General features: G+C 46.9%; 3 protein-coding genes across 3 annotated transcripts in view; 1 reads left to right on the top strand and 2 right to left on the bottom strand.

The window, feature by feature from the left end:
- LOC139268064 (ciliary microtubule-associated protein 2-like) overlaps positions 1-10,150 on the bottom strand; it is a 39,503-nt gene extending 29,353 nt beyond the window's left edge. Inside the window, exons 1-2 of the mRNA XM_070886056.1 lie at positions 10,098-10,150; positions 5,076-5,163 (exon numbers count right to left, since the gene is read on the bottom strand). Coding sequence (XP_070742157.1) covers positions 5,076-5,163; positions 10,098-10,147 — 138 coding nt within the window. The 5' untranslated portion in view covers positions 10,148-10,150. The remainder of the gene's footprint in view (positions 1-5,075; positions 5,164-10,097) is intronic.
- Positions 10,151-19,519: 9,369 nt separating this feature from the next.
- ttc22 (tetratricopeptide repeat domain 22) lies at positions 19,520-48,801 on the top strand. Its single transcript, XM_070886055.1, has 7 exons — positions 19,520-20,157; positions 22,022-22,077; positions 27,638-27,753; positions 32,063-32,181; positions 44,238-44,399; positions 46,862-47,014; positions 47,596-48,801. The coding sequence occupies exons 1-7, from the start codon at positions 19,594-19,596 to the stop codon at positions 48,091-48,093; spliced, it is 1,668 nt and encodes a 555-aa protein (XP_070742156.1). The 5' UTR covers positions 19,520-19,593; the 3' UTR covers positions 48,094-48,801.
- A 2,508-nt stretch (positions 48,802-51,309) lies between these two features.
- On the bottom strand, positions 51,310-68,392 carry LOC139268062 (putative tyrosine-protein phosphatase H16_A0669). The gene is made up of 4 exons (XM_070886054.1): positions 67,854-68,392; positions 61,748-61,896; positions 54,947-55,071; positions 51,310-51,985 (listed from the first exon to the last, which is right to left on the bottom strand). Exons 1-4 carry the CDS (start codon positions 68,350-68,352, stop codon positions 51,877-51,879), a joined length of 882 nt encoding a protein of 293 aa, XP_070742155.1. The 5' UTR covers positions 68,353-68,392; the 3' UTR covers positions 51,310-51,876.
- Positions 68,393-71,471: the final 3,079 nt, after the last annotated feature.

Here is a 71,471-nt window from a genome sequence, read left to right as displayed (position 1 = left end):
GTACTAATTGAGCCTTACGGGGATTCACCTTTAGTCCTGCCTGAGCCAACAATGTCAAAAGTTTGTGCAAATGGGACAGATGCTCCTCCATGCTGTCGGTTGCCAGCAGTAGGTCATCTACGTACTGCAGCAAGCAGGTAGGGCGGGAAAAGTCTTTTAAAATTGCAGCCATTCTTTTGTGGAATATCGTGGAGGCATTGTGGAACCCCTGAGGCAGGCATGTCCAGGTGTAGCTCTGGTCGTCAAATGTGAACACAAATTTGTAATGGTCTTCCCTCCTAACAGGGATATTCCAGAATCCATTGGCAATGTCGAGGGTCGAGAAGTACTTGGAACCAGCAGGAATTTGAGATAATATGGTAGGAGTTTCTCTTACTACCGGTGAGCAGGCTGGTACTCTAGAATTTAACTTTCTATAATCAATAGTCAGTCGGCAGCTACTATCATGCTTTTTAACTGGTCAAGTGGGTGAATTGGTCGTGAAAGTGCCTACTCTAAGAACACCCTGCTCAATTAGGGATTTTATGGTGTCTCGGATGTAAGGGTGACTCTCCCTTGGGATGGGATACTGTTTAGTGAATGAGTGGGGGTGTCCCTCAATAGATTCTTCGCCTGCCATTTTTCCACAATCATGCTTGCATGTGGCAAACACCGCTAGGTGTTCCTGAATTAGTTTTGCCACAGCTTTATTTTCGATCCCCGGAGAGTCATACTCAGATGGTTTTTAAATAGCAAAAACCAAGTGAGCATCTGAAATTTTTATTACACCTGCCTTATCTCTCAATCCCATCCAAACACAGTCCTGTTTATAATCTATCACCGTGCCATACTGATCCAACACATCAGTCTCTACAATTCCCCTTCCGTCGGGGGTGGTCATCAGCATCGGCGCTGGGACCTTATACGTGATGCCTCCCAACTGAAGTTCAGTGGCCTTCCCTGTTTACACGGTGGTTGTATCACTATTAAACCCTTTAAGGGTCATACAACCCTTTCCCGCCGCTGCATGGCGTTCAGGGTATGGGATGTGGATGATAGTAATGGCTGAGCCAGTATCGATAAGCATAATCTGCTGCCTGCCCCCTTTTAAGATGACAAGGACTGCTGGTCTCCCGCTACCATCACGTCGGAACCCCACTTCTGACCAATCTTTGGGGGCCGAACCTTGTCATAGGGTCAATCCTTGAATTGGTTTCTCTAATGAGTGTGCATCGGCGATTGCGTGTACCGGTAAATGATTTTGCATCCTCCCCATGGCAATTTGGGTTTGTATAAGGGTTATCAACTGGTCCAATCGTTCATCTGTCCCAGAGGGATTGGATTCGCCCCTCGGGAGGTATCTATGCTTTGCATCGTGGTTCGGTGCTGGGCTGGGTCTGCTGCAGTCTTTTGTTAGGTGTCCTACCTTCTTACAATTAAAGCACTGTCTCTTAAAGGGGTAGTTTCGAGATCCCTCCACCATTGACACTGGTTTATTTGCAGTGGGTGGTGACTTCACCTTTAACTGGTCTTTTACCATCTCCCAGGCTAGTTGAGCACTGGTCTCTATATCTGTCCACTGATTGGTGGGCCTCATGACTATGCCCAGGATGGTTTTAACTAAAGAGTGGCATTGGGTCAGGAACATCGATTTAAATTGTTCCTGATTCTTTCTTACTGTAGCATTTGCGGGTGTCTGGTTCTGGGTATGTTGATAGATATCGTACAGACAATTACTGAAGGCTCTGGAGATCTCTTCTGGGTGCTGCTTGATCTGATTAAGCAGAGCCACTAAGTTCAAGTTTTGGATCCCTAAATGGTTTAGGATCTCGGTCATGAGTGCATCGGCCGCTGTGCCAGGCTGGAGGACTGCGTCTGGCAGATTATATTTTAGGGAAATGGAACAGGCCAAGAGCAGGACTTGTGTTAAGTCTCTCTCTTCCAACTCGGGGTGATCCCTCCTGAAATTTGCCCATCTCCTATTAATTTCCAATGGGTCATCCCCATCATTAATGGGCCCCAACTCGTGGCTACACGCCGTGGCGTCAGAACCAAAAATGGGCCGTGAGTCGGTATGGTTACTGGTGATGTGGCCGTGCGCATTATGTTGTAAAGAAGTGGTTACTACAGCTATGATTGGCTCTTGTGTCTCCAAGGTATCCTATCCTACACCACCCTCCTGGGGATTATACTGACTGCCTTCCTCTTCCCAATCTATCTCCCCACTGTCCCCTTCTGCTGTCTCTGTTATGGCTCCCCATGTTACTGCGGATACCAGGGTCTGCTACTCCCCTAACTTACTTTTTAGCCTCGCTATTTCTAGTTGGCACTGCAAGTGATCTGCCTCCCTATGTGGCTTCTTAATTACTTCTCTTAATGCACCCCTTGCATTTTCTATCTCTTGCTGGAGCCCCAAGTTTTCCAGTTTATATTTTTTTAACTCTAATTTGTTTTTATTTGCTTCAACGATGGCTGCTGTGGCATTTAAATTTGAGAGGTTTTGTTGTTGTAACAATGAAGCTGCCTGTTCGGCCCCTCTTTCTAATTGCCTAATACTGTGATTTAATCGACCAATTTCTTGTCTTAAATGCTGTATTACTCCCTCTTTTAACTGCTTCACAAGTTGGAGGCTGCCTTCCTTTTGTTGTTTTATACCCTGATTCTCTTTATCTTTTAGTTGAATCTCTTTTACTTGCAATTCTTCTAAATCCTCTATCTCTTTTTCCCTTTGTTCTTTTAAATCTTGGATCACTTTGGCATCCTGCCTCATTAATTCCTCATCTCTCCGGGCACAACAAAATGTGTTGAATGCCAAGAGACCGTTTGCCCGTTTCGGTCTTAGCTCTCCCTGATCTACTTTCTCCTGGATAAATGCCACGAGCTCCACAAAGGACGCATGTTGGCCCTTACGGAAGTACGGTGCCCGTGCCTGTAACTCTTCTATGTCTGCTATGGATACCGTTTTGGATAACTTCTCCTGATAAACTATCTCAACATTTCTTTTTGTTGGCTTTCTGTTCATGACCGATCCCTTCATCTTGTGTCTCTTGAATTTAACTACTGGTGGGTTCCCAGTTAAACAGTTACAACTATCGAGATGACTGCTCCTTAAGACGCAACTCTCCCGATCCATTTAATCGTTTATATTATACTTCGCAACACGGGTTAGAATCGCAACTCCCAAAATTTCCAATTGTTCAAAAGAATCATTAACAGCTGTCTCGCCAGATCCCGGATGAGCCCCCAATTTGTAAGATTTCTAAATCTCTGGCATTAAATTGACAGTGAGGCTGATTCTTTTAAAACAATTTGGAATAGTTTATTAAACACACACACATGCACATCTATCAGCAGTCATCAGCTATCCTATGGATCGACTTAGTTACAACAGATACAATGAGATTACAATAAAACGGTATACTTTACTTCCCTCTGGCAAAGCACACGGCCTGCTTCTTGGTCTGTAGAGAAAGGTCCTGCTTTTGCCATGTGCTTAAGAAAAGAGAGAGAGCAATTTTTGGCTTGAGTTTTTATACCTCTTATGGCCTTGTTTCTCAGGAAGCCTCAGGATTGGGTCTTGGTTCCAGGGCAGTTCCTTATTGGCTCTCCTCACACATGTGTCTGTCTGGAGGACCCGGTGCCATCCCTTGATTAGGTTAATGGCTTTCCAGTTCAGACAATATACAAACAACATGTTGGAAGTCTGTGAGCTTCCATTTTGTTTCTTTCAAAACTGTCTTTTCATACAATCTCATTTTTTAACATTTATATATACAATTTTATCATCAATAAACACTTTTATTCTTACACATAGAAGTTTACAACACAGGAGGCCATTGTGTCCATGCCAGCTGGATCAATCAAAAATGAATCTCACTGCCCTGCTCTCTCCTCGTCGCTCTAAATTGTCCTATCATTACAAGGGTCATTGGATGGGTTTAATAGCCTGTGAGAGAGTTTTTTAAAAACCTGCAAAAGTGTGACAATGTGTTGGATGAAAGACAAAGTTCATCTCAGACAAGCACTAAAAATGAATTGGGAAGATAAAACGTGGGAATGAAAACAGCTCAATCAGGCAACTGTATAGATTATCAATTATGATATTACTGGAATAAAGGCAGAACCTGAGGTTTTACGGGAATCTACCCCAGTGTCGAAGATTACCTTTTTGCTTTTGTTTCTATAACTTATTTTGATGAATGTTGGACCACATAGCTGGGATGATGAGACCCAGAGAATGCTGCTTAAAAGTAGGAAATGGGAGATGCAGTGATCTTCCCCTGAGAAGATATATGATTACTGGCCTTACAGGTAGAAGTCTCCACTTGCCCAATGACACAATTGGAACAGAGAAAACCATGCAACAAATTTTTAATTTTGCTTGAACATTTTAAATATCTCAGTCATACAAATGGAAGTGAAGCTTGTACAAGATACTTGAAATATTGGGGCATGTGTTATATCTCATAAATAGGGTTTCCGTAGCTGATGGAGTGTACTTAAGGTACCTCAAATCTTAAAAACGGCATTGATAAAATTTAATTTCAGTCAATAAAAATGCACCGCTAGGCTCGAAATTTTCACTTGTCAGGCTGACTCTGTTGCTTGCCTATCTGGTTAGTAGGTTGGTGTGTAGAACATTAATCATGCAATGCCATGATACATTCTCCATTTGGCTAAAGGAAAAGTGTTTAACATCAGATTTTCTCACAAAACTTAAGGGTTTTTCATTTATTTTTTCTTAATTTTCTTTTGTAATATATTTATTTTTTCAAGCATCATGCTGGATATATTGACAATTGCTGCTGATCACTTTTCTCTCACTATATATGCTACTGTTCCCCAAGCCATCAGGAAGTATTTGAGCATAGCTTTGATATTTCCCTCTGCCCTTGTCAGGAAGTGCCTTTGCCTCCACTTTCTCCTTATAAGAACACAGTTGAGATGTAAAGTCACCACTTGACAGAATGTGCAAGCCAACATTGATTAGATAGTAACCTGTAGCTGCTTTTATTGATTAAATACCCAACCATGTGGTGCTTGTCCACGTCTCCTGACCTGCCTGTCACCAAATTCTAATATCCTGTTTAACTCACCAGTTCCCCAGTGGCCCTCCTATCATAAGACACTTCTGTGTAAGTGCCTCGCTTCTTTCTGTCTGGGTGAACTCCATACACATCAAACCTGCAATAGCACCAAAAACAATGTTGTCTTATGTTATTGGATATAAAGAACACAAAGATGTTGGAAGGAGAAAAGCCATTCAGCCTATTTTATTATTCAGGGTCCACTCAGACCATATGCGCCTCTATCTTATCTAGGTTTCAGCTTATTACGTTCAAAAGTGAAGAATTCCAATGGTACACCAACTTAGAATATAGTTCTTGCAATCTGGGATCAAAATGTGAACCCAGCTCTCACAATGGAAATTATAATAACCAATTCCTAATTAAGAATTGAATATTAGGACTATGTATTGCAAAAGGCCATTCTTTCACTTTTCACTTCTGAGAATTACGTTTAAAAAAGATTCCCCTCTCTCTCCCTGCTTCTATGAAGGGAATTAAAAACTGTCCTCTCACTCTGGATTCAGGTACTATAATTTTCTTAAGAAATAGTGTCAAAGCTTAGTGAGTTTAAAAATTAGCATTGTTTTAACATATGTCATCTCCTGGACTGTTTTTGATTGTCTGAGGGGGTCAGAGAGGATTTTTCCCGAGTTTTCTTATGGCCCTTATTTTTGCTTCTCTGAGGAGTTTACATGGGTGCAGGGTGTGTGTGTGTGTGTGTCAGTCCTCCAAATTATTTACTGTGCCTCCTATTTTAGTATAATCTAAAATTTTGGTACAACTCCCTCTGGCCTTATATCCATGTCATCGATGTACACAGTGGACAGAATCAATCCCAGAACAGAACCCTGTGGAACACTGCAACCCACTTCCAACCAATCTGAGAAACTGCCCTCAACTTCTACACACTGCTTCCTCCAATTTAACCACTTTTTAAATCCAATTTGTTATGCTTCCCCTAATAAAGTCAGCTGTGGCTCAGTTGGTAGCACTCTTGCCTCCGAGTCAGAGGGTTGTGGATTCAAGTCCCACTGTAGGGACTTGAACACAAAAATCTAGGCTCATACTCCAGTGCAGTGCTGAGGGAGTGCTGTGCTGTTGGAGGTGCTGTCTTTCGGATGCAACATTAAACCAAGGCCCCGTCTGCTCTCTTAGGTGGACGTAAAAAATCCCATGGCACTGTTTCAAAGAAGAGCAGGGGAGTTATCCCTGGTGTCCTGGCCAATATTTATTCCTCAATCAACATAACAACAAGCAGATTATCTGGTCATTATCACTTTGTTGTATATAGGAACTTGCTGTTTGCAAATTGGCTGTTACGTTTCCTACCATTAACGATGTCTCCGCAAGATTCTGCAAATCCCCATGGAGGACAGACGCACCAACATTAGTGTCCTCGATCAGGCCAACATCCCCAGCATTGACCACACTCGACCAGTTTCGTTGGTTGAGCCACATTGTTCGCATGCCTGACACAAGACTCCCAAAGCAAGCGCTCTACTTGGAATTCCTACATACAAGCGAGCCCCAGGTGGGCAGAGGAAACATTTCAAGGACACCCTCAAAGCCTCCTTGATAAAATGCAACATTCCAACCGACACCTGGGAGTCCCTGGCCAAAGACTGCCCTAAGTGGAGGAAGAGCATCCGAGAGGACGCTGAGCAGAAAACAAGCGCAGACAGTGGAAGAAGCGTGTGGCAAACATAGAAACATAGAAAATTTGTGCAGGACCAGGCCATTCGGCCCTTCGAGCCTGCACCACCATTCAATATGATCATGGCTGATCATGCAACCTCAATACACCACCCCTGCCTTCTCTCCATACCCCCTGATCCTTTTAGCCGTAAGGGCCACATCTAACTCACTTTTGAATATGTACAATGAACTGGACTCAACAACTTTCTGTGGCAGAGAATTCCACAGGTTCACAACTCTCTGGGTGAAAAATGTTCTCCTCATCTCGGTCCTATATGGCTTACCCCTTATCCTTAGACTGTGAACCCTGGTTCTGGACTGCCCCAACATCGGGAAAATTCTTCCTGCATCTAACCTGCCCAGTCCTGTCAGAATTTTATAAGTTTCTATGAGATCCCCTATCATTCTACTAAATTCCAGTGAGTATAAACCTAGCCGACCCAGTCTTTCCTCATATGTCAGTCCTGCCATCCCGGGAATCAGTCTGGTGAACCTTCACTGCACTCCCTCAATAGCAAGCACGTCCTTCCTCAGATTAGGAGACCAAAACTGCACACAATACTCAAGGTGTGGTCTCACCAAGGCTCTGTACAACTGCAGTAAACCTCCCTGCTCCAATACTCAAATCCCCTCACTATGAAGGCCAGCATGCCATTCACTTTCTTTACTGCCTGCTGTACCTACATGCCTACCATCAATGACTGATGTACCATGACACCCAGGTCTCATTGCACCTCCTCTTTTACTAATCTGTCACCATTCAGATAATAATCTGCCTTCCTGTTTTTTCAACCAAAGTGGATAACCTCACATTTATCCACATTATACTGCATCTGCCATGCATTTGCCCATTCACTTAACCTGTCCAAGTCCCCCTGTAGCCTCCTAGCATCCTCCTTGCAGCCACTCAGCTTAGTGTCATCTGCAAACTTGGAGATATTACATTCAATTCCTTCGTCTAAATCATTAATGTATATTGTAAATAGCTGGGGTCCCAGCACTGAACACTGCGGCACCCCACTAGTCACTGCCTGCCATTCTGAAAAGGACCCGTTCATTCCCACTCCTTGCTTCCTGTCTGCCAACTAGTTCCCTATCCACGTCAATACATTGCCCCCAATACCAGTGCCTTAATTTTGCACACTAATCTCTTGTATGGGACCTTGTCAAAAGCCTTTTGAAAGTCCAACATCCACTGGTTCTCCCTTGTCCACTCTGCTAGTTACATCCTCAAAAAATCCTGGAAGATTTGTCAAGCATGATCTCCCTTTCCTAAATCCATGCTGACTTGGACTGATCTTGTCACTGCTTTCCAAATGTGCTGCTATTACATCTTTAATAATTGATTACAACATTTTCCCCACCACCAATGTCAGACAAACCCCTATAATTCCCTGTTTTCTCTCTCCCTCCTTTTTTAAAAAGTGGTGTTACATTAGCTACCCTCCAATCCATAGGAACTGAACCAGAGTCCATAGAATGTTGGAAAATGACTACCAATGCATCCACTATTTCTAGGGCCACTTCCTTAAGTACTCTGGGATGCAGACTATCGGCCCCTGGGGATTTATCGGCCTTCAATCCCTTCAATTTCCCTAACATCATTTCCTGACTAATAAAGATTTCCCTCGGTTCCCCTCTTCTCACTAGACCCTCGGTCCCCTAGTATTTTCGGGAGGTTATTCGTGTCTTCCTTAGTGAAGACAGAACCAAAGTATTTGTTCAATTGGTCTGCCATTTTCTTGTTCCCCATTATGAATTCCCCTGATTCTGACTACAAGGGACCTACATTAGCCTTCACTAATCCTGCCCAGGTGCAGACCGTCCGGTTTATACTGGTCCCACTTCCCCCAGAACCGGTTCCAATGTCCCAGGAATTTGACTCCATCCCCCTTGCACCATTCCTCAAGCCACTTATTCATCTGCGCTATCCTGCAATTCCTACTCTGACTAGCAGGTGGCACTAGTAGTAATCCTGAGATTACTCCCTTTGAGGTCCTACTTTTTAATTTAACTCCTAGCTCCCCAAATTCAGCTTTTCGGACCTCATCCCATTTTTTACCTATATCGTTGGTACCTATATGTACCACGACAGCTGGCTGTTCACCCTCCCCCTCCAGAATGCGCTGCAGCCGCTCTGAGACATCCTTGACTCTTGCACCAGGGAGGCAACATACCATCCTGGAGTCTTGTTTGCAGCCGCAGAACCGCCTATCTATTCCCCTTACAATAGAATCCCCTATCACTATAGCTCTCCCACTCTTTTTCCTACCCTCCTGTGCAACAGAGCTAGCCACGGTGCCATGGACTTGGCTGCTGCTGCCTTCCACTGATGAGCCACCTCCCTCAACAGTATCCAGTCTTCCCACCCACCCTTTCTTTCAAAGACTGTCTGTCCCACCTGTGACAGATACTGTAATTCCCGTATTGGACTGTTCAGTCACCTAAGAACTCATTTTTAGAGTGGAAGCAAGTCTTCCTCATTTTCGATGGACTGCCTATGATGATGATTACAACAGTGACTACATTCTAAAAGTACTTCATTGGCTGTAAAGCACTTTGAGACGTCCGGTCATCATGACAGGTGCTATATAAATGCAAGTCTTTCTATCTTTTTTCTAATTCCACACCCCTTAATCTTCTCCAATAGTCTCCTGGGTGGACCTTATCAAAGGCTTTCTGAACATCTATATACACCATATCCATTGCATTTCCCCTATATCTGTCACATCCTCAAAGAGCTCTAATGGGTTTGTCAAGCACAATCTTCCATTCTGAAATCTATGTTGGCTGCTGCTAATTAGTTTTCATTCATCTAGATATTTAGTAATTTCATTTTTCATGAATGATTCAATTTTTTTAAAATCACAGATGTTAGCTCTACCTCCCTTTTTGAAAATGAATATTACATTGGCCACTCTCCAGTCCTCGTACACACATCCACTTTCAATATAACCCTGAAATTTCTAGGGTCTCTGCCATTTCTTCCCCATTTCCTTCAAGATCCTTAGGTGTATCCTGCCAGGTGCTGGCATTTTTCTTCCTTCAGCTTAACAAAGTTCTCTATTACTTTCCTTTTGTTTATTATAATATCTCTCATCTTCCTTTTAACCAATTTAGGATTTGCCTCCTCCCCAATATCTGTCTCTTTCGTAAACACTGATGTTAAGTACTTGTTAAGGATCCCAACCAATTTCAATGTATTCTCGAGCAGTTCAGCATGCTCTCCTCTCAAGAGTCTCGTGTCACATTTAACAATACTCTTTTTGCTATGAATCAATCAATATCAACAAAATCGATTAAAAAAGAATCACTAAGCGATCGGGCAATTTAGTTGTTTTGCCTCCGACTCACCTGGTTTTCTGCGTTCCAAAAGGAGCTCCTTGAAATTGTTTCGCCTCCATTGGGTGCCCAGCCCAGGTCGGATGTTGGCAGCGGCTTCAGACTATTGAGTTACAGTGAGCTGCCGGTCAATTTCAGGCGGCTCCTAGCAACCGGGACAGCGCATTATTGACGAACTGTGTAGTGTCACTTCGAATATTCATTGTGTCAGACAGTAAACTGGCATCTATTGGTGGAAGAGCGATGATAATCAAAAGGCAATAACAAATCTCGCAAATAAATTACAGACAGTCTTAAAACTAAGTATTCAATGTCCAGCCACCGTGTTCCCGGTTACACACAGGGGGAACATCCTGATAGCACTGTAATTTAAACCAGGTGATTCCGTGCAAGTCGTCACCGTCGATCCAAAGCAAAACCAAAATAAAATCACCCTTCCCCTGGCAAGTGTATGTCTAATGACACTCCCTTGTTTGCTTCCCAGACCTTTTAAATTATCTTCCAAATACATAATAAATCCCTTTCAGAAAGGACATGAACTCTGCTTCAACGGGTTTGCCATGCCCCTGATTTGCTAACATCAGTAAATTTCAATTATATTCCTCTTGTTCCTAACAGGAAAACTAAAGGTCCTAGCAGAGATCCCTGGTGTACACCACTACCAATATCCCACCAATCCAAATAACATCCATTTTACCGCTCCTTTATGCTTTCTATCCTCTAACATATCTCTATTCACACGGCTTACATTTCTTTTCATACAATGACCTACAAATTGGATATGGCCCGAAAACGCAAACTCAGACTGCTACCAGCGGGGCTGGGTTTACCAGTGTCGACCAGGGCTTGCAGGGTGTCGCAGCAGCCCAGCAATCTATCCTTCAACAGATTGGGAGGAATGCTGAGGTGTTGCCCCGAGGGAGTGGCAATGGGTCAGTGGAGCACGAACCTGCTGTCCTTTCTCAGGATGACCACATTCGTCCTCCCACCACTGCCACTCCGCCATTGCCCTTGCCACTGCCTGTTAGCCAGCCAGTGCAGATTGTGGCCGCCCATGCAGAGGTGGTGCAGTCCTTCCTGGTTCACAGCTGCTCGAGTTCGTCCTGCAAGGCCATCTGTAGTCTCCTCCACTGAAAGCCAGCAGCCTTCCACCAACCATGCTGCAACCACTGTGGAAAAACTTCATAGGAGCACTAGAGCAGGAAAGGGCACCCGAATGACAGGCACTAAGGAAATTATGTTTGGAATGTATGTTTTGTGGTGGCTCTCGTTTCAGCTTTGTACCCAGGAGGAAGCTGTGATGTTCCGTGACAGAGGGATGGTAAGATGGGGAAATGGTGAGCAACGGGGATCTGAGGTTTCATTCATTGGAACCAGAATCTGATGAGACGCTCACGGACAGCCCATCTGGAATGGGGATGTGCTGCCTGCCTCCTCCCTTCTTCCTTGTCATTTTTGTAAACTTGTATATACCTTGTACAGCCACCAGAGGGCTCATCCCCTGGAGTCCCAAGGGATCCCACAATCTCTTGGGCGCACAGATACTTAAGGAGGCCTCACAGGCTGGAGAGGCACTCTGGAGACCTGCAATAAAAGACTAAGGTTACACATTACTTTGAGCTCACCGTATCCAGTCAGACTCTTTATTCGTACATAACAACTGGCGACGAGATACAGATGACGAACCCAACGATGCAGAGAACAGTGGGCATCCTGGTGGAGAAATTCTTGGAGGGAGATGATTGGGAAACCTTCGTGGAGTGACTCGACTAATACTTTGTGGCCAACGAGCTGGAAGGAGAAGCGAACGCTGCCAAACAAAGAGCGATTCTCTTCACCGTCTGTGGGGCACCAACATATGGCCTCATGAAAAATCTGCTTGCTCCAGCAAAACCCACAGAGAAATCATACGATGATTTGTGCACACTGGTCCGGGAGCATCTGAACCTGAAGGAAAGCTACATCTACAAAAGGTCTGAAGGCCAGGAAGTGGCGAGTTATGTCGCCGAGCTAAGACGCCTTGCAGGACATAGTGAATTTGAAGGACATTTGGAGCACATGCTCAGACTTTTTCATACTTGGCATTGGCCATGAAGTGATACTTTGCAAACTTTAGACTGTAGAGACCCCAACCTTGAGTAAGACCATAGCGATAGCCCAGGCGTTCATTGCCACCAGTGACAATACTAAGCAAATCTCTCAGCACAAGAGTGCTGCTACAAGTACTGTGAACAAAGTGATGTTTTTTTCAAATCACAATGTACAGGGCAGGCCCCACATGTCAACAGATGACTCAGAGTCCACCATCAAGGATGATGAATGCAAGGCCATTAACACCCTGTTGGCGCTGCGAGGGTGATCATCGTTTCCATTCATGCTGCTTCAAAGGGTGCATTTGCAAGGGCTGTGGAACAATGGGTCACCTCGAACGTATGTGCAGGCGAGCCTCAAACCCTGTTAATCCTGCAAACCACCATGTTGCAGAGGAGGACAGATCCACGGCGGACCAGGATGAACCAGAACCTCAGACTGAGGAGGCAGAGGTATATGGGGTGCACACATTTACCACAAAGTGTCCCCCGATAATGCTAAAGGTTGAATTAAATGGACTCCCGGTGTCAATGGAGCTGGACATGGGCGCGAGCCAGTCCATTATGAGCAAAAGACTTTCAAAAAATTGTGGTGCATCAAAGGCCTCAAGGCCAGTCTTGACTCCCATTCGCACAAAACTGAGAACTTACACAAAGGAACTGATTCCTCTAATCGGCAGTGCTACTGTAAAGGTCTCCTACGATGGAGCAGTGCACAAGCTACCACTCTGGGTGGTACCGGGCGATGGTCCCACGCTGCTTGGCAGGAGCTGTCTGGGAAAGATACGCTGGAACTGGGACGATGTCTGAGCACTCTCATACGCTGACGACACTTCATGTGCCCAGGTCTTCCCATCGCTGTTTGAACCAAGTATTGGGAAGTTCCAAGGAGCAAAAGTGCAGATCCACCTAATTCCGGGGGCGTGACCCATCCATCACAAGGCGAGAGCGGTACCGTACATGATGACAGAAAGAGATCGAGCTAGACTGGCTGCAACAAGAGGGCATCATTTTGCCAATCAAATTCAACGAGTGGGCAAGTCTGATTGTTCCAGTCCTCAAGGGAAACAGCAGGGTAATGGAGACGGACAACTCCAACCGGTGGCTTATGGCTCCAGGTCGCTCTCCCAAGCAGAGCGTGGGTACTGCATGGTCGAAAAGGAAGCACTCGCTGCGGTTATGGTGTGAAAAAAATGCACCAATACCTTTTTGGCAGACCATTCAAGTTAGAAACGGACCACAAGCCGTTAACTTCTCTGTTGTCCGACAGCAAGGCGGTCAATGCAAATGCGTCAGCTCGCATACAGCGATGGGCTCTCACACTGGCTGCGTATGACTACACCATACGGCACCGGCCAGGCACCGAAAACTGCGCTGACGCACTCAGCAGGCTTCCCCTGGCCACCACCGAGGGGGCAGCGGAGCAAAGCGCTGAGATGGTCATGGACGTTGAGGCTTTTGACACCGTAGGCTCCCCCATCACAGTCTGACAGATCAAACTCTGGACCAACAGGGACCCCCTCCTATCCATGATAAAGAAATGTGTCCTGACGGGGGATTGGGCGCCCACGCACGGGGCGTGCCCCGAGGAGGTCAGATCATTTCAAAGACGGATGGGTGAGCTCTCCATCCAAGCCGACTGCCTGCTATGAGGCAGCCGAGTGGTCATGCCCAAGAAGGGGAGGGAAGCATTCATCAGGGAACTCCACAGCGAGCACCCTGGCATCGTGTTAATGAAGGCCATTGCCCGGTCACATGTATGGTGGCCAGGGATTGAGTCAGACCTGGAACACTGTGTTCGCAGGTGCACGACGTGTGCCCAGCTGGGCAACGCCCCCAGGGAGGCCCCGCTCAGCCCGTGACCCTGAACCACCAAGCCTTGGTCACGCATTCATGTGGACTATGCAGGCCCGTTCATGGGAAAAATGTTCTTGATAATTGTCGATGCATACTCGAAATGGATCGAGTGCATCATATTAAACTCGTGCGCGACATCCATCACCGTGGAGAGTCTGCGCACGGTTTTCGCGACCCATGGCTTACCGGACATTCTGGTCAGCGACAATGACCCGTGATTCACTAGCCATTAATTCCAGGAGTTTATGTCGGGTAATGGCATCAAACATGTCCGGACGGCGCCGTTCAAGCCGGCTTCCAATGGCCAGGCAGAATGTGCGGTCCAAGTCATAAAGCAAGGCATGCTCCGCATCCAAGGACCTTCTCTGCAGTACCGCCTATCGCGCCTCCTGCTGGCCTACAGGTCCCGGCCGCACTCGCTCACGGGAGTCGGAACTCCTCATGAAACGTACGCTCAAAACGCGGCTGTCCCTCATCCACCCAACCCTGGCAGACATTGTTGAGGGCAAGCGCCAGTCCCAAACCGAGTGCCACGATCGTAACTCAAGGGAGAGGTGTATAGAAATGGATGATCAGGTATTGGTACTTAACCATGCATTGGGACCCAAGTGGCTGGAGGGCACCGTAATTGGTAAAGAGGGAAACAGGGTCATAGTGGTCAGACTCAATAATGGGCAGATATGCCGCAAACACTTGGACCAAGTAAAGAAAAGGTTCAGCATACACACCGATGAACATGAAGTAGAGCATGAGATGTCAACCACACCACTGCCAATGGACGAGCAACAAGGACAATCACCAGCATGCACAGTCCCTGCGGCCAGCCCGGACAGGCCGAATCACCTCAGGTGGCAGAAACGCATGCCAAGGCTCAGCCACCAGAGCCTCAACTGCGGCGCTCCATGAGAGAGCGTCGACCACCTGATAGACTTATCCTTTGAGTCAAAAAAATGTGAGGGGGGAGGTGATGTCATGTATGTAACCAGCATACTACTGTAACCCTTATACAATTGTAACCCTCGTGTAACCACTACATACTGTACATACTTACTAGAAATGCACACCTTGACCACAGGGGGTGTACTTGTGGGAGACACTCCTTACCTGGAGATTCAGGTATATAAGGGGAGGTCCCTCACAGGGCCAGCACTCCTTGGTCCAGGTAATAAAGGTGAAGGTCACAGAGTGACTGTGTCTGCAGTACGTGCCTCGTGTGATTATGTTTAAGAGTTAAGGACTCAACACCGTTGACCACAATTTCAAGGCCATTGTCTTCTAGTGTCCTCCTTGGTATCTGCTGTTCTCTGGTTGACATTATTTTCCTTGCAATCAACAGTGTGGGGACAAAATTCGGTAATGACCCGTTTGGGGGCAGTAACCGAGGCAAGGCGTGACTTCCTGCACCTGGCACGGAGGTCCCATCCCGGCAACGAAATTGGGTTTATCAGCCCCACGAGGAAGTGGAACGCAATGTTGCGTGCTCCACTTCCTCTCGGGGGCAGGACTGGGACAGTAAGCGCGGGAATTTTCCAGTAGTGCTGGCTGGAGAACAGGGCCCTCCCCTTCCATTAAAGGGGAGGGCACGCTGCAAGCTCTGCAGTGGGGTAAGGGGCCACCACTTCTCCACAAGGGAGCAGGGTGTTGCCAGTTTGCGCATCCGCTAACTCCCACAGAATTTTGGGCAAGAAATCGCCCCCTGGGGGCGTTAATGGGAGATGCAAATTATGCAAATTTGTCCCCTTGTATATTTAATTCCACGCTTTAAAAAAATGGTTGTGACATTGATTGAAACTATCAGCATTAAGTGTACTAACAGTATATTTCCTTCCTACACTGGGTAGAGTTAGGTCTCTTGCATCTGTCTTAAAGCTGACAGGTGAGTCCACGTCTAGCTAAACTGGGAGGTTGATGCTCTTGTGAGACAGGAAGGACCTGATCTGCCACATTTTTCAAATTACAGTCAGTCCTAAAAGAATGTGAAGCAACACTTTACCAATAGCTGCCAAATACACCCACATTGTATACATTTTTAAGCACTTGATTGACATATAATACACAATAAATGTTGAGAAGTTCTGATAACAGATTTCCCGAATAAAGGAGAACATTGTTGTAAGGACCTTGTCTGGGAAGGTATGTAAATGGGAGGATGCAGTGATGCAGATTAAAATGTGGTGTTAATTACATTTTACCCAAGCGGAGAGACCTTTCCCCACATCATTTTTTCTGTGCGTACCCATGGCCTCGATAGTTACTGGGGTGGGGTTTCAGAGCAGGAGGAGTAATGGTCGGAATGCCATTTAACTCCAGGGCATGCATGTATTTTTTAAACACTGATTCCCTGCCCGGAAGCCAGCCTGATTAACAGACTTGGCTGCCTGTTAGGTGGAGAATGCTCCAGAATAGGCCGCAGCCAAGGATCAGGTTAAGTTTAGTGGTTGTTGGGACAAGAGATCATGGGAGGGGAGTGGGGGTGGAGTGGGTACAGCATGATAGGGGGTTGGGGTGAATGTGGGGGTGTTGATCAGGGCCAGAGAGAAATTGGAAGGGGGTTGGTGATGGGGGGTTATTGCGGGGTGATCATGGAGCTGGGGAGTGTTCAGGTTAGCTTGTTGGGCCTGAAGGGATGCCATGGAGTTTTAACTCCAGGGCATGCATGTATTTTTTAAAAGCTGATTCCCTGCCCGGAAGCCAGCCTGATTAACAGACTTGGCTGCCTGTCAGGGAAGCTTTGTGTACAAAGGCGGGAAGATTTACAAAGTCTCCATCCTGGCCCACAAGCAATACTGTAAAGGCACTTACCTGATGGATCCAACCCTTCTCACCTCCTTTTACTTGCCGTGTTTGCTGAGGCCCGAGAAACCTGTCCGACATGGGTTAAAAATATAAACCCTGTCAAAATAGAAGCACACAGTGCGCTTAAAAGGTTTCAATGACTGGACCGCCTGCTATGGGCGGATTGGTCGCTGGCCAATATCCCCCCTAATTCTTTGGCGGAAGCGGTTCATTTAAAGGGATGCATGACCCATTCATAGAATCGTGCGTGGCAAAATTTAATATTGATAAAGCCAGTCCTGGGCTGCACAGGACCAGCAGAGAGCTGTGTGGCTGCACAGCTTAGAGGGATTGTTGTCTCCAGCTTTTTGTCTTGGCTCTGTTAAAAGCAGTTGTAAAATATAAGGTACGAGTAAGTGTATAGGTATCTCCCTCTATAACACTTAGAAATATGGGACTATTCCAATGGAAGCCTTTCCTCTTTCAATAAATACTCTGGAATAAAGCTTTATACCACACCTAACCTTGAGTTTCAGTCATAAAAACATACCCGCATTAAAACAAATAATTGGCCTGTTTATATGTTTCAGTTTAAAAACACACGATCAAGTTGATTCTGAACAGTATTCTTGTGAGAAAAATTGTAAGACTCTGTGGCAGTTATTAAGAGGTACTTTTACAGTACACAATTATTGTATAGTATCTATGATTTACTTTGAACCCAGAATCTAGAAATTGCCATTGGCAATATTAGCAGATGAACTCTCGAACGTTCATGTAATGTTTCTTTACCTGCTATTTTAATAGAGATGCTTACCTGTCTAAAATAAATAGGTTAACTAGGAATATTATATTAATATCACAAACAGTGATTTCTAGGCTGACACAAGAGTCAAGAAATAAGTATATTATTAATAATAGATTACTGCAATGTAAATGATTCATCAATATTGTTTTTGCTCTGGTTTAGTGGGATATATGAGGATGGACTTTCCTCTCATGGTGTAACTAGGAAACATTGGGTGGAGGTTAAGGTTGCCAACTCTCCTGGATTTTCCTGGAGTCTCCAAGAATTAAAGAGTAATCTCCTGAATACTGCTGTGAAGAAGAACCTGACAGAATCAAGGCCTAGCATGGATTATATTTGTCAGGGTATGTTGTTGACAGACAGCTGTAGCAGAACGACATGTGTGACTAACACCTCTGGTGACAGCCAGTGTACCTGTCCAGCGTACAGCACATCCCTGTGAGAGAGACGAAAGACCGATGATGGGGAAGGGGTTTACCCAAACATTGGGGGTTGTAGACCCACTTGGTCACTAGGATGGGAATGTGTTCAACAGAGAAGGGTGAGGGGAGACCTCATTGAGGTGTATAAAATTATGAGGGGCCTATAGTAGATAGAAAGGGCCTATTTCCCTTAGCAGAGAGGTCAACAACCAGGATGCATAAATTTAAAGTAATTGGTAGACGGTTTAGAGGGGATTTGAAGGGAAATTTCTTCACGCAGAGGGTTGTGAGGGTCTGGAACTCACTGCCTGAAAGGGTGGTAGAGGCAGGAACCCTCACCACATTTAAAGAGGATTTGGATGTACACCTGAAGTGCCGTAACCTGCAGGATTACGGACCTGGAGCTGGAAAGTGGGATTAGGCTGCATAGCCTTGTTGGCCAGCATGGACACAATGGACCAAAATGGCCTCCTTCCGTGCTGTAATCTTCTCTGATGCTATGAAATGGTACTTCCACATGGTGCTCGACCAATAGACCATTTTTGGATTAGGAGGACCTGTTAGTGGTTACTGTAGAGGGTTGCAGACTTATGCAAGTGATCAGCTCAACCTATGTAACTGCAACCAGGTATCCATATTACTATATCCAGTTATCTGTGTAACTGCTGCCAGCCATTCATGTGACCACAGCAAGCTATCTGCTCCTTATTTTCCACTGGAGTCAAACTGTGGGCAAAAATGCTGGCTCCATAGTAAATGAGTTGAGCAGCTTAAAGCCATTACGCCATGTGATGAAACCTCCCCGAAATGTTGGCTGTTCTGTCAGATGAAGTAGCACTCACTTTACAATATATACATCTCCTCCAAAATAAATACTCAAAAATAAAAATCACCTTTGTCCTGCTGAGAAGGGATGCCCCAGTTCTCCTGCAGCTGATTAAATCCACATCAAAAAATGCCAGCACAATATAAGAACATAAGAAATAGGAGCAGGGGTAGGTCATTTGGCTCCTCGAGCCTGCTCCACCATTCAATAAGATCATGGCTGATCTGATCATGGACTCAGCTCCACTTCCCTGCCCGCTCCCCATAACCCTTTATTCCCGTATCACTCAAAAATCTGTCTATCTCCGCCTTAAATATGTTCAATGACCCAGCCTCCACAACTCTCTGGGACAGAGAATTCCACAGATTTACAACCCTCAGAGAAGAAATTTCTCCTCAACTCAGTTTTAAATGGGGGGGGGGGGGGCCCTTATTCTGAGACTATGTCCCCTAGTTTTAGTTTCTCCATTGAGTGGAAATATCCTCTCTGCGTCCACCTTGTCGAGCCCCCTCATTATCTTATAAGTTTCAATAAGTAGATGCAGATAGCTGGATGGATAAAGCTACAATGTAATTTGCCATCGAATAAATAGGAAGAGTTTGACAGTTTGCAGTCCCACCCATGTCAAACCCCTCCCACACTGGACAGGACAGGAGTCATACGGGAGATTGAAGTTTGCTAAAGGTGTTTTTTTTTTAAAGCAATAGGTAAGAGAGATTTTATTTTTAATATGGGGGAAGACCCGGATCGGGACATCGAGGAGATGATTCAGGAGATGGATTACATCCCCGGACACTTCCACCTGCAGTTGAATTTAAACTTCGAGCCTCACCAGCCCGAGAGGCTGCGCCGGAGGGACACCAAGCTGAAGCGGGACAGCCTGCAGCTGGAGGCGGAGAGCGGCGCGCAGCGCTTCGCCGTGCGGAACCTGCTGGGGGTCTTCGCCTTCTACCTGGACGAATATCAGGCGGCCGAGGCGATCTTCTCCAGCATCTGCCAGGAGGAGCCGGGCAACCTGAACGCCTGGGCCAACCTGGGCTACGTGTACGACCGGCTGGAGAGGGAGGCTCAGGCGGCCGAGTGCGTGGAGCGGCTTTCCCAGCTAATGGGGCTGAAGCCTGGCCAGGGGCAGGAGGGCGAGTCGGTGCGCCCGCTCCGCGCCGCCCGCTGCCTGGCCGAACATGCCTACGCCAGCGCCTTCGACGTGGGGCTGCAGAGCGAGGAGGATCACACCGAGAAGCTGAGCACGGCCATCGGGCTCTACGACAAAGCCTTGCTGTATGGCAAAAATACGGTGCGTGGCCCTCATTGGAGTGCGCATTAACATAAGTGATAGCCAATCGTAGGATTGGTATAAAAGCAAAATACTGTGGATGCTGGAATCTGAAATAAAAACAGAAAATGCTGGAAATCTCAGCAGGTCAGGCAGCATCTGTGGAGAGAGAAACAGAGTTAACGTTCCAGGTCGCCCCACGTTAACTCTTTTTCTCTCCACAGATGCTGCCTGACCTGCTGAGATTTCCAAAATTTTCTATTTTTATTATAGGATTGGTATAATGATTCCCACCCCACCCTACCATCTCTTTTCAGAAACGATATTGGCCCGGAATTCGCGGTCCGGATGATGGCGAATTGGCAGCGCTACTGACCGCAACTTTGGGATTTGGCACGTGCGGAAAATCATGAAGTTGCGGTCTGACATTCACTGCTCCTCCTTGGGCTGCACTGTGCTCCCCGGCCCCCACCAAGCACAGAGGCAGCAATCAGTGAAATCACTCAAATAAGGGAAACTGACCAAAACTTCAGCTCTTCCGCAGTGAGTACGCTGTTAAATTTCCCCACTAAAAGTTAGACCCGAAGGGATCAGGTATAACTGGTGTTTTCATCATCATCATAGGCAGTCCCTCAAAGCGAGGATGACTTGCTTCCACGCCAAAAAGGAATGAGTTCACAGGTGTTTCAATGAAGGACCAGGTCCCGAACTACATGTTGAAGGGTGGAAGATGCCTGTGCGTGGAATTTTTTAATATGAGGTGGCCGTTGCACACCAACCACCACACGGGCTTGACAGAGCTAGGTCTTGGTCCAGTGGCAAGGATTAACTAAGACGACTGGAGACCAGCTCTGCTGCACGGACGGAGCGTGCACACATATCGCAGTGTAGGCTGGGGTTTTAACAGCATATTGACTGCTAAACAAATGTTATGGGCCTGAAAAACAAATTTTAATTCTGTGTCAAAAAACCCAGGAAAACAAGTTTCGTGCAGGCCCTGCCAAATTTAACGCAGCGGCCGGGCCTGATTTGCATGGGAAGCTGGCTGGCTCAGGGTGGGTAGGCCTGCAGCACTGGGTATGGAAGGTGGGAGGGAGGGAGGGATCGTGTGGGGGCTGGGGGTGGTGGCAGGAGCACGGGGAGGGTCCAAAGTGGATTGGGAGCTGCGAGCAGCATGGTGGGTGGGGGAGCCGGAGGAGCAGTGGGGAGGCCTCGTGGGGGGGATCGGCGGCCTTGTGGCGGGGCCTCCGATGGTGGGGCGTGAGTTAGGCAGTGACATGGATCCAGGAGGTAAGTGTAAAGGCATTTACCGACTGGATCCAGCAGAACTCGCCTTCCATTAGCTGGCGGGTTTCACGAGCTGTGCAAAACACGGCTAGCTAAAGTTAAGTACAAAATGGAGGTTAAAGCAGAGGCTTCCAGCCTCATTATATTAAAATTGATGTCCCGCCTCCTAGCAACGGAGTGGCTCCCCACCTCCATTAATACCGGACGGAGGCGAGTTTAGGTCGGGATTCGCATTTTTAACACTGTAACCACCCACACGCTTTCAAGATATTCCCCCCTCCCCCCCCCCCCCGAAAAAAAAAGTGGATAGGCTACTTGGTCCCAGGTTTCTAACAACGCTGCTCTAGTAATGGCCCATAGGGGGTATGTGAGAGTAGCCCCAGAGAATTGGGAGGGAAGGATATTCTTCCAGTTGTCTAGTCAAGGCATAACCAACATTTTAAACCTAACCTATCTTATGTGTATATTTAAAAATAATAATAATGCATTTTTACTGAGTTTCCATTTTGAAAGCATGTATTCCAGCACAGTTGTGATGATGGGCCGAATGGCCTCCTTCTGTGTTGTAAGTTTCTATGATTTTATTTATTTATTGCAGGTAACTGCAGAAGAAAGAAGGAGTTGGTATTTTACAATGGCGACCATGTATATTAGGTAAGAGAAACTGTTTTAATATCTGCAGCAGATCAGTCAGCGTGAGTAATAAAAATATCTCACCTAAAGAGAACCACATTATTATTGCAGAACAAATGGATTTCCAATGAATTCTCACTTTCCTAAGGACCCTGTGAGCATATAGCACATGTCACTCAGGCAGCTTATTCCTTATGTATAACTGCACCTAGTATAGACTTGTCTTGTATCCTCCACTTAGACCCAGGGATCAGTGAACATTGTTTTTGTTGGGTCAAGATACAAATAATTTTGCTAGAGGAAACACAGCACCAGTTCAGACATTAATTTAGATAAGTTTATGAGGGAGAAAGGAATAGAAGGATATGTTGATGGGGCGAGATGAGGTAAGGTGGGAGGGGGCTTGTGTGGAGCATAGACATCAACATGGACGTGTTGGGCGGAATGACCTGTTTCTGTTCTGTAAATTCCATGTAATAAGTCAGTTGTAATTAGCTGTACTGCACTGGATTGGCTGACGTGTCAGATGGGTGGGGAGAAGTCAACAGTCAGGGCAGGGCTCTCTCTACTTGACTGTGCACAGGCAGCAACTTAGGAATACTAAATCCTGCTTGCTCATTACCCACAACCTAGCTGCCCTACATTGGTCGTACACTGCCCCCACAAAGCATTAAATTTAAAATCCTTGTCCCAATCTCAAAATCCCTCCATAGCCTAACCTTACTCTATCACTACAAACCCCTCTAGTATTATATTCTCTCCTGAACAGTCGTTCCTCTGACTCCAGCCTTTTGTGCATCCTCCCTTTCTTTTGCTTCACCATTGGTAGTAGAATCTTCAGCTACCCCAGTCCTGCTTTCTGCAACTCCCTTTCTAAACCTCGCCACCTTTAAAAACCTTCTCAAAATCCATCTCCTCAACTAAACTTTCATTGACCCCATTTAATCTCTCCCTTCCTGGTTGGGCATCCCTGTCCTCCCTCGTGCCTATTTCTAAAGCTTCTTGGACCATTTCTTTATATTAAAGGTATTTTTAAAGGTAAGTAGTTGCTGCTGTTGTTAACAACATTTCTGTGAATTGCATGAGTGTAGTACGGCAGTAACTGGTATGTTGGATTGTTCAAATTGGTTCAGTCGAGTTTTTCTTGCAGACTCTTTAATTTTAACAGTTTGTGTCACTACATAGGCAATGATTATACTCTTAATTTAAAGTAGCAGCACATGATGTGAATCTTGTATGGTTTATATGTCCAAAATCATCACTATAATGTTTCTAAAACCATTGTAAAAATTCTGAGCAGGTAAAACATAAAAAATATTTTTCTAGGCATCTATCCATTCCCACTGTTGCCTGTTCCTGGTGGTGCCTGGGCTAGTTTACTTGGGACATTCCCGTGGAATGCACATCTTGTGCCATGTGGGAACTCCAGAACGCTTCCCATGTCCTGGATAATCACGTGTGCAGGAACTGTCATCAGCTCCAGGTTTCGGAGCTTGAGCAGCAGCCGACGTCACTGGATCTGTGAGGTTGAGAGCTACGTGGATAGCATGTTTCTAGAGGTGGTCACCCTGCAGCATAAGAGTGTGCAGGCAGAGAGGGAATGGGTGACTGTCAGACAGATAAGGAGGACCAGGTAAGTAGTGCAGGAGTCCCCTGAGTGCATCTCATTCTCTAACCAGTATTCAGGACTGGGGAGTACAGCCAGAGCCAATTCCATGGCACCATGGGTGGCTCAGCTGTACAGGGAGAGGAGGAAAAGCGGGAAAGCAATAGTGATAGGAGATTCGATAGTTAGGGGAACAGATAAGCATTTCTATGGCTGCAGGCGTGCTTCCAGGATGGTATGTTGCCTTCCTGGTGCCAGGGTCGATGATGTCACTGAGCGGCTGCAGAACATTCTGAGGGGGGAGGGTGAACAGCCAGAGGTCGTGGTCCATATCGGTACCAATGATATAGGTAGAAAGAGGGATGATGTCCTGCAGGCAGATTTTAGGGACTAGGAAAGAGATTAAAAAGCAGGACCTAAAAGGTAGTAATCTCTGATTACTCCTAGTGCCACGCGTGAGTGAGTATAGAAATAGGAGGTTAAAGCAGTTGAATGAGTGGCTCTGGAGAGATGGTGCATGAGGGAAGGCTTTATATTACAGGGGCATTGGGAACCGGTTCTGGAGGAGGTGCGATCTGTACAGGCCAGATGAGTTGCACCTCAACGGAGCCAGGACCAACGTCCTTGTGGGTTGCTAGTGCTGTTGGGGGAGGGATAAACCTAATTTGACAGGGGCGGGGGGGTGGGGGTGGGTGGCTATTCACCACGATGTAGCATTAGAAAGGAGAAACAAGGTGCACAAAGGATTTGGAGAGACAAATAAGCACTAGAGTAAGAAATAGTACAGTATTAGGTGGGGTCAGACTAAGAGAGAATACAAGAAGGTCTAATAGGTTTACAGTGCATGTGTGTGAGTGTATGAAGTGTGGTAAATAAAATTGGTGAGCTGCAGGCGCAAATAGCCACATGGGAATATGATGTTGTGGCGATAACTGAGATCTGGTTCAAAAAAGGACAGAATAGGGTACTAAATATTCCTGTATATAAAGTGTTCAGGAAAGATAGGAAAGGAAAGAAAGGAGGTGGGGTGGCAGTATTGATTTAAGGAGAATATTCTCAACCCACTGAAATTGGCCTTCCTCCAGTTAAGTATATTTACTTCAGATTGCTCCCTGTCCTTTTTCATAGCAAATCTAAACCTTATGATACTTGAGCACTGTTCCCTAAATGTTCCCCTACTGGAGAGAAAGGATGTCCCGGAGGGGTCAAGGACAGAATCTATTTGGTTAGAGTTGAGAAACAATAGAGATGCCATTACACTACTAGGTGTATTCGATAGGCTGCCAACTAGTAGGAAAAATATAGAGGAGCAAATTTCAGGGAAATTACTGAATGGTGTAAGAACTGTAGAATAGTGATAATGGGGGGCTTCAACTATCCTAATATACATAAGAACATAATAACATGAGGAGTAGGAGTAAGCCACCTGGCCCCTCAAGCCTGCTCCGCCATTTAATAAGATCATGGCTGATCTGATCATGAACTCAGCTCCACTTTGCTGCCTGCTATAGACTAGGATAGTAATAGTGTAAAGGGCAGAGAGGGGGAAGCATTTCTGAAGTGTGCTCAGAACAACTTTCTTGATCAGTACGTTCCCGGCCCAACGAGGAAGAAGGCATTGCTGGATCTGGTTCTGGGAAATGAGGTGGGTCAAGAAGAGAAAGTGTCAGTCGGGGAACATTTAGGGAATGGTGCTCACAGTATCATAAGGTTTAGATTAGCTATGAAAAAGGACAGGGAGCAATCTAGAGTAAAAATACTTAGCTGGAGGAAGGACAATTTCAGTGCGATGGGAATGGATCTGGCCTGGGCAAATTGGAATCAAAGACTGGCAGGCAAAATGGTAATCGAACAATGGGCTGGCTTTAAAGAGGTAATAGTTCGGGTACAGTCGAGGTACATTCCCATGAGGGGGAAAGGTAAGGCAACCAAAGTCAGAGCTCCCTGGATGACGAAAGAGATAGAGTGTAAGATGAAGCAGCAAAAGGGTGTGTATGACAGATGTCAGGTTCAGAATACAAGTGAGAACCAGGCTGAATATAGAAAATTCAGAGGGGAAGTGAAAAAGGAAATAAGACAGGCAAAGAGAGAGTATGAGAACAGATTGGCAGCTAACGTAAAAGGGAATCCAAAAGTCTTCTATCGGCATATAAATAGTAAACTGTTAGTAAGAAGAGGGCTGGAGCTGATTAGGGACCAAAATGGAAACGTACACAGAGAGGCAGAAGCTATGGCTGTGGTACTAAGTAAGTACTTTGCATCTGTCTTTACCAAGTAAGAAGATGCTGCCAAAGTCATAGTGAAAGAGGAAGTAGTTGAGATACTGGATGGGATAAAAATTGATAAGGAGGAGGTACTAGAAAGGCTGCCTATACTTAAAGTAGGACGCTGAGGGAAGTAAAGGTAGAAATTGCGGAGGTACTTGCCATAATCTTGCAATCCTCCTTAGATAGGGAGTGATGCCAGAGGATTGGAGAATTGTAAATGTTACACCCTTGTTCAAAAAGGGTGTAAGGATAAACCCAGCAACTACAGTCAGTTTAACCTTGGTAGCGGGGAAGCTTTTAGAAACGATAATCCGGACAAAATTAACATCACTTGGACAAGTGTGGATTCATTAAGGAAAGCCAGCTCGGATTTGCTAAAGGCAAATTGTGTTTAACTAACTTGATTGAGTTTTTTGATGAGGTAACAGAGGGTTAATGAGGGCAATGCGGTTGATGTGGTGTACATGAACTTCCAAAAGGTGTTTGTTAAAGTGCCACATAATAGGCTTGCCAGTAAAGTTGAAACCCAATAAAAGAGACAGTGGCAGCATGGATATGAAATTGGCTCAGTGACAGGAAACAGAGAGTAGTGGTGAACGGTTGTTCATCGGACTGAAGGAAGGTACGCAGTGGTGTTCCCCAGGGGTCGGTACTCGGATCACTGCTTTTCTTGATCTATATTAATATATATTAATGACTTGGACTTGCGTGTACAGGGCACAATTTCAAAATTTGCAGATGATACAAAACTTGAAAGTCTAATGAATAGTGAGGAGGATAGCGATAGACTTCAAGATGTCATAGGTAGAATGGGCAGACATGTGGCAGATGAAATTTAATGCAGAAAAGTGCAAAGTGGTACATTTAGATAGGAAGAACAACAAGGAGAGGCAATATAAACTAAAGGGTACAATTCTAAAGGGGGTGTGTGAGCAAAGAGACCGGGGGTATATGTGCACAAATCGTTGAAGGTGGCAGGGCAGGTTGAGAAAGCGGTTAGAAAAGCTTACGGGATCCTGAACTTCATAACTAGAGGCAGAGAATACAAAAGCAAGGAAGTTATGATGAACCTTTATAAACACTGGTTCTGCCTCAAGTATTGTGTCCAATTCTGTGCACCGCACTTTAGGAAGGATGTGAAGGCCTTAGAGAGGGTGCAGAAAAGATTTACAAGAATGGTTCTAGGGATGAGGAACTTCAGTTACGCGGATAGACTGGAGAAGCTGGGGTTGTTCTCCTTAGAGCAGAGAAGGTTCAGAGGAGATTTGATAGAGGTGTTCAAAATCATGAGGGGTTGAGACTGAGTAGATAGAGAGAAACTGTTCCCATTGGCAGAAGTGTCGAAAACCAGAGGACACAGATTTAAGGTGATTGGCAGGAGAACCAAAGGCAACATGAGGGGACACTTGTTTACGCAGCGAGTGGTTAGGATCTGGAATGCACTGCTGCCTGAGAGGATGATGGATTCAATCGTGGCTTTCAAAAGAGTTTTGGATAAGTACCTGGTGGAAAAAAAAATTGCAGGGCTACGGGGAAAGGGCGGGGGAGTGGGATTAGTTGAGGTGCTCTTGCAGAGAGCCGCCATGGGCTCAACGGGCCGAATGGCCTCCTTCTGTACTGTAACTATTCTATGATTCTATGATAGTTGTTTTATTTAATCCAAGACAGAAATTGTAAACTCTTCCTCTTCTTCCTTTTCCTCTGGTAGACTGGATGGAATGTCAATGAACAAGGACGCTCCTGCTTATAAGCGCCTGCTGTCTTTCAACAGATCGTTGGTGTTGCTGCGGGAGGTTCTCAAGTCCGACAGTGCTCAATATAGAGGTAGCGCAAGAGGTGGTAAACCTCTCTCTTTAATTGTCAGAAATACAAATGGAGAATCAGATCAACCCCATATTGTACCCCGTACAGATCTTCATTTTCTGTGTTGTTAAAGTTTCTAATAAATGTGAGGGAACGCCACAAAACCTTGGTATTGTGAAGCTCATTTAATATTACTTCTGCTAGTTTGCATTTTTCTTGGTCCCATTGCTCCATCTCATTCTGTTCATCTGTCAGATCTGCAGCTGATTAGACCAGGAAATGGAACAGCAGTGAAATATGACGTTTAGTGTTTTGAAGGGTGAGAATAGAGGTCTTCTGTACCCTTAGAGACCCAGTTGGTGGGGCCAGGAGGGGGGAGGTGGCAGGACCTACTGTCAAGGGCGGAGGTGATTCAATAGATTAACTAGTACTGTATGGGAGTTAAACAGGAGCTAAATCAGTTAAATGTTCGGCCTTATACAGACTCAGAGATATATTCCAGTTTAATTAATGTTAATTAAAAACCAAGATTAAAAGTTGTAAGAATGATATTGTAATCAAACAGTTTTTGTTACAGCAGATACAGCAGCTATTTCATCTTAAACCTTCCCCAGTGGGCTGATATTATAATATACAAACAGAAGGGCCACATTTTATGTTTTTATGTTTTTTATGTTATGTTGATTGAGGGATATGTTTGGGCCCTGGACACTGGGGATAACTCCCATGCTCTTCTACGAGATGGTGCCAAGGGATCCCGGCAGTAATCGGGCAGGCGGGTGGTTAAAATATCCCGGAGACTTACCCGCCTGGAGTACTGCGTACAGTTTTGGTCCCTGTATTTAAGGAAGGATATACTTACATTGGAGGCTGTTCAGAGAACGTTCACTAGGTTGATTCCGGAGATGAGGGGGTTGACTTATGAAGATAGGTTGAGAAGGTTGGGCCTCTGCTCATTGGAGTTTAGAAGAATGAGAGGTGATCTTATTGAAACATATAAGATAGTGAGGGGGCTTGACAAGGTGGATGCAGAGAGGATGTTTCCACTCCTAGGGGAAACTAAAACTAGGGGACATAGTCTCAGAATAAGGGTCGCCCATTTAAAACTGAGATGAGGAATTTCTTCTCAGAGGGTTGTAAATCTATGGAATTCTCTGCCTCAGAGAGCTGTGGAGGCTGGGTCATTGAATATATTTAAGGTGGAGATAGACAGATTTTTGAGCGATAAGGGAATAAAGGGTTATGGAGAGCGAGCAGGGAAGGGGAGCTGAGTCCATGTTCAGATCAGCCATGATCTTATTGAATGGTGGAGCAGGTTCGAGAGGCCAGGTGGCCTACTCCTGCTCCTATTTCTTATGTTCTTACGTCCCACCCCTTTCCTCCAGAGACTCCCTCCACCCCGGGGACAGTTCCTTTGGTCACTGGTGGTGGCCTGCTGCCCAACAATTTGCTCCCGATCGACTGCCAATTGTCACAATTTTGAGAGGGACATGCAGATGATGCCTGGGAACTAAAATCGCACAGGTCCCACACTGCTGAGGTTGGGTGGGTTTGCCACCCTCCTTGGCTCCTGCCCGCCTGGGTTAAAAACGGGGCTAGATTTATTAGATGTCTATTCCAGAAGCTTGTTTTTTCTTTAAGGTTACTCCCTCAAAGTTGAACAAAGGCAGTGATACTTGTTTCATGGCCAAGCTAATTACAGTACTTTCGTTTATAAAAAAAAATCTAAATGTATAGTTCCACCGGGAAAAGGTTTCTTTGTGGATCTGTAATCTGGATTTTGGAAGTGTTTCAGTACTGGGCGCATAGTTTTGTTTTTCTGATTCTGCCACTAGTCAGTGCTGTTGTTTTGGAGCTTGTTTTGCTGTTTTCTGTGTATTAATTAAATGAAGGTCTTGCCGGAATCAATTGTTTCAACACTTTAGTGAAAAGTAAGTACTTATATTGTGAAAGACACAGTTGATATCTGGAATACTTCTAGATTGATGTTTTTTAAAATTTTGGGTTAATTCCTGAAGGAGAAAAAATATTGGAATATGAGGAAAGAGCGGGGGCGGGGGGAGAGGCGGGGACTGATATTCGAAAGAGCCGGCACAGACTCGATGGGCCGAATGACTTTCTTCTGTGTTGTACTTTTCTAAAATTCTATGGAAGACACCTTACTCAGTTCGTTTAAATAAGTAGCTTATCGGTCAAGCTTTATGCCATTTAAAATTTTCTCCGAATGGATTCATGATATACATATTCATAGAATCATAGAAATTTACAGCACAGAAGGAGGCCATTCAGCCCATCGTGGCATCCCACAAATTGCTATCCAGTCTAATCCCACTTTCCAGCTCTTGGTCCGTAGCCCTGCAGGTTAATGCACTTCAAGTGCACAGCCAAGTACTTTTTAAATGTGATGAGGGTTTCTGCCTCTACCACCCTTTCAGTCAGTGAGTTCCAGATTCCCACCACCCTTTGGGTGTAAACATTTCCCCTCAACTCCCCTCTAAACCACCTACCAATGACTTTAAATCTATGCCCCCTGGTTGTTGACGCTTCTGCCAAGGGAAATAGGTCCTTCCTATCCACTCTTTCTAGGCCCCACAGAATTTTATACACCTCAGTTATGTCTGCCCTCGGCCTCCTCTGTTCCAAAGAAAACAACCCAGCATATCCAAACTTTCCTCATAACTAAAATTATCCAGTCCAGGCAACATCCTCATAGATCTTGCATATTGTATAAGTGCATTGATATTGATCAATAATTTACTGTGCCAGGACATCCACCAGCATTTGCCATTACAAAAGCAAAATACTGCAGATACTGGAATCTGAAATAAAAACAGAGAATGCTGGAAATCTCAGTGGGTCAGACAGCATCTGTGGAGAAAAAAACAAAGTTAACATTTTTGGTCGACGACCCTTTATCAAAACTGCCGAATGTTCGAAAAGAGCACATTCTTAAGCACTGAAAGGGTGAGGGGGAAAAAGAACAAAAAGGAAGGTCTGTGATATGGTGGAAGGCAGGAGAGATTAGAGAGACAAAAGGGATGATGGGCCAAATTGAAATGGTAATGATTGAGGTTAGAAAAAGAAATCTGGATAGGGTGTGAATGGCGTAGTAATGACCAGCTGCCATTATAGACAAAGAGAAAAAAAAAGAGAAGAAAGAAGAAAAAAAACATAAAATGAGTGGGAGGGAAAGGGAGCCAAAGATGGCCAGAGGTTATGGTCTGAAATTGTTGAACTCAATGTTGAGTCCAGAAGGCTGTAAAGTGCCTAAACGAAAGATGAGGTGCTGTTCCTTGAGCTTGCATTGAGCTTCATTGGAACAGTGGCGGAGTTGGAGGACAGAGATATCAGAGTGGGAGTGAAGTGGAGAATTAAAGTGACAAGCGACCAGAAGCTCGGGGTCACACTTACGGACTTAACGGAGGTTTTCAGCGAAGCGGTCACCCAATCTAGGCTTGGTCTCCCCAATGTAGAGGAGACCACATCGTGAGCAGCGAATACAGAATACTAATTTGAGAGAAGTACAAGTAAATCGCTGTTCACCTGGAAGGAGTGTTTGGGGCCCTGGATAATGGGAAGGGAGGAGGTAAAAGGGCAGGTGTTGCATCTCCTGCACTTGCACAAGAAGGTGCCGTGGGAAGGGGAGGTGGTGTTTGGGGTGACTGCAGAATGGACCAGGGTGTCGTGGAGGGAGCGGTGCCTTCGGAATGCTGAGAGGGCAGGGAAGGGGAAGATGTGATTGGTGGTGGGATTACACTGGAGGTGGCGAAAATGATCCGTTAAATGTGGAAGTTGGTGGGGTGAAAGGTGAGGACAAGGGGAACCCTGTAGTGGTTCTGAGAGGGAGGGGAAGGGATGAGAGTACAGGTGCAGAAATAGAACGGACGCAGTCGAGGGCCATGTTAACTACGGTGGAGGGGAATCCTCGGTTGAGGAAAAAGGAAGACACATCAGAGGCACTAGTGTGAAAGATGACGTTGTCAGAGCAGATGTGATGGAGACGGAGAAACTGGGAGAATGGAATGCAGTTCTTACAGGATCCGTGGTGGGAGGAAGTGTAGTCCAGGTAGCTGTGGGAGTCAGTGGGCTTATAGTGGATACTGGTCGAAAGCCGATCCCCAGAGATGGAGACGGAGAAGTTGAGGAAGGAAAGGGAAGAGTCGGAGATGGACCATGTGAAGGTGAGGGAAAGGTGGAAATTGGATGTTACTGTGGACAGTGTAGCAACATTTGCAAAACTGGATAACTATTTTCTACTATAACTATGATCTTCAATGATAAGCAGCCATTCGCCATTATCTGTGTGTTCATTTTGTTCTCTCTTTCCCAGCTCTTGCCTGGTGTTATTTGGGGATGATGCTGGAGCGGAAGGACTCGTTCCCCACTACTCCAATGGCAGTTCATGATTGTGGCTATTCTGGGACTGACCCACTCGATTGTTATGGACAGGTGAGGTCTTGTTAGTTGGTTATAGCCAGGGATAGGAATAATAAAATTATTGTTCTAGGAGATTTTAATTACCAACTTATTGATTGGGATAGGGAGGGAGTAAACAGAAAATGGAATATAACTCCTAAAATATAGGCAGGACTTCTTCCCCAAGCAGTATGTTCATATGCCTACAAACGAAGAGGCTAGATCTGGTTAAGGGTAACAAAATCGATTCGGTAGATGAGGTAAATGTGATTCGTTTCTTCAGGGGTGCTGCCCATAATATAACCTTTAATATGATATGGTTCTGTGGAGCGATTCGTACCTGGTTTACAGGAGCATAGGCAACTTTTAAGATGCTTTTTAGTTTGTGAACTGGGAAGCATGTAGGGTGATTCAGCTCAGGGTTTCTCTGTGCCTTACTGTTTTGGAAAAATGATCTTATAACAATATATGTCTCACGGGGACGGTAACATAGTGGTTATGTTACGGGACTAGTAATCCAGAGGCCTGAACTAATAATCCGGAGACAAGAGTTCAAATCCCACCATAGCAGCTGTGGAATTTAAATTCAGCTAATTAAATAAATCTAGAATAAAAAGCTACCATCAGTATTAGTGACCATGAAACTATCGGATTGTCATAAAACCCATCTGGCTTACTAATGTCCTTTAGGAAAGGTAATCTGCCGTCCTTACCTGGTCTGGCATGTATGTGACTCCAGACCCACAGCAACATGGTTGACCGCCCTCTGAAATGGCCTAACAGACCTATGAGAAATAAGAATAATAACACTGGACGGAGTACCCAGCATCGATCTGTGCATCGGCTTCACACATGACAATAGCTCACCCAGCCCAGTCGATCCAGCAAAGTCTTCCTCACTAACATTTGGGGACTTGTGCCAGAATTGGGAGAGCTGTCCCACACACTAGTCAAGCAACAGCCTGACATAGTCATACTCGCATAATCGCACCTTCCAGCCAATGTCCCAGACTCCTCCATCATCATCCCTGGGTATGTCCTATCACACCGGTAGGACAGGCCCACCAGAGGTGGTGGCACAGTGGTTATACAGTCAGGAGGGAGTGGCCCTGGGTGTCCTCAACATTGACTCCGTACCCCATGAAGTCTCATGGTTTCAGGTGAAGCATGGACTGATTACCACCTACTGCCCTCCCTCAGCTGATGAATCACCACTTGGAAGAAACACTGAGGGTAACAAGAGCACAGAATGCACTTTGGGTGGGGACTTCAATGTCCATCACCAAGAGTGGCTTGGGAGCACCACTACTGACCGTGATGGCCGAGTCCTTAAGGACATACCTGCCAGACTGGGCCTGCGGCAGGTGGTGAGAGAACTAACTCGAGAGTAAAACCTATTTGATCTCGTCCTCACCAATTTACCTGTCGCAGATGTGATATCAAGAAATGGCTGAGTGCACTGGATACAGCAAAGGCTATGGGCCCCGACAACATCCCGGCTGTCATGCTAAAGACTTGTGCTCCAGAACTAGCCACGCCACTAGCCAAGCTGTTCCAGTACAGCAACAACACTGGCATCTACCTGACAATGTGGAAACCTGCCCAAGTATGTCCTGTCCACAAAAAGCAGGGCAAATCCAATCTGCCCAATTACCGCCCCATCAGTCCAAGCTCAATCATCAGCAAAGTGATGGAAGGTGTCGTCAACAGTGTTATCAAGTGGCACTTACTCACCAATAACCTGCTCACCGATGCTCAGTTTGGGTTCCGCCAGGACTACGTGGCTTCAGATCTCATTACAGCCTTGGTCCCAACATGGACAAAAGAGCTGAATTCCAGTGGTGAGATGAGAGTGACTGTCCTTGACATCACGGCAGCATTTGACTGAGTGTGGCATCAAAGAGCCCGAGTAAAATTGAAGTCAATGGGAATCGGGGGGGAAACTCTCCACTGGCTGGAGTCATACCTAGCACAAAGGAAGATGGTTGTGGTTGTTGGAGGTCAATCATCTCAGTCCCAGAGCATCACTGCAGGAGTTGCTCAGGGCAGTGTCCCAGGCCCAACCATCTTCAGCTACTTCATCAATGACCTTCCCTCCATCATAAGGTCAGAAGTGGGGATGTTCGCTGATAACTGCACAGTGTTCAGTTCCATTCGCAACTCCTCAGATAATGAAGCAGTCCGCATGCAGCGAGACCTGGACGATATTCAGGCTTGGGCTGATAAGTGGCAAGTAACATTTGCGCCACACAAGTGCCAGGCAATGACTATCTCCAACAAGCGAGAGTCTCACTACCTCCCCTTGACATGTAATGGCATCACCATTACAAATATCATACCATCAACATCCTGGTGGTCACCATTGACCAGAAACTTAACTGGACAAGCCACACAAAAACTGTGGCAATAAGAGTGAGACTGAGGCTGGGTATTTTGCGGCAAGTGTCTCACCTCCTGATTCCCCAAAGCCTTTCTACCATCTACAAGGTGCAAGTCAGGAGTGTGATGGAATACTCACCACTTTCCTGGATGAGTGCAGCTCCCAACAACAGTCAAGAAACTTGACACCATCCAGGACAAAGCAGCCCGCTTGTTTGGCACCTCATCCACCACTTCAAACATTCACTCCCCCCACCACTGGTGCACCCTGGCTGCAGTGTGTTCCATCTACAAGATGCACTGCAGTAACTCACCAAGGCTTCTTCGGCAGCACCTCCCAAACCCATGACCTCTACCGCCTAGAAAGACAAGGGCAGCAGGTGCATGGGAGCACCAATACCTGTAAGTTCCCTTCCAAGTTACACACCATCCTGACTTGGAAATATATTGCCGTTCCTTCATCGTCGCTGGGTCAAAATCCTGGCACACACTCCCTAACAGCACTGTGGGCTTACCTTCACCGCACTGACTGCAGCAGTTCAAGAAGGCGGCTCACCACCATCTTTTCAAGGGCAATTAGGGATGGGCAATAAATGCTGGTCTTGCCAGCGATGCCCACATCCCAGGACCGAATTTAGAAAAACCCATGGGGAACTCCTTTAAAAATCAAGCCATTACAAAGAATCTTTGATATAATTTACATTGAATACAATTTTTATATTTTTCTCTCCGATTCTGTGAATTTCCTTCATTATTTTTCTTTAAACAGTAACACTAATGATATTGTTAGATTTAGCTTGGAGGAAGTGTTGTGCCTTACAACATAGAGCTAAAATACATTGGAAAATAAAGTTGTTCTCCAGGGATAGTAAAACGATCATTTAATTTCAACGTATTTGTTGAAAAGTTGAAGTGTGTTGAAAAGGGATCTAGTGAGTTGAAAAGGGATCTGGCCCAGGTGGATTGGAATCAAAGATTGGCAGGTAAAACAATAAATGAGCAATGGGAGGCCTTCAAAGAGGAAATGGTTCAGGTACACATATTCCCACGAGGAGGAAAGGAAGAGCATCGAAAGCTCCCTATATGACTAAAGAAATGAAACAGAAAAAGGAAGGTTATGATAAATGTCAAGTTCATAATACAGTAGAGAACCAAGGATTGCAAATGTTACACCCCTTTTTAAAAAAGGGAAGAGGGATAAATCAGCAACTAAAGGCCAATCAGACAGCTGTTGGTGGTGGGGACAAAATTGATTGACATTTGGAAAAGTGTGGACTGAAGTTAGGAAAGATTTGTTAAAGGCAAATCGTGTTTGACTAAATTGATTGAGTTCTTTGATGAAGTAACGGAGAGGGTGGATCAGGGTAATGATGCTATGAATATGGACTTTTAAAGGCATTTGATTAAAGTACCATATAATAGACTCGTTAGCAAATGAGCTTAAAGGAGCAGTGGGAGCATGGATACAAAATTGGCTAGGGGCAGAAAGGATGGGTTGCAAATGGTTGTTTTTCAGACTGGAGGGATATGTGCTGTCATGTACCCTGGGAATGGTATTATCTTTTTGATATAAACTAATGACCTGGACCTGGACCTGGACCTGGGTATACAAGGCATAATTTCAAAGTCTGCAGATGATATGAAACTCGGAAATGTAGTAAACAATGGGGAGGACATAGACTGGTAAAATGGGCAGACACACGCCGTTATGGCGATAATGAAGGAAAATGTGACATATGATGTCACCCTATCATTACCACATTATTTGGCTACAGCTGCCCTCTTCGGATCAGTGCTTGTGGTGTCTAGTCTTTTGCCTGGAGCACGACCCATCTCCTCTATCTGAGAGTCTACCTTAGCCCCGACGAGGAAGCCTGGCCGGCGAACTGGCAAGAGCTGGAGGCCAAGGTCGCCGCTCGCCTAGGGCGCTGGACAGGACTGCTCCGAGTGCTGTCCTACAGGGGTCGAGCGCTTGTCATAAACCAGCTGCTGGCCGCTATGCTGTGGTACCGGCTGGTCAGTTTGACCCCTCTCCCTGCGTTTGTCACCAGGATACAGAAGAAGCTGGTGGACTTCTTCTGGAACAACAGGAAGCACTGGGTCTCTGCCGCAGTCTTGAGGCTCCTGCATAGGGAGGGCGGTCAGTCGTCGGTGTGCGTCAGCGCCCAGCTAGCGACTTTCCGTCTTCAGACCCTGCAGAGATACCATTACGTCGAGCCCCCTCCTAGGTGGTGTGCTCTGGCGAGGTATTTCTTCCGCCAGCAGCACGGCCTCAACTATGACACGCAGCTCCTGTTTGTGAGCTTGGGGGGCGTCAGGACCGCCGTCCAGGAGCTGCCTATCTTTTACAAGGAACTCACCAGGGTCTGGAACAAAGTCTCCACCAAGCGCAGCTCTCCACCGGCTGGAGTGGCAGCTGTCCTGCAGGAGCCGCTGCTCGGGAATCCGTACCTCCACGACCGAGGTTTTATGTGGCGGTCGGAAGAGAGGGCTGTGGATGGTGAGGTGACCAGGGTCAGGGACCTGCTCGATGGCGGAGGAGCGGGCTGGATGGCGCCAGACACACTGGCGCGGCGCCTAAATTCGGCCGACGTCCGCCGCGCGGCCAATGCCATCGAGTCGCTAAAAACAGCACTGGGCCCTGACTCCGTTAGGTGTGTCGAGGAGGCTCAAGCACGTGGGGACATCCCGTCCGAACTGACCCCCGTCCGGACGGAATTCCTCATCGGCGCCAAACCCCGGAACCTCCCTCGGGAGCCGGCGCCTCACAACTTGAGCCGCCTCGGGGAAATCCCCTCCGTGCCTTTCAGTTCTGCGCGGAGGGGTTTCCTGTACGGGCTGCTCCTGCACACTCTCAACTTTGCCATCCTCGTCTGCCGTCCGGACACGCCATGGCGTACCATCTTGCCGTCCGGAGGAGGCGGGGGTCCCCGATGGAGGGCACTCTACGCGGGAGTCCTCCCACTATTCATCGGGGACTTGGCCTGGAGGGTGGTGCACGGAGCAGTTCCGTGCAATAAATTTTTAAGTCGGTTCACGGGCTCCCAGGCCGCCTGCAATTTCTGCGGTCTGGAAGAGTCCGTGTTCCATGTTTTTATGGAGTGTGCGAGGTTGCAGCCCCTGTTCCAATATTTAAAGGGGCTGCTCCTGAAATTCTGGCTGCACTTCAGTCCCACACTCCTGATCTTTGGGCACCCTGTGCGGAGGGGAGCGGGTAGGTCCAATGGCCTCCTCGTAGGACTGCTCCTGGGCACGGCCAAGGGTGCCATCAGCCGGTCCAGGCAGCGGGCGGTCGAGGGGGTCGTTCAGCCTGATTGCCTGCCTCTCTTCCGCGCCTACATCCGGGCCAGGGTGTCCCGAGAGATGGAGCACGCGGTGTCCACCGGTACGCTCGTGGCCTTCTGTGAGAGGTTGGCGCCGGAGGGACAGGAGTGCATCATCACGCCCGGCAACCAAATGTTAATTTGATTTTATGTTTTAATTGCCGGGGTTTGTTGTGTCCCCCTCCCCTTTTATAGGGGTCACTTGTAAACTTTAGGATTTTATTGCCCAAAAAAATCACACAAAAAAAACAAAAAATAAAAGTAAAATAAAAAACCCCCAAAAAACAAAAAAAGAGGGCAGGTATTAGTGTCTGGAGTGTCCCCTAGATCGGGGGGCACTTGATCTAATGTTTGTTTTGTACTCCCTGAAAAAGAGTTGGTGTGTCTAGTCTTTTGCCTGGAGCACGACCCATCTCCTCTATCTGGGAGTCTACCTTAGCCCCGACGAGGGAGCCTGGCCGGCGAACTGGCAAGAGCTGGTGGCCAAGGTCGCCTCTCGCCTAGGGCGCTGGACAGGACTGCTCCGAGTGCTGTCCTACAGGGGTCGAGCGCTAGTCATAAACCAGCTGGTGGCCGCCATGTTGTGGTACTGGCTGGTCACTTTGACCCCTCCCCCTGCGTTTGTCGCCAAGATACAGAAGAAGCTGGTGGACTTCTTCTGGAACAACAGGAAGCACTGGGTCTCTGCCGCGGTCTTGAGTCTCCCGCTTAGGGAGGGCGGTCAGTCGTTGGTGTGCGTCAGCGCCCAGCTAGCGACTTTCCGTCTTCAGACCCTGCAGAGATACCTTTACGTCGAGCCCCCTCCTAGGTGGCGTGCGCTGGCGACGTATTTCTTCCGCCAGCAGCACGGCCTCAACTATGACACGCAGCTCCTGTTTGTGAGCTTGGGGGGCGTCAGGACCGCCATCCAGGAGCTGCCTGTCTTTTACAAGGAACTCACCAGGGTCTGGAACAAAGTCTCCACCAAGCACAGCTCTCCACCGGCTGGAGTGGCGGCCGTCCTGCAGGAGCCGCTGCTCGGGAATCCGTACCTCCACGACCGAGGTTTTAGGTGGCGGTCGGACGAGAGGGCTGTGGCTGGTGAGGTGACCAGGGTCGGGGACCTGCTCGATGGCGGAGGAGCGGGCTGGACGGCGCCAGACACGCTGGCGCGGTGCCTAAATTAGGCCGACGTCCGCCGCACGGCCGATGCCATCGAGTCGCTAAAAAGAGCTCTGGGCCCTGACTCCATTAGGTGCATCGAGGAGGCTCAAGCACGTGGGGAGATCCCGTCCAAACTGACCCCCGTCCGGACGGAATTCCTCATCAGCGCCAAAACCCGGAACCTCCCTCGGGAGCCGGCGCCTCACAACTTGAGTCGTCTCGGGGAAATCCCCTCCGTGCCTTTCAGTTCTGCGCGGAGGGGTTTCCTGTACGGGCTGCTCCTGCACACTCTCAACTTTGCCATCCTTGCCTGCCATCCGGACACGCCATGGCGTACCATCTTGCCGTCCGGAGGAGGCGGGGCACTCTACGCGGGAGTCCTCCCATTATTTATCGGGAACTTGGCCTGGAGGGTGGTGCACGGAGCAGTCCCGTGCAACAAATGTTTAAACCGGTTCATGGGCTCCCAGGCCGCCTGCAATTTCTGCGGTCTGGAGGAGTCCGTGTTCCATATTTTTATTGAATGTACGAGGTTGCAGCCCCTGTTCCAATATTTAAAGGGGCTGCTCCTGAAATTCTGGCTGCACTTCAGTCCCACACTCCTGATCTTTGGGCACCCTGTGCGGAGGGGAGCGGGTAGGTCCGAGGGCCTCCTCGTAGGACTGCTCCTGCGCACGGCCAAGGCTGCCATCAGCCGGTCCAGGCAGCGGACGGTCGAGGGGGTCGTTCAGCCCGACTGCCTGCCTCTCTTCCGCGCCTACATCCGCGCCAGGGTGTCCTTGGAGATGGAGCATGCGGTGTCCACCGGTACGCTCGTGGCCTTCCGCGAGAGGTGGGCGCCGAAGGGACTGGAGTGCATCATCACCCCCGGCAACCAAATTTTAATTTGATTTTATGTTTTAAAGTTTAATTTGTTTTAATTGCCGGTATTTTTAGTGTCCCCCACCCCTTTTATAGGGGGCACTTCTAAAATTTATGATTTTATTGCCCAAAAAAAATCACCAAAAAAAAGTTTAAAAAAAACAAACAAAAAAGGGCGGTTGAAAAATGTTTGGAGTGTCCCCCAGATTGGAGGGCACTTGACTTAACTGTTTTATTGTTATCCAACCAAAAGAGTTGTGGTGTCTAGTCTTTTGCCTGGAGCACGACCCATCTCCTCTATCTGGGAGTCTACCTTAGCCCCGACGAGGAAGCCTGGCCGGCGAACTGGCAGGAGCTGGAGGCCAAGGTCGCCGCTCGCCTAGGGCGCTGGACAGGACTGCTCCGAGTGCTGTCCTACAGGGGTCGCGCGCTAGTCATAAACCAGCTGGTGGCCGCTATGCTGTGGTACCGGCTGGTCACTTTGACCCATCCCCCTGCGTTTGTCGCCAGGATACAGAAGAAGCTGGTGGACTTCTTCTGGAACAACAGGAAGCACTGGGTTTCTGCCGCGGTCTTGAGTCTCCCGCTTGAGGAGGGCGGTCAGTCGTTGGTGTGCGTCAGCACCCAGCTCGCGACTTTCCGTCTTCAGACCCTGCAGAGATACCTTTACGTCGAGCCCCCTCCTAGGTGGCGTGCGCTGGCGACGTATTTCTTCCGCCAGCAGCACGGCCTCAACTATGACACGCAGCTCCTGTTTGTGAGCTTGGGGGGTGCCAGGACCGCCCTCCGGGAGCTGCCTGTCTTTTACAAGGAACTCACCAGGGTCTGGAACAAAGTCTCCACCAAGCGCAGCTCTCCACCGGCTGGAGTGGCAGCTGTCCTGCAGGAGCCGCTGCTCGGGAATCCGTACCTCCACGACCGAGGTTTTAGGTGGCAGTCGGACGAGAGGGCTGTGGCTGGTGAGGTGACCAGGGTCAGGGACCTGCTCGATGGCGGAGGAGCGGGCTGGATGGCGCCAGATCCGCTGGCGCGGCGTCTAAATTTGGCCGACGTCCGCCGCGCGGCCAACGCCATCGAGTCGCTAAAAACAGCACTGGGCCCTGACTCCGTTAGGTGTGTCGAGGAGGCTCAAGCACGTGGGGACATCCCGTCCGAACTGACCCCCGTCCGGACGGAATTCCTCATCGGCGCCAAACCCCGGAACCTCCCTCGGGAGCCCGGCGCCTCACAACTTGAGCCGTCTCGGGGAAATCCCCTCCGTGCCTTTCAGTTCTGCGTGGAGGGGTTTCCTGTACGGGCTGCTCCTGCACACTTTCAACTTTGCCATCCTCGTCTGCTGTCCGGGCACGCCATGGCGTACCATCTTGCCGTCCGGAGGAGGCGGGGGTTCCCGATGGAGGGCACTCTACGCGGGAGTCCTCCTACTATTTATCGGGGACTTGGCCTGGAGGGTGGTGCACGGAGCAGTCCCGTGCAATAAATTTTTAAGTCGGTTCACGGACTCCCAGGCCGCCTGCAATTTCTGCGGTCTGGAAGAGTCCGTGTTCCATGTTTTTATGGAGTGTGCGAGGTTGCAGCCCCTGTTTCATTATTTAAAGGGGCTGCTCCTCAATTTCTGGCTGCACTTCAGTCCCACACTCCTGATCTTTGGGCACCCTGTGCGGAGGGGAGCGGATAGGTCCGAGGGCCTCCTCGTAGGACTGCTCCTGGGCACGGCCAAGGCTGCCATCAGCCGGTCCAGGCAGTGGACGGTCGAGGGGGTCGTTCAGCCCGACTGCCTGCCTCTCTTCCGTGCCTACATCCGGGCCAGGGTATCCCTAGAGATGGAGCACGCGGTGTCCACCGGTACGCTCGCGGCCTTCCGCGAGAGGTGGGCGCCGGAGGGACTGGAGTGCATCATCACCCCCGGCAATCAAATTTTAATTTGATTTTATGTTTTAAAGTTTAATTTGTTTTAATTGCCGTTGTTTTTAGTGTCCCCTCCCCTTTTATAGGGGGCACTTGTAAAATTTATGATTTTATTGCCCAAAAAAAATCACAAACATTTTTTTTAAAAACAAAAAAAAAGTGCAATTGAAAAATGTTTGGAGTGTCCCCCAGATTGGAGGGCACTTGACTTAACTGTTTTATTGTTATCCAACCAAAAGAGTTGTGGTGTCTAGTCGAAGCCAGAAGATCGATATGGATCAGTAAATGGCAGGGAGCTAGCAAAATGGCTTCTCACCCAAGTTTCTGCCCACACCTGCCCAAGGACACAGAAAATTATCCTCTCTATTCCCTGTTTGGTCCCTTGCTCCCATATTTGTTATTTAGCACATCCGTACTGAATTGTATCTGCCACCTGTTTGCTCAGTTACTAAAATATCTAAATCCTTCTCAATTTGGTTATATTGTTCCTCATTACTTGAAGATTGGAGGCCAGCCAGGAGAGCATTGCAATAGTCAAGTCTAGAGGTAACAAAGGCATGGATAAGTTTTTCAGCAGCCGATGAGCTGAGGCAGGGGCAGAGTTGGGCAATGTTATGGAGGTGCAAGTAGGCGGTGTGGGTGATGAAGCGGACATGTGGTCGGAAGCTTATCTCGTGGTCAGATACGACTCCAAGGTTGCGAATGGTCTGGTTCAGCCTCAGACAATTGCCAGGGTGAGGGATGAAGTCGGTGGCTAGGGAACAGAGATTCTGGCAGGCACCAAAGACAATGGCTTCGGTCTTCCCAAAATTTAGTTGAAGGAAATTTCTGCCCATCTAGTACTGGATGTCAGACAAGCAGTGTGACAAATCAGAGACTGTTTTAAGAGCATGTAACCTTTTTAAAATCAGATGCAGAACTTCCATGGCTCTCTTCATTCTTTCTATGGTGTTGCCCACAGAAATTCAGGACAAAGCAAATTTACCTCAGAGTGTATTCATCATCATAGGCAGTCCCTCGAAACTTGCTTCCATGCCGAAAATGAATGAGTTCATAGGGGTTTCAATGAAGGACCTAATATTCCAGATCCCGAACTACATGTTGAAGGGTGGAAGATGCCTGTGCGTGGATTTTTTTTTAATGTGTGGTGGCCGTTGCACACCAGCCACCACATGGGCTTGACAGAGCTAGGTCTTGGTCCAGTGGCAAGGATTAACCAAGACGACTGGAGACCAAGCTCTGCTGCACGGATCTAGTGAGCACACATATCGCAGTGTGGCCCATGCTGCCCCTGGGCCCTCGCCTCTTCTGGGCCCCGAACTCTCACCTCTCTTGAGCCCCGATCACATCCCTCTATGAACTCTTGCCGCTGCTTCAGCCCGACCTCGCCGCTCCTCCTGTACCTGCCCGCACTGCAGTCAGCCGCTGCCATCCTGCAGCAGCAGGCGCTGCTCCCTGCAGTGGTATGCTGCTGTACGTTGCTCCCTCAAATGGCCCCGGCTTGCTGATGGTCCTGGCCCGTGCCGGAAATCGGCGCGGTCCTGGCCTGTAAGATTATCAGCAGGCCGGGCTTATTCGAGGGAGCAGTGTGCAGCGGCCCGGCCCGGAAAATGTGGCTCACAATCAGATTGCCAACTGACGAGTTATGCCAACAATTTTGTGTTGCTACACCTCTAAGATCATAAGTACAATAACTGCCCAAATTAAAATCTTGCATCCAAAAAAGCATCATTGTTTGGATACATTATAGTGTTCAATAAACACTTTTGTTTTCAAAATAAATAATTTTCTTTATCCTCATCAAGATGTGGTATGCTATTATTGCAGATTGGAACACGTTTCCATTTTGGCCATTGAATGCCATCATTGAGCACTCCCTGCTTAAGTATAGCGCAAGTCAAATCCATGGTAAAGCCTTCCCATTCAGCCCCAAGAGTCTGTCTTAGCCAAAACACAAACGAATACTCCCTTTTGCATCACTGTGCCATTTTTACATTTCTGCACACTGGTTAACTTGTGGGCACTGAGTGAGATTACAAAGTTAGTTCCAATTTCTGCTACTGAAATGAACAGCCAGCAGAACTGGGTTGAGACCAATTCAGAGTGTATTAATGATGTTGTAGATATAGGGATGGGATCTGCAACGTCCGGGGCTTCTGAAACACCATCTAGTGGTAGAAATGTGCACCTACATGCATCTCTATGTGACAAGAAGCTTTATAATGGGACAATCCTGTTGAGATGCCATGGAGAGTCATGACAGAACGCGATGCCTAAATAAGGACTTTGCAAATTTAATATATTATAGATTTAATTTACCATCTTCATCACTTCTCTTCTGCTGTTCCTGGAAATCGGATATCTGACTTAGGTGGTTTTCCATCAACTTCTTGGTTAAAGACAGACAGAAAGTAATAATTCAATAGCTCTTAAAATACACAAATTTAATTTTCTTTTCTCCTATTCATTTTACAGGCTATTGAAACAGCAAAAATGGACGCATTCATCCTGAATCGGCTGGCTAAAGTTTTTCACTTCCTTGGAAAACAGGACATGGCAATTGGTGTCTGTAACATGGCCTTGAATATTCTTCCAGACCCGGGAACAAACTGGCAAGCTTACTGCACTAGGGCGAAGGTATATTACTTCCAACATTAGTTGTCACTAACGTTCCCGTTAAGCTGTGCAGCCGTTCAGCAGTCTGGAGGTCCCGCACAGGCTGCTCACCGGCTTTTCCATGGGAATAACCGCGCATGCACGAAGATTGGAATGGGCCACGCAGCCAGTTAAAGGGCCCACACACAGGGGGAAAAGAATGACAATGAACATTGGTTATCACCATCAACAATGTAAAAGCTGTTTGCGTCTGGTGGTGTGTGAGGAGGGGGGCTGTGTGAGGAGGGGATGGTGTATGACAAGGGTGTGGGTGTGTGAGGGGGGTGTGGATGTGGGTGGTGTGTGAGGGGTGAGGGTGGTGTGTGAGGGGGTGTGGGTGTGAGGAGTGAGGGTGGTGTGTGAGGGGGGTGTGGGTGTGTGTGAGGGGGTGTCGGGGGTGTGTGTGAGGGGGTTGTGAGGGGGTGGGTGGGTGTGTGAGGGGGTGTGGGTATGTGAGGGGGGTGGGTGTGTAAGTAGGGGGTGTGGGTGTGTGATGGGGGTGGGTGTGTGAGGGGGATGTATGATGGGGGGTGGGTGTGTGAGGGGGTGTGGGTGTGAGGAGTGAGGGTGGTGTGTGAGGGGGTGTGGGTGTGAGGAGTGAGGGTGGTGTGTGAGGGGGGTGTGGGTGTGTGTGAGGGGGTGGCGGGGGTGTGTGTGAGGGGGTTGTGAGGGGGTGGGTGGGTGTGTGAGGGGGTGTGGATGTGGGTGGTGTGTGAGGGGTGAGGGTGGTGTGTGAGGGGGTGTGGGTGTGAGGAGTGAGGGTGGTGTGTGAGGGGGGTGTGGGTGTGTGTGAGGGGGTGGCGGGGGTGTGTGTGAGGGGGTTGTGAGGGGGTGGGTGGGTGTGTGAGGGGGTGTGGGTATGTGAGGGGGGTGGGTGTGTAAGTGGGGGGTGTGAGGGGGTGTGGGTGTGTGATGGGGGTGGGTGTGTGAGGGGGATGTATGATGGGGGGTGGGTGTGTGAGGGGGTGTGGGTGTGTGAGGGGTGTGGGTGTGTAGGGGTGTGTGGGTGTGTGAGGGGTGTGGGTGTGTGAGGGGTGTGGGTGTGTAGGGGTGTGTGGGTGTGAGGGATGAGGGGGGTGAGGGATGTGTGGGTGTGAGGGGGAGGGGGGTGTGGGTGTGAGGGGGAGGGGTGTGAGGGATGTGAGGGGGTGTGGGTGTGTGAGGGGGTGTGGGTGTGAGGGGGTGTGGGTATGAGGGGGGTGTGGGTGTGAGGGGCGTGTGGGTGTGAGGGGCGTGTGGCTGTGTGAGGGGGGTTTGGATGTGTGAGGGGGGTGTGGGTGTGAGGGTGTGGGTGTGTGAGGGGGTGTGGGTGTGTGAGGGGGTGTGGGTGTGTGAGGGGGTGTGGGTGTGGGTGTGTGAGGGAGTGTGGGTGTGTGAGGGGGTGTGGGTGTGTGAGGGTGTTTGGGTGTGTGAGGGTGAGGGGGTGGGTGTGTGAGGGGGGTGTGGGTGTGTGGGTGTGAGGGGGGTGTGGGTGTGTGAGGGGGGTGTGGGTGTGAGGGGGTGGGTGTGTGAGAGGGGTGTGGGTGTGAGGGGGTGTGGGTGTATTGGAGACAGCTGATAGTGTTACTGAAGGCGGCTTTGACCTGCAGTACGGAGATGGGATTTGTCGGGGAATAGTAGGATACAGATTTTCTCCCTGCATGGCAAGAACCCAGCCTCGATCATGCAGTCAGCGGGAGGCTGGGTGGTGGACTACACCATTAAGAACTATTATTTTTAGCAAAAATGTAAACAATTTGGGTAATGATTTCTGCTAAAATTAGAAAACAGAAGAAAATATAGCCCCAGGTTGGAGCTGCTGAAGTTCGTAGCACATTTATGGACAATAATAAGGTTCAGTCTGGGCTGGATTTAACTACAAGAGTTTGCATTTATGTAGTTCCTTTAAAGTAGGAAAGGTGCTTCATAAAGGAGTAGTCAGAGAAAACTGGACATTAGGCGGAGATATTAGAAAGGGTGACCAAACACTTGATGAAAGAGAGAGGTTTTAAGGAGGGTCCTAAAAGACAAGAGGCAGGTGGAGAGGCGGAAGGGTTTGCAAGGGATGGGGGGGAGGCACGGATACCAATGGTGGGGCAAAAAGAGAGAGGCTTACACAAGAAGCCAAAATCAGGTACAGAAGTTTTGGAAGAGGTGGTGGTGGGATGTATAGGACCAGGGAAGGTTATAGATAAGGAGCGAGACCGTGAAAGAATTTAAACACAAGGATGAGAATTTTACACTCGAGGCGCTGGGGAACTGGAAGCTAATGTAGATCGGCAAGGACAGGAGTACCAAGTGAGCAGGACCCGGTGCAGGACTGGATAAGGGCAGCATCATTTTGGGTGAGTTGAAGTTTACAGAGAGTGGAGGATTTAACTCCAATCTCAGAGATGAAAGGATAGCACTCTTACTCAACGCGCCACAGAATTTACATTTTTATGCGTCATGTTCCTTGCCCCCAGATTCATATAAAACTGTATATTCGAGACCTTGAGCGTGTCAAGATGGGTCAGAGTGGAGTGCCAGACAGACAACTACTAACTAAAGCAAAAGCTGATTTGGATATGATACTGCCTGTGTACCCCTGCCTAAAAACATTCCTGGATATGGGACAGGTGAGTACTGAGTGAATGAACTTTGTGAAGTTTAAATGTTCTTTCTGTCAGGAATATGAACACTACACCATAATCAGTAGGCAGCCATAAATCAGGTCAGGGAAGCTATGCTTTCATTCAGTAATTGGCTCTAGAACCCTGATTTTGACCTAATCCATCCAGCAAGAATTGAGTGAGTTCAGGTCGGGCGTCTGTTTTGAAGTCAGTGAAGTGTAAAATCGGGCAGGCTGTAAGAAGGGTGTTCAATCTGAACTCGCCCCAATCCTGCTGGTCAGGTCGATGCTTTTGAGTCTGATGTTGATAAACCATAAAGTAATGATAGAAAATGGCTTTGAAGGTGGCCACTGCTGACGATGCTGCGGCTCAATACGCTGATATATTTAATGCATAGTAGGCAGGGATATACCTCCAATCGTTGTACATTGAATTAATGACTAACAAACTGCTATGGATTATGGCTCTTGTAGATTATGACCATCTCTAGACATGTAGATTTGATTGCAGTCTTGTATGTACTCCCACCCATCCACTCATTTCATTGTCCTTTGTGCAATAGTAACCTAATTCCATATTGTCAACAGGTGTGTTACTATATGGGTGTTGATGCTGTGCAGGAACTCCAATTGGTGGATGAAAGTGCACTAAACAGTGCTTTAGTTTTCTTTGCCAAAGCCATGGAGTATGACTTGGGAGACACCCTGCCTGAGATCCAGCTCCTGAGAGGAAAGTGTTTACAGGTCAAAGGTGAGGAACACAATGCAGTTGAGTGCTTCAAGCAGGCAATTGAACTCGATGATGTAGGATCCCAGTATTCCGAGAGCTTCCGCTGCCTTATGGAGTCACTACTGTCACTGTTCATCCAAGGAAAATCCAGTGAGGAGATGGTTATCCACGAGGTGGAAGTATGGGTGGAAAAGGCTGAGGTAAAATATCGAATGGAGAGAGTCAGACAGGAACTGCGCTCAGTTTGTCGAAACCATATGCCGAAGATTTTACAGCTCTCCAGAGCTATGATCACAGCTGGGAAGCTGCAACTAGTAAAGTTACTGTTAGAAACGATGAACCCTGAACATACCTGAGTTAACAAGAAGTCAGATAAGCAACGGATGGTGTGAGACCCCCTCCACTTGTCCAGATAAATACAGTACTTGAAACCGATGGACTCAGATTGTCGACAAACCTTGCCTTTTGTGCCTCTTGGTGTATCTTCAGATGGAACAAACCTTGGATGGTCTGAAGCCAAATTGTAATCCAATATCATGTTTTTACAATCATTTTGCCTCTCTGTTGACTGAATTGCTAAAAGTGTATTTGGTGTAAAGTACCCAATCAGTGATCACACCAGCAGAATTCAGTTCAAGGACAGCTTTTTCAAAGTGATTTTTTTTAACCGGATTGCACACGCTCATGCACCTTCTAACTATATAATGCTATTTCTTAGACTACAATGTTGTGCAGGAATGAGCAATATGACTTAGTTAGACAACTTCTTTAAAGAGTATCAGCTGTCTCAGTCCCCAAGGTCTTTCTGGTTTTACAGAATATCCTATTGGAAATATTTTGGTGTGTAAAACCTCAGGGAAATGCTAAATTTTTGTCAGCATCTCCCAGGCCAGGCCTAGTATGGGTTAATCAAAGAATAAAGCACAATCTACTTTGCCCAATAATGTGAATGTGACTCAGTTCCAAACTCAGTAGAACACATCCTACTATATCAATCTGACCTTTCCATTTCCTACACCAGCCACTTTGGGAACTTTCTGAGAAAAATTACTAATTCAGTATGAGTTTGGGCTGAGCAATGAACTGTTTTGTGCTATAGTCTGGGTAAAGACTGCTCTAAACTCATTCTGCTCTGGACCGCTACAACTGGCAGACAGCAGACCATTACATTGCAGATCTTAAGAGGTGAAAGGGGTTAGCTTTAATCAGCTATAACACTCATGGCCTTATCTCACTGTTTAGGAGCATGAGTTGTGGTAATAAGCTAAGTGACTTGTGACCATTGATTCATCTTCAATAACTGCTCACACTCATTTCACTCAACTCCGAGAGGACAGAAAGAGAGATTGTACATGACTGTATTAATCTTACAACATGGGTCGTCTTGTGGGTCTGCAGTTCTGTGATCATTTATTTTAACGTTTTTATATCCAGTAAGAACACAAGACTCTGGCGAGACTGAATCTCTTTGATTTCGGGCACCTACAGCCATTCTCCAACATCGTGGGGGCAAAAGTGCCCTTTTTTTTTTTAAAGAGGCCTGTTAGTGCCTCCGGGAGGCGCTAATGGAACGGAAGAGAGTTTTCGCCCAGCTGGGGTGAGGGGCGGGGGCGGCTCCCGGGAAATTTCCCTGGAGTTTGCGGATGTAGCCCCATGGGCCACCACACAACCGCCGATGACGTCATCGCCGTACGCGTTGACGCCTCACTGCCCCGTGCCGACCGCTTACCGCCTTGTGGGGGAAATTGCCCCGTGGGCCTCGACGATAGCGAGCGGATGTCAACACCAGCAAAATCTGCTCTTGGGGCGGTACTTAAAGGGGAGGACGGCACCTCCCCACGCCACCATCATTACTGGTTTGCCGACCCTCGGGTCGGTACCAATATGGCGGCCCTAGCGCGGTCGTGCCATCCCATTTTGGGTGCCGGGCTGCAGGCCCGGTCTCACGCTGCCCAGGTGGCTGAGTAGAGGCCTAGCAGAGTGCACAGTGGCTCTCTGCTTTAAGTGAAGGGGTGGGGTGTTGAAGCGCGTTAGCGCTACGCTGAGGATCCACGTAGTGCTGCACTCCCCGCTCCAGTAGCGCCACGGCAACCGCCCCTAAAGGAAGTGGAGCATGCAAGATTGTGCTCCACTTCCTTTGATGGGTGGTAAGCCCAATTCAGCAGTGGGGCGGGACTTCTGCGCTGGGTGCAGAAAGTCCCGGCCCCAGCTGGTTAACACTCCCAATCAGGGCGCAGGGCAATTTCAACCCCCCCCCGCACCCCCCCCCCCTTATTTTGCAACTTGTTTCATTGAAAGGGACTGGAAAAACTTGGGCAGTTTGCCCTAATGAGTGACCTCATGCACTTATTGTGGTTAATAAGGTGCTATAGTGACTCAAGCACCAGAGTCCGTATCCTTGAGACCTACTCTACATGCAGTGCACTAAGTGCAGGGAATAATGGGTCCAATGAAGATCAACCCAGCTCTTCCATAAGGTGCCTAGTTTATCTGAGGAGAGCATCAATCGCTCGGCACTGCAAAGGGGGAAAGTGGGGAAATTGGGATTTATTTTTTCCCCTGGCTCTGAACTTCCATTCAGACCATCCAGCTTGGCTGTGGCTACAAACGGTCGAATGTGTCACTTCACCACCTCAAAAAATAGTCTACGCCCAGCAGTGCTTTGGAGTTAATGTTTCAGGTCTGTGACTTTCGTCAGAACTGCAATAAGTTAGAGATGTAACAGATTTTAACCAAGTGCTGAGGCAGGGATAGGGAGGAGGGGAGGAAAGAACAAAAGAGACGGTCTGTGATCGGGTGGAATGCAGGAGTGATTAAATGCTGCAAATGGGAATGGCAGAGTCATCAACAGCTGCCGTCTGAAAAAATACAGGCAGAGGTTATGAATTGTTGAACTCGATGTCGAGTCCAGAAGGCTGTAAAGTGCTTAATCGAAAGATGAGGTGCTGTTCATCGAGCTTATGTTGAGCTTTGCTGGAACAATGTAAGAGGCCGAGGACAGAGAGGTGGGAGTGGGGCGAGAAATTAAAGTGACAGGCGACCAGAAGGGATAAGCTCACTATATGATCCTGCCATTCCCATTTGCAGCATTTAATCACTCCTGCATTCCACAGACCATCCTTTTTGTCTCTTCCTCCACCCAACCCCCTTCCCTGCCTCTGCACCTGGTTAAATCTCTTAACTTTTCTCAGTTCTGACGAAAGGTCACAGACCTGAAACATTAACTCCATTAATCGCCAGGACACTGCTGCGGGCAACCTGGGATAAATATCACAGAGACATTTTTAAAAAAATGCTCCTTTTTAAAAAATGTCTTTGAACACTATTTTTCACCAAATTCTTTGAAACCTGTTTTCACTGTCTCATTTTCCTGCCGGAAGTTTGCACACACTTCCTGCCCGCCATATTGCGGCTTAGTAAGCCACTTTATCCCTGCTGCTCGGACGAATTTCTAGGCCCAGCTCTTTGAAATGTGTTTCCACTGCCTTATTTTATTACTTATCCAGCGTTATAATTAAAATAGAGAGCAACCAAGCCTCAAACACAGGTAGAATAAAAAGGAAAACTTTATTTCAGCATGAATATATTTGAGAAAGGTTTACAAATGAGGCTTTTAGAGAAAATAAAATCAATGGAAAATTAATGAAGTGGATTGAAAATGATCTTAATAGAAATAGAAAATGAGAGAGACTAGAAAAGTGCTGGATGTGAGGCACTGACAAATGACGTTTCACAAGGATCCCCTCTGGACACATTGTGAGTTCTTTTCCTAAAATGATTTATACCTCTTACAGTATTGCACAATTTGCAATGACGTCAAGTAGTGTTTAGACCAGAATTTTTATTGCAGACTCTAGTTAAGAGACATCAATGCTGCAGCATGCAAAACCTGTTATACTCTGTCAGTATCACACATCCCAGGTCAGGATGGTGCAGCAGAAAACATCTCCCTAATTTGCCTAATCAAGCACTCCAAGCTCAAATAAAGCCTAGATAAGAAGCAGAAAAAGCTCCCTATAGTGTTTGGCCCAAATATGATATGTTGGTTAAACCATGATCTGAATCAGCCATAATAATCCATCTGTAATTCCCTGTCCCAACATGGTATTCAGTGGGATGCAGGTGTGGACAGAGAAGCATCATGCTAACTGCTGCTGACATGTATCAATCAATATGTTTTTCTTCATCTTCTCTTGGTCCTCAGGACCGAATCCAATATTTGTCATGTATTCTTGCACAGATCCATATCTAATAAGTAAAAAAAAAATGAGTAGTCAATTTGCATATCACAAATAAGTGTCAAACCTGAGGACAGAGAGGTTAACTTCTCTCTTACATTACAACAGTGACTACACTCCAACAGTACTTCATTGGCTGTAAAGCACTTTGAGACGTCCGGTGGTCATGAAAGGCGCTATATAAATCCAAGTCTTTCAAGTCTTTCTTGGCTGCTTCGGTCACAGGGATACTCTCAGCCACTCTTAACTGATAGAAAGTCATGAAAAGGTGTGCCCTTTATTAGTCACCGCAAACTTCACTGTAATACAAGGTTGAATTTTCACACCAGTAAACCGGATTAATTTGGGTAGGTAGAGGCAGAAAATCAGGCTGGTGCTATTCCTCCAACTCCCCGTCACCTAGGATTTTCAGTTGGAAATAATGTTGGACATATCCCAGACAGAAGCAAATATATTGCAATTGGACAGAAAGTATGAGATTATGTCACATGCCATATTACACATCATTTGCTCCTAAACAATGCAGGGAACAAGCAACAATGCATTCCTGATGTCTAAGATTACTATGGCTCACTATTTGGGATTTGAATGTTAAAAGAGCTACTTTGCCCAATGCAGTGGATCATTTTGCTGACTCAGGCACTGCAGCAATTTCCCCCCTCCAGCCACTTGAGGCAGGCAATGCGACAGTAGCAGAAACACTCCCAGAACCAAGGTTACCCTAGGGAAGCAATGCGGCCAGGAGCATGGACCTAGATGGGAGGAAGTCCCAACCTGCCAAAAATCTGCTGCTATTGCAGCAAATAGGAAAACCTGCTCCTATTTGACATAAATCTTTTTCTATTGGCGTAAAAACAGTGCAGTTCACTGTGGAAATTCAGCCCCTGTTTCTAGCAACTTTGAGCTAGAACTTCTTCATTTTAAACCGATCTATCCAATCACCTCATAATCTCCTCTGTTCTAAAGAAAACAATCCCACTTTTTCAAGTCTTACTTTGTATTTTTAATTTCTAGTGGTTTGGCAATCTCTATTGCCTCAACATTGTTCCTAAACTGCACACAGTACTACTGTGTGTGGTTTTTACTGCAGTTTGCCATAACATCTAAAGCTCAATTTTCCTCATTGCCAATTTTTGGCGCCCATGAGGATTAACGACCGATTTTTTTTTGTGCCCGATTGTGGCGAAAAAAAAAGTTGCAACTTTCGGGAAAGTTAAATTTCATTTTGGCGCTGCGGGACCTGAAGTTAAATCTGGGGGTGGAGCTTCAAGTCTGCGCCAAAAGCTGAGGTTGCCAGGGTAACGAGAGACACACTGAAGGAGGTTGCCAGGGTAACGAGAGACACACTGAAGGCTGAAGCTCGCCCTGCGAGTTGAAGTTCCACGGCCAGGGCTTGCTGCGACAGGGGAGCAGGGAGGGGGAGGTGGGGGGCCATTCGGCCCAGGGTTGCAGCAAGACATTCGGCCCGGGGATGCAGCGGGACTGGGAGTGGGGGGCCAACACCAAACAAGTAATCTTTAATGTAAAGAGATGAAAAAGGACCATACTTTAACATGATCATTATAAACTATATGAGCATGAATAAACCGCTCCGATACAGACCTGAGTGCCGATTTATAAACTATCTATGAGCAAGACTAACTAAACTGCAAAGAAACAGCTCCGACACAGACCTGAGTGCCAATTTTCTTAAGTTAACATAAGGTTTTTCTAAACGGTACTTAAGGCCTCTCTGCGTCGTCCTTAAAAAAAATCGATGTTGGGGAAAATCGCTTAAATGTCCAAAAAAGGCCAAAAACGTCACGGAATCCAGTTTTCAACCAGACTGGCGCCAAAAAATCTGCCGTACATAAAATCGGGCACTGGCGTACAAACTTTGAGGACAATTGCAAATTCACGATTACTCAAAAAAAATCAGCGGATGCCAAAAAACCAGCACCCAATGGTGCCGAAAATAGAGCCCCACGAGCTTTATATTCTATACATACCTCTTCCACAGAACCCAGCATTTCATTAACAATCAATTGAGAAGCTTTCTGAGGTTCTATAAAGGCTTTCTGATAATGTTACCACCCATCTTATAATTCATCATCATATCATCATCATCATAGGCAGTCCCTCAGAATCGAGGAAGACTTGCTTCCACTCGTGAAGTGAGTCCTTTGGTGGCTGAACAGTCCAATACGAGAGCCACAGACTCTATCACAGGTGGGATAGATAGTTGTTGAGGGAAGGGGTGGGTGGGACTGGTTTGCCGCACGCTTTTTCCGCTGCCTGCGCTTGATTTCTGCATACTCTCGGCGTTGAGACTTGAGGTGCTCAGCGCCCTCTCGGCTGCACTTCCTCCACTTAGGACGGTCTTGGGCCAGGGACTCCCAGGTGTCAATGGGGATGCCGCACTTTATCAGGGAGGCTTTGAGGGTGTCCTTGTAACGTTTCCGCTGCCCACCTTTGGTTCGTTTGCCGTGAAGGAGCTCCGAGTAAAGCACTTGCTTTGGGAGTCTCGTGTCTGGCATGCGAACTATGTGGCCTGCCCAGCGGAGCTGATTGAGTGTCACTTATAACATTGTCCTACAATTATCACCATCACCATAAATTTTACTTACAAGCAATATTTCACATTCACCACTAGACTCTTTAGATCCATCCAAATCTGCACCTGAAGTTATACGAATGAACTGCCGAAGTCTGCCGAAAACTCACCAGTAGCTATTCTACCAATGATTGCACCAAAAATGGAAAATGTAGGCTAAAGTTTTCTGGGACCGAAACCATGGGCAACGCCTCCTCCTGTAAGTTCCAAGAAGCTCCTGTGCAATGCCAGGACCTGGCGTTTCTGGATTCTGGCCTCATTCTTGGTCCTTGCACACACTCCCAATTGGGGTTATGGCAGCAATGCACCAGAAGGGCCATGGATTTAAGTCCCTATTATTGTCCAAGTATGAAGCAGATTCCGACAGTTTTCACTTACTTTTTGTCAATGTACTCCAATAATGTTGCCATTGTTTCTTTTGTACTTGACAGAAACTCTTCAGTCATTCCTTGTTTTCCGACATAATCTTTATAAAGTTCATCATACATTTCCTTCAAGCCTTCCTGATGAGAAGATAGAATGAAATGAAATTGACTACTGCATTCATGGAGACAAAACTTGAGCTGAGGACTCTCCAAATCCACAGTAAAGGCTGCAAACTTTCATAGAAACATAGAAACACAGAAAATAGGTGCAGGAATAGGCCATTCGGCCTTTTGAGCCTGCACCACCATTCAATAAGATCATGGCTGATCATTTCCTCAGTACCCCTTTCCTGCTTTCTCTCCATACCCCTTGATCTCCTTAGCCATAAGGGCCATATCTAACTCCCTCTTGAATATATCCAATGAACTGGCATCAACAACTCTTTGCGGTAGGGAATTCCACAGATTAACAAATCTCTGAGTGAAGAAGTTTCTCCTCAACTCAGTCCTAAATGGCCTACCTCTTATCCTAAAACGATGTCCCCTGGTTCTGGACTTCCCCAACATCGGGAACATTCTTCCCGCATCTAACCTGTCCCGTCCCGTCAGAATCTTATACGTTTCTATGAGATCCCCTCTCATCCTTCTAAACTCAAGTGAATAAAGGCCCAGTTGATCCAGTCTCTCCTCATATGACAGTCCAGCCATCCCTGGAATCAGTCTGGTGAACCTTTGCTGCACTCCCTCAATAGCAAGAACGTCCTTCCTCAGATTAGGAGACCAAAACTGAACACAATATTCCAGGTGAGGCCTCACGAAGGCCCTGTACAACTGCAGTAAGACCTCCCTGCCCGTACTCAAATCCCCTCGCTATGAAGGCCAACATGCCATTTGCCTTCTTCACCGCCTGCTGCACCTGCATGCCAACCTTCAATGACTGATGTACCATGACACCCAGGTCTCGTTGCACCTCCCCTTTTCCTAATCTGCCACCATCCAGATAATATTCTGCCTTCGTGTTTTTGCCCCCAAAATGGATAACCTCACATTTATCCACATTATACTGCATCTGCCATGCATTTGCCCAATCACCTAACCTGTCCAAGTCACCCTGCAGCCTCTTAGCGTCCTCCTCACAGCTCACACCGCCACCCAGTTTAGTGTCATCTGCAAACTTGGAGATATTACACTCAATTCCTTCATCTAAATCGTAAATGTATATTATAAAGAGCGAGGGTCCCAGCACTGAGCCCTGCGGCACTCCACTAGTCACTGCCTGCCATTCTGAAAAGGACCCGTTTATCCCGACTCTCTGCTTCCTGTCTGCCAACCAGTTCTCTATCCACATCAGTACATTACCCCCAATACCATGCGCTTTGATTTTGCACACCAATCTCTTGTGCGGGACCTTGTCAAAAGCCTTTTGAAAGTCCAAATACACCACATCCACTTGTTCTCCCTTGTCCACTCTGCTAGTTACATCCTCAAAAAATTCCGGAAGATTCGTCAAGCATGATTTCCCTTTCATAGATCCATGCTGACTTGGACTGATCCTGTCACTGCTTTCCATATGCGCTGCTAATTCATCCTTAATGATTGATTCCAACATTTTCCCCACTACTGATGTCAGGCTAACCGATCTATAATTAGCCGTTTTCTCTCTCCCTCCATTTTTAAAAAGTGGTGTTACATTAGCTACCCTCCAGTCTATAGGAACTGATCTAGAGTCAATAGAAAATAATCACCAATGCATCCACTATTTCTAGGGCCACTTCCTTAAGTACTCTGGGATGCATGCCCCGGGGATTTATCGGCCTTCCAACCCATCAATTTTCCTAACACACTTTCCGGCCTAATAAGGGTATCCTTCAGTTCCTCTTTCTCACTAGACCCACTGTCCCCGAGTACATTTGGAAGGTTATTTGTGTCTTCCTTCGTGAAGACAGAACTGAAGTATTTGTTCATTTGGTCTGCCATTTCTTTGTTCCCCATTATAAATTCACCTGAATTCGACTGCAAGGGACCTACGTTTGTCTTCACTAATCTTTTTCTCTTCACATATTTATAGAAGCTTTTGCAGTCAGTTTTTATGTTTCCTGCAAGCTTCCTCTCGTACTCTATTTTCCGCCTCTTAATTAAACCCTTAGTCCTTCTCTGTTGAATTCTAAATTTCTCGCAGCCCTCAGGTTTGTTACTTTTTCTCGCCAATTTATATGCCTCTTCCTTGGTTTTAACACTATCCTTAATTTCCCTTGTTAGCCACGGTTGAGCCGCCTTCCCCGTTTTATTTTTACTCCAGACAGGGATGTACAATTACTGAAGTTCATTCATGTGATCTTTAAATATTTGCCATTGCTTATCCACCGTCAACCCTTTAAGTATCCTTTGCCAGTCTTTTCTAGCCTATTCACGCCTCATACCGTCGAAGTTACCTTTCCTGAAGTTCAGGATCCTAGTTTCCAAATTAACTGTGTCACTCTCCATCTTAATAAAGAATTCTACCATATTATGGTCACTCTTCCCCAAGGGACCTCGTACAACAAGATTGCTAATTAATCCCTTCTCATTACACATCACCCAGTCTAGGATGGCCAGCTCTCTAGTTGGTTCCTCAACATATTGGTCCCGAAAACCATCCCTAATACACTCCAGGAAATCCTCTTCCACCGCATTGCTACCAGCTTGGTTAGCCCAGTCAATATATAGATTAAAATTGCCCATGATAACTGCTGTACCTTTATTGCACACATCCCTTATTTCTTGTTTGATGCTGTGCCCAACTTCACTACTACTGTTTGGTGGTCTGTACACAACTCCCACTAGCGTTTTCTGCCCTTTGGTATTCCGCAGCTCCACCCATACCGATTCCACATCATCCAAGCTAATGTCCCTCCTTACTATTGCATTAATTTTTTCTTTAACCAGCAACGCCATCCCGACTCCTTTCCCTCTCTGCCTATCCTTCCTAAATGTTGAATACCCCTGGATGTTGAGTTCCCAGTCTTGGTCACCCTGGTGCCATATCTCCGGGATACCAATGACATCATATCCGTTAACTGCTATCTGCACAGTTAATTCGTCCACCTTATTCTGAATACTCCTCGCATTGAGGCACAGTGCCTTCAGGCTTGTCTTTTTAGGATTTTGCTGTAATGTGGCCCTTTTTGTTTTTTGCCTTGGGTTTCTCTGCCCTCCACTTTTACTATTCTCCTTTCTATCTTTTGCTTCTGCCTCCATTTTATTTCCCTCTGTCTCCCTGCATAGGTTCCCATCCCCCTGCCATGTTAGTTTAACTCCTCCCCAACAGCACTAGCAAACACTCCCCCTAGGACATTGGTTCCGATCCTGCCCAGGTGCAGACCATTCGGTTTGTACTGGTCCCACCTCTCCCAGAACCGGTTCCAATGTCCCAGGAATTTGAATCCCTCCCTTTTGCACCACTCCTCAAGCCACGTATTCATCTGAGCTATCCTGCGATTCCTACTCTGACTAGCACGTGGCACTGGTAGCAATCCTGAGATTACTATTTTTGAGGTCCTACTTTTTAATTTAGCTACTAGCTCCCTAAATTTGTCTTGTAGGACCTCATCCCGTTTTTTTCCCATATCGTTGGTACCTATATGCACCACGACAACTGGCTGTTCACCCTCCCTTTTCAGAATGTCCTACACCCGCTCCGAGACATCTTTGACCCTTGCACCAGGGAGGCAACAAAACATTCCTGGAGTCTCGGTTGCGGCCGCAGAAACGCCTATCTATTCCCCTTACAATTGAATCCCCTACCACTATAGCTCTCTCACTCTTTTTCCTGCCCTCCTGTGCAGCAGAGCCACCCACGGCGCCATGAACTTGGCTGCTGCTGCTCCCCCCTGATGAATCATCCCCCTCAACATTACCCAAAGCGCTGTATCTGTTTTGCAGGGGGATGACTGCAGGAGACCCCTGCACTACCTTCCTTGCACTGCTCTTTCTGTTGGTCACCCATTTACTATCTGGCTGTGTACCCTTTACCTGCGGTAAGACCACCTCGCTAAATGTGCTATTCACGTCATTCTCAGCATCGTGGATGCTCCAGAGTTTATCCACCCGCAGCTCCAGTGCCGCAATGCGGTCTGTCAGGAGCAGCAGGCAGATACACTTCCCGCACACATAGTCGTCAGGGACACCGGAAGCGTCCCTGACTTCCCACATAGTACAGGAGGAGCATAACACATGCTTGAGCTGTCCTGTCATGACTTAACCCCTAGATAAACTTAACGTGGCAACAACAATGCTAAATGTTACTTACTGATAAAGAAAAGACAAAAGAAAAGCTACTCACCAATCACCAGCCAATCACTTACCCCCTTGGCTGTGACGTCACCTTTCGATTTCTTTCTATTTCTTTTTTGCCATCTCTCCCCGCTGCAGCTGCACCAGCCACGCCTTTATAGGCCGCTCGCCTCACGAACTCCCGCTGCTCTCCTCGAACTGTTGGGCCTTTATAGGCCGCTCGCCTCACGAACTCCCGCTGCTCTCCTCGAACTGTTGGGCCTTTATCGGCCGCTCGCCTCACGAACTCCCGCCTCCCGACTGCCGCATCATAGGTCAATTTGGATAATTGATAAAAGAGCCAATTCCAAATTACTAGATTCTTAGTGGGAGCCATGCTCACTGAGAACTTTAATGGACAGAAAATCAGGGACTATATACCCACAATTCACGTTGTTTTCCCAGTAAGCGCAGCACCCCGCTGGAAGTGTGGGATCACGAAATAGACCTTAAAAGGCATTTCCAACAAATTTAAAATAATAAGAACTGATTAAAGAAGATACTGAGCTATTTTAAAGGAAATATTTTTAAAAATTGGTAGAGAAATTGGACCTCTGTACCCATTTTACAGGAGCAACAAAGCCCTATTTTGCGGAATAGCGTCCTACGACCCAAGGACACCTAAAATTGGGGTCTGGCCATTTTTCAGGAAGGCCATTCAAAACAGGAGTCAAGCCCTTTGCGTAGGCTGATAAGCATCCTAATACCTGTTGTAGGACCCTCTGGGAAACTGGGCTGCCCTGAACAGAGCAGGTGTCCGTTCTAATCAGCTTAGGTTTTCTAGGCATGGATGCGGCCTAGCCAGTACTCGCCACCGTAAAGATAAGTTTAATTATTTTTTTAAATTGATGTGGAGCAAGGAGGAGCATGAGTGTACATTATTTGAGTACACATTTGGAATACGTAGACATAAAGGCACTTTCAATCTTTTTTCCATCTGCTATTTAAGTGTACATAATTAGGGGTAGAAATTCGCTTTGGGCGGTAGCGCATCACTGCCTGTTAAAATTTGGCAGTGAGTGTAACAGGTGACCGATGATGCTGCCTGTTTTAGCACTGCAGCCCAGGACAAATTTCTACCCCTTAGTGTTGGCAGGTACCTTGTTGGATATTGCTGAGTTACATTCAAATTTGAAACTTCACCCTCCAATTATCACCGCCCTGGGTAAAGGAGAAGCATTTAGTTCTCGACATTCTGTAGCACAGCAGGTAAGAAGATGTCATGCAACGGACAGGTACTTCCTATGCTGCCTGTGTGCTAACTCGCACCAAGTCCCGTTCACCTGTCACCCCTAAATTGGTGACCCACATAGGCCCCCGGTTCGGCAATACTTCGATTTTAAAATTCTCATCTTTGTTTTCAAATCCCTCCATGCTCTCACCCCTCCCGATCTCTGGAAATTCCTCCAACGCTACAACCCTACGAGATCTCTGCGCTCCTCCAATTCTGGCCTCTTTCACATCCCCAATTTTTAATCACTGCACCATTGGTGGCCGCGCCTTTAGCTGCCAAGGCCCTAAGCTCTGGAATGTCTTCCCTAAGCCTCTTTGACTCCGTACCTCTCTCTCCTCCTTTAAAACACTCTTTAAAACCAAACTCTTTGACCAAGCATTTGGACATCTGTCCTAATATCTCCTTAAGTAGCTCCGTATCAAATTTTGTTTGATAGCGCTCCTGTGAAGCGCCTTCGGACATTTTACTACATTAAAGATGTTATATAAATGCAAGTTGTCATGTTGCTGGTTTGGAAGAAGAGAGAAGCCAGGTCTTTCTCAGATTTTGAACACCTGCTCTTGTGTGGTACAGGTGCAACGTTGAGAATCCGGAGTTTCGGAATCCGGACCGATTGATGGCAGGGTAGTCCGGAATGCGTAAAATGTTCCGGAATCCAGACCCGACGACCCTGCCGACCACAGGGCCCCGCCGCTGCCCAACCTCGGCCCTCGCCCCGCTCGCTTTACTGTCGCTGCCCTTACCTCGGGGCCTCCTTGCCGGCCCGCCCGACAACCTCCTCAGTGGGGCCCCGCCTGAACAACATCCTTGGCGGGGTCTGCCAGACAACCTCTTCGGTGGGCCGCCCCCCCTGACAACTTCCTTGGCGGGGCCCACCCAACAACAACCTCCTTGGTGGGTCCCGCCTGACAACCTCCTTGGCGGGGCCCGGCCGCTAATCTCCTTGACGACATCCTCCTCGGCAGGGCTGGATGGCCCGAACAGCTCCTCAGCAGGAATCCCGCCCCCCCTTTCTGATGCTCCGAAATTCGGAAATACCCGAACTTGGGCTGTGGTGTTTCCGGATTCGTGATGTCAGAAAGCAAATTGAAAGTCCGGAAAAGCCCGGAATCCGGAACAGTCTCGGTCCCGAATTTTAGGCGCTGCACCTGTAATAGAGGGGCATCAGCAGAGGTTGTTCCATTGGGAGCACTAGTAGAAGGAGGTATGAGGCACAACTGTATGTATGATATGTAGCTTATGCTTATCTCAACATAACATTTAGCTTACTGTGGAGGCTGCGTAGTCTTCAAGAACCTTGTCCCTTGACAAACCAACACAGGTCTGTATCAAAGCAGAGGTGATCCCAGTCCGATCTTTCCCAACCGTGCAGTGTATCAGAGCAGGGACATTTTTTGGCTCACTCAACAACTTGAAGACTGTGAAGAACAATATGAAAATACTTTTTCATTTACGAACTTCATTTTGTTTTCTGTTATTATTCCATGAAATACAGCTGATTCCTTTAACATAAATTTCTAAGTGTATGAGATGCATTTAAGTACATGAGTGAGAAAGAAATAGAAGGATATGTTGACAGGGTGAGATGAAGAAGGGTGAAAAGATGCTGGTGTGGAGAATAAAAAAACAGCATGGACCAGTTGGGCCAAATGGCCTCTGTCTTTGATGTAAATTCCATGTAATTTTATGTGTAACTGGAAACTGGCTGATTCACTCCAGCACTGACACTGATTGAGTGCAACTTCCATGTAATTTGGGAGTAGAGGGGTGGGGTTTAAAAGTGCAAACTTTCGGAAGTCTATTATGAATGAAGGATTTCAACAATTGCCTGGGGGGGGGAAATAGAAACATAGAAACATAGAAAATAGGAGCAGTAGTAGGCCTTTCGGCCCTTCGCGTCTGCACCACCATTCAATACGATCATGGCTGATCCTATATCTCAACACCATATTCCTGCTTTTCCCCCATACGCCTTAATGCCTTTTGTTTCTAGAAATCTATCTATCTCCCTCTTAAATATATTCAGTGACTTGGCCTTCTGTGGTAGAGAATTCCACAGGTTCACCACCCTCTGAGTGAAATAATTGCTCCTCATCTCGGTCCTAAATTTCCTACCCCGTATCCTGAGACTGTGAACCCTTGTTCAAGACTTCCCAGCCAGGGGAAACATCCTCCCCGCATCCAGTCTATCCAACCCAGTTAGAATTTTATACATTTCAATGAGATCCCCTCTCATTCTTCTAAACTCGAGAATACAGGCCGAGTTGACCCAATCTCTCCTCATACGACAGTCCTGCCATCCCAGGAATCAGTCTGGTGAACCTTCGCTGCACTCTATGGCAAGTATATCCTTTCTTAGGTAAGGAGACCAAAACTGCACACAATACTCCAGGTGCGGTTTCACCAAGGCCCTGTATAACTGTAGTAAGACATCCTTGTTCCTGTACTCAAATCCTCTTGCAATGAAGGCCAACATACCATTTGCCTTCCTAACTGCTTGCTGCACCCGCATGTTTGCTTTCAATGACTGGTGTACAAGGACACCCAGGTCCCTCTGTACATCGACACTTCCCAAGCCTTCACCATTTAAATAATACTTGGTTCTTATGTTTTTCCAATCAGAGCACATTTATCCACGTTATAATATGGTGGAATTCTACATTAGGATGGAGAATGAAACAGTTAATTCAGAGACCATGGTCCAGAACTTAAAGAAGGCTAACTTTGAAGGTATGAGGCGTGAATTGGCTAGGATAGATTGGCGAATGATACTTAAGGGGTTGACTGTGGATGGGCAATGGCAGACATTTAGAGACCGCATGGATGAACTACAACAATTGTACATCCCTGTCTGGCGTAAAAATAAAAAAGGGAAGGTGGCTCAACCGTGGTTATCAAGGGAAATTAGAGATAGTATTAAAGCCAAGGAAGTGGCATACAAATTGGCCAGAAATAGCAGTGAACCTGGGGACTGGGAGAAATATAGGACTCAGCAGAGGAGGACAAAGGGTTTGATTAGGGCAGGGAAAATAGAGTACGAGAGGAAGCTTGCAGGGAACATTAAGACGGACTGCAAAAGTTTCTATAGATATGTAAAGAGAAAAAGGTTAATAAAAACAAACGTAGGTCACCTGCAGTCAGAATCAGGGGAAGTCATAACGGGGAACAAAGAAATGGCAGACCAATTGAACAAGTACTTTGGTTCGGTATTCACTAAGGAGGACACAAACAACCTTCCGGATATAAAAGGGGTCAGAGGGTCTAGTAAGAAGGAGGAACTGAGAGAAATCCTTATAGAAACATAGAAAATAGGTGCAGGAGCAGGCCATTCAGCCCTTCTAGCCTGCACCGCCATTCAATGAGTTCATGGCTGAACATGAAACTTCAGTACCCCCTTCCTGCTTTCTCGCCATAACTCTTGATCCCCCGAGTAGTAAGGACTTCATCTAACTCCCTTTTGAATATATTTAGTGAATTGGCCTCAACTACTTTCTGTGGTAGAGAATTCCACAGGTTCACCACTCTCTGGGTGAAGAAGTTTCTCCTCATCTCGGTCCTAAATGGCTTACCCCTTATCCTCAGACTGTGACCCCTGGTTCTGGACTTCCCCAACATTGGGAACATTCTTCCTATATCTAACCTGTCTAAACCCGTCAGAATTTTAAACGTTTCTATGAGGTCCCCTCTCATTCTTCTGAACTCCAGTGAATACAAGCCCAGTTGATCCAGTCTTTCTTGATAGGTCAGTCCCGCCATCCCGGGAATCAGTCTGGTGAATCTTCGCTGCACTCCCTCAATAGCAAGAATGTCCTTCCTCAAGTTAGGAGACCAAAACTGTACACAATACTCCAGGTGTGGCCTCACCAAGGCCCTGTACAACTGTAGCAACACCTCCCTGCCCCTGTATTCAAATCCCCTCGCTATGAAGGCCAACATGCCATTTGCTTTCTTAACCGCCTGCTGTACCTGCATGCTAACCTTCAATGACTGATGTACCATGACACCCAGGTCTCGTTGCACCTTCCCTTTTCCTAATCTGTCACCATTCAGATAATAGTCTGTCTCTCTGTTTTTACCACCAAAGTGGATAACCTCACATTTATCCACATTATACTTCATCTGCCATGCATTTGCCCACTCACCTAACCTATCCAAGTCACTCTGCAGCCTAATAGCATCCTCCTCGCAGCTCACACTGCCACCCAACTTAGTGTCATCCGCAAATTTGGAGATACTGCATTTAATCCCCTCGTCTAAATCATTAATGTACAATGTAAACAGCTGGGGCCCCAGCACAGAACCTTGCGGCACCCCACTAGTCACTGCCTGCCATTCTGAAAAGTAGTCGGGAAATTGTGCTGGGGAAATTGATGGGATTGAAGGCCGATAAATCCCCAGGGCCTGATGGACTGCATCCCAGAGTACTTAAGGAGGTGGCCTTGGAAATAGCGGATGCATTGACAGTCATTTTCCAACATTCCATAGACTCTGGATCAGTTCCTATGGAGTGGAGGGTAGCCAATGTAACCCCACTTTTTAAAAAAGGAGGGAGAGAGAAAACAGGGAATTATAGACCAGTCAGCCTGACATCGGTAGTGGGTAAAATGATGGAATCAATTATTAAGGATGTCATATCAGCGCATTTGGAAAGAGGTGACATGATAGGTCCAAGTCAGCATGGATTTGTGAAAGGGAAATCATGCTTGACAAATCTTCTGGAATTTTTTGAGGATGTTTCCAGTCGAGTGGACAAGGGAGAACCAGTTGATATGGTGTATTTGGACTTTCAGAAGGCTTTCGACAAGGTCCCACACAAGAGATTAATGTGCAAAGTTAAAGCACATGGGATTGGGGGTAGTGTGCTGACGTGGATTGAGAACTGGTTGGCAGACAGGAAGCAAAGAGTAGGAGTAACTTTTCAGAATGGCAGGCAGTGACTAGTAGGGTACCGCAAGGTTCTGTGCTGGGGCCCTAGCTGTTTACATTGTACATTAATGATTTAGACGAAGGGATTAAATGTAGTATCTCCAAATTTGCGGATGACACTAATTTGGGTGGCAGTGTGAGCTGCGAGGAGGATGCTATGAGGTTGCAGAGTGACTTGGATAGGTTAGGTGAGTGTGCAAATGCATGGCAGATGAAGTATAATATGGATAAATGTGAGGTTATCCACTTTGGTGGTAAAAACAGAGACAGACTATTATCTGAATGGTGACAGATTAACAACGAGACCTGGGTGCCATGGTATTGAGGGAGTGCAGCGAAGGTTCACCAGACTGATTCCCGGGATGGCGGGACTGACCTATCAAGAAAGACTGGATCAACTGGGCTTGTATTCACTGGAGTTCAGAAGAATGAGAGGGGACCTCATAGAAACATTTAAAATTCTGACGGGGTTAGACAGGTTAGATGCAGGAAGAATGTTCCCAATGTTGGGGAAGTCCAGAACCAGAGGTCACAGTCTAAGGATAAGGGGTAAGCCATTTAGGACCGAGATGCGGAGGAACTTCTTCACCCAGAGAGTGGTGAACCTGTGGAATTCTCTACCACAGAAAGTTGTTGAGGCCAATTCACTAAATATATTCAAAAAGGAGTTAGATGAGGTCCTTACTACTAGGGGGATCAAGGGGTATGGCGAGAAAGCAGGAATGGGGTACTAAAGTTGAATGTTCAGCCATGAACTCATTGAATGGCGGTGCAGGCTAGAAGGGCCGAATGGCCTACTCCTGCACCTATTTTCTATGTTTCTATGTTTCTATACATCAGTCATTGAAGGTTGGTATGCAGGTACAGCAGGCGGTTAAGAAAGCAAATGGCATGTTGGCCTTCATAGCGAGGGGATTTGAGTACAGGGGCAGGGAGGTGTTACTACAGTTGTACAGGGCCTTGGTGAGGCCACACCTGGAGTATTGTGTACAGTTTTGGTCTCCTAACTTGAGGAAGGACATTCTTGCTATTGAGGGAGTGCAGCGAAGGTTCACCAGACTGATTCCCGGGATGGCGGGACTGACCTATCAAGAAAGACGGGATCAACTGGGCTTGTATTCACTGGAGTTCAGAAGAATGAGAGGGGATCTCATAGAAACGTTTAAAATTGTGATGGGTTTAGACAGGTTAGATGCAGGAAGAATGTTCCCAATGTTGGGGAAGTCCAGAATCAGGGGTCACAGTCTAAGGATAAGGGGTAAGCCATTTAGGACTGAGATGAGGAGAAACTTCTTCACCCAGAGAGTGGTGAACCTGTGGAATTCTCTACCACAGAAAGTTGTTGAGGCCAATTCACTAAATATATTCAAAAAGGGGTTAGTTGTAGTCCTTACTACTAGGGGGATCAAGGGGTATGGCGAGAAAGCAGGAATGGGGTACTGAAGTTGCATGTTCAGCCATGAACTCATTGAATGGCGGTGCAGGCTCGAAGGGCCGAATGGCCTACTCCTGCACCTATTTTCTATGTTTCTATGTTTCTATACTGCATCTGCCATGTGTTTGCCCACTCACTCTAAATCGCCTATCTAAATCGCCTTGCAGCATCTTTGCATCCTCCTCACAACTCACAATCCCACCTAGTTTTGTGTCGTCAGCAAACTTGGAAATATTACATTTGGTTCCCTCATCCAAATCATTTATATATATTGTGAATAACTGGGACCCAAGTACTGATCCCTGTGGTACCCCACTAGTCACTGCCCACCACCCCGAAAATGACCAGTTTATTCCTACTCTCTGTTTCCTGTCAGTTAACCAATGTTCAATCCATGCCAATACATTACCCCCAATCCTATGTGCTTTAATTTTGCACACTAACCTCTTATGTGGGACTTTATCAAAGGCCTTCTGAAAATCCAAATACACTACATCCACTGGGTAGATAAGTTGTAAACTTTTTGACTTGACTGTCAGGCAGGTGTAATAAATGGCTCTGGTGAGATTTTGTGGCACTTTTAAAGAATGTTTCCCACTGGAAAAACGGACAGAGGCAGCCAAAAGAAAGGTACAGTGCATCAGAACGGCGCAGAGAAGAGCCTCTGTCATTCCAAGTTATCCCTGAGGCACAAGTCATTGGTTTAAGCTACTCCAGCCTCCGTTTTCTTCATTACCGTTTATTGCAATTACCTACGGGCATGAATCCACGCACACTGTTGCGCGGCGGAAACTCAGTGTCAATGAGCTGCGCTTCAAAGAGCTAAAGAACATTGCAGCATCAATGCTGCTCCGAAAATGACCTATGCAGTCGAGGCCAATTGATGTAATATCGCGGGCTGCGAGCAGCCAGTATTGCAATGACTGCTTCCGGGATGTGAATTATTTTTTAATCGCTCTAGCATTTTAGAAAAGTATTTAACTCCTTCAGTCTGACAAAATAGTAATGTCTTACTTGTAAAGAGGAAGGTTCCGGAGGTGTCACAGAAATCGATGTACAATTGCGCCAGGCCCCTGGGATTGATGAGGTGATCCATAAAATACTTTGCAATCTCTGGCTGTTTGAGCTGGCTCATCTCCTGCTTTTGAGCCTCTGTCAATGTGGCTGTAAGTAGCTGATTGTGCTTCCTAGATATAAAACCCAGGCCACAGCGCACATATGGCATGTCCTTGCTCAGCATGACCCCGGTGGTCGCTATCGTTTTCATGCCCTCTATGTCTTCCTCGGTGACTGTCACATTTTTATATGTAGCATCGATCGGCTTTTTCTCCGCTGGAGAACTGCCTTCGCCAGGTTGGCGAAGGTCGATGATCATTTGGATTCCCAGTTCATCCTGCAAGTATTTCACACTTTGCTGCGAGGCGTCATCTGGGGAGGATGAGCGGTAGATTTTGACGGAACCCGAGCCCAGTTGCCTGAAGTTTGGAATCTTTATCAGCGGACACAATGACATGTTTTGATTAGCAGGCTGCTTTTTCCTTTTGCTGCAGCGGAAGTGGAGCAACCAGTGGGAGCTTGCTTGCAAAACTGAAAGTTGGAGAGGAGCCAAAATAATTTACTGGTTACTGCCCAGATCACTAAAACAAACGAATTAGATTAATCAGTAAATAGATTGAACTTCCAAAGCAGAGCATTATTTACTGAAAGATACCTTACGCAATGAACAGTAAGAAGTGTAGCCCAGGGCCGGATTAAGGCTGTGAGGGGCCTAAAGCTAATAGGAGGGAACGACCTATATATATGTATTATATATTGCATACAGTTCATAAAATCATCAAACAAATATAATTACATATTTATCCAAATTTAACAACCAGCAAAAATCAAAGCTATGCACATTAAAAAACAGCATGCAATTCAAACAGAGAATGGTTTCTTCCTGGCTTTCAACTGATATTAAAAAAAAATATCTGAATACATATAAAACGAGGGGATGGCAAAGCCTCATCCTTATATAGTTACATGAACTGCAAAATGTAAAATTTAGAAAGCCAGGCTAGGAAGTATTTTAATGGATCAGTTTTCCCCCAATGAAAACAGTATTAAGATGTCTATCTTGACTCAAAAACTACTTGACTTGAGAACACAGGTCAGAATAACATAATAATATAGGAAAAAGAGAGCAGCTAAGGGTCACAAGGGCTTATTGAAGCTACTCTCCCCAAAAAACAAATGCAAAATTCCACTATAGTCTTTTAGACTTAATTTGGAATATTCCTGTTTTATCCCCTAATAGTTTCTAGTAGGATATAAGAACATAAGGAATAGGAACAGGAGTAGGCCATACGGCCCCTCGAGCCCGCTCCGCCATTCAATAAGATCATGGCTGATCTAATCATGGACTCAGCTCCACTTCCCTGCCCACTCCCCATAACCCCTTATCCCCTTATCGTTTAAGAAACTGTCTATTTCTGTATTAAATTTATTCAGTGTCCCAGCTTCCACAGCTCTCTGAGGCAGCGAATTCCACAGATTCACAACCCTCTGAGAGAAGAAATTTCTCCTCATCTCAGTTTTAAATGGGCGGCCCCTTATTCTAAGATCATGCCCTCTAGTTCTAGTCCTCCCCCATCAGTGAAAACATCCTCTCTGCATCCACCTTGTCAAGCCCCCTCATAATCTTATAAGTTTCAAGAAGATCATCTCTCATTCTTCTAAATTCCAATGAGTAGAGGCCCAACCTACTCAACCTTTCCTCATAAGTCAACCCCCTCATCTCTGGAATCAACCTAGTGAACATTCTCTGAACTGCCTCCAAAGCAAGTATATCCTTTCCTAGATATGGAAACCAAAACTGCACGCAGTATTCCAGGTGCGGCCTCACCAATACTCTGTATATAGTTGTAGCAAGACTGCCCTGCTTTATACTCCATCCCCTTTGCAATAAAGGCCAAGATTCCATTGGCCTTCCTGATCACTTGCTGTACCTGCATACTATCCTTTTGTGTTTCATGCACAAGTACCCCCAAGTCCCGCTGTACTGTGGCACTTTGCAATCTTTCTCCATTTAAATAATAACTTGCTCTTTGATTTTTTTCTGTCAAAGTGCATGACCTCACACTTTCTAACATTATACTCGATCTGCCAAATTTTTGCCCACTCACTTAGCCTGTCTATGTCCTTTTGCAGATTTTTTGTGTCCTCCTCACACATTGCTTTTCCTTCCATCTTTGTATCGTCAGCAAACTTGGCTACGTTACACACCAAGTCATTGATATAGTAAATAGTTGGGGTCCCAGCACTAATCCCTGCGGCACCCCACTAGTTACTGATTGCCAACCCGAGAATGAACCATGTATCCTGACTCTCTGTTTTCTGTTAGTTAGCCAATCCTCTATCCATGCTAATATATTACCCCCAACCCCGTGAACTTTTATCTTGTGCAGTAACCTTTTATGTGGCACCTTGTCAAATACCTTCTGGAAGTCCAAATACACCACATCCACTGATTCCCCTTTATCCACCCTGAAAGTTTACTGAAGTCGGTCCCGCACACGGTGGTCTTCCAGGATGATATCTTGGTCACAGGTCGGAACACAGTCGAGCACCTGCAGAACCTGGCGGAGGTTCTTAGTCGGCTCAACTGCGTGGGGCTCAGGTTAAAACGCTCGAAGTGCGTTTTCCTGGCACCTGAAGTGGAGTTCTTGGGAAGGAGGATTGCGGCGGACGGCATCAGACCCACCAACGTGAAGACGAAGGCAATCGAGAACGCACTGAGGCCACAGAACGTAACGGAGCTGCAGTCGTTTCTGGGACTCTTGAACTACTTTGGTAACTTCTTACCGGGTCTCAGCACACTGCTAGAACCACTATATGTCTTACTACGAAAAGGGGGCAAATAGGTTTGGGGCAAAAGCCAAGAAAATGCCTTTGTAAAAGCGAGAAAATTGTTATGCTCAAATAAATTGCTTGTGTTGTATGATCCCTGTAAGCGTTTGGTACTAGCATGTGGTGCGTCGTCATATGGTGCCGGGTGTGTATTGCAACAAGCTAATGATTTCGGGAAACTGCAACTGGCTGCTTATGCATCCAGGAGTCTGTCTAAGGCTGAGAGAGCCTACAGCATGATTGAAAAAGAAGCGTTAGCGTGTGTCTATGGGGTAAAGAAAACGCATCAATACCCTGTTTGGGCAAAAATTCGAATTGGAAACTGACCATAAGCCACTCTTATCCTTTTTTTCGAGAGTAAAGGGATAAATACCAATGCATCGGCCCACATCCAGAGATGGGCGCTTACATTGTCCGCGTACAACTACGCCATCCGCCACAGGCCAGGCACAGAAAACTGCGCCGATGCTCTCAGTAGGCTGCCATTGCCCACCACGGGGGTGGAAATGGCGCAGCCCACAGATCTAGCCATGGTTATGGAAGCATTTGAGAGTGAGCAATCACCTGTCACTGCCCGGCAGATCAAAACCTGGACAAGCCAGGATCCCTTATTATCTCTAGTCAAAAGCTTTGTGCTTCATGGGAGCTGGTCCAGTATCCCAGTGGAAATGCAGGAAGAGATAAAGCCATTCCAGCGGCGCAGAGATGAAATGTCTATACAGGCAGACTGCCTTCTGTGGGGCA

The sequence above is a fragment of the Pristiophorus japonicus genome, chromosome 8 (assembly GCF_044704955.1).
Source record: "Pristiophorus japonicus isolate sPriJap1 chromosome 8, sPriJap1.hap1, whole genome shotgun sequence".
Taxonomy (NCBI): Eukaryota; Metazoa; Chordata; class Chondrichthyes; family Pristiophoridae; genus Pristiophorus; species Pristiophorus japonicus.
The sequence above is the reverse complement of the archived record's forward strand: the minus strand, read 5'-3'. Positions and strand labels throughout refer to the sequence as shown.

Bases quoted from the DNA above. Each gene is read 5' to 3' on its own strand.
- ttc22 (XM_070886055.1), top strand. From the start codon at position 19,594: ATGGGGGAAGACCCGGATCGGGACATCGAGGAGATGATTCAGGAGATG. The intron at 32,182-44,237 runs GTGAGGTCTTGT...TTCATTTTACAG, and splicing joins CACTCGATTGTTATGGACAG to GCTATTGAAACAGCAAAAAT. The intron at 44,400-46,861 runs GTATATTACTTC...CCTTGCCCCCAG, and splicing joins CTTACTGCACTAGGGCGAAG to ATTCATATAAAACTGTATAT.
- LOC139268062 (XM_070886054.1), bottom strand. From the start codon at position 68,352: ATGTCATTGTGTCCGCTGATAAAGATTCCAAACTTCAGGCAACTGGGC. The intron at 61,897-67,853 runs GTAAGACATTAC...TGTTCTTCACAG, and splicing joins CGGAACCTTCCTCTTTACAA to TCTTCAAGTTGTTGAGTGAG. The intron at 55,072-61,747 runs GTAAGCTAAATG...TCTTCTCATCAG, and splicing joins AAGACTACGCAGCCTCCACA to GAAGGCTTGAAGGAAATGTA.